At 43.5% G+C, this 68,300-nt stretch overlaps 2 protein-coding genes across 5 annotated transcripts; one reads left to right on the forward strand and one right to left on the reverse strand.

The window, feature by feature from the left end:
* Positions 1-5,557: 5,557 nt before the first annotated feature.
* TSPAN2 (tetraspanin 2) lies at positions 5,558-48,922 on the forward strand. Of its 4 annotated transcripts, none has more exons than XM_019661474.1 (8): positions 5,558-5,700; positions 21,308-21,410; positions 32,540-32,637; positions 33,918-33,992; positions 35,852-35,950; positions 37,197-37,274; positions 43,847-43,964; positions 46,707-48,922. In XM_019661474.1, exons 1-8 carry the CDS (start codon positions 5,632-5,634, stop codon positions 46,724-46,726), a joined length of 660 nt encoding a protein of 219 aa, XP_019517019.1. In that variant the 5' UTR covers positions 5,558-5,631; the 3' UTR covers positions 46,727-48,922. The 4 variants fall into 4 exon arrangements, with proteins under 4 accessions (XP_019517019.1, XP_019517018.1, XP_019517021.1 ...); XM_019661473.1 differs by having other exon boundaries at positions 43,847-43,930; XM_019661475.1 differs by lacking the exon at positions 5,558-5,700 and adding an exon at positions 5,762-5,918 and having other exon boundaries at positions 43,847-43,930.
* An 8,429-nt stretch (positions 48,923-57,351) lies between these two features.
* Positions 57,352-61,234, reverse strand: TSHB (thyroid stimulating hormone subunit beta). The gene is made up of 3 exons (XM_019661458.1): positions 61,221-61,234; positions 58,197-58,359; positions 57,352-57,743 (listed from the first exon to the last, which is right to left on the reverse strand). Exons 2-3 carry the CDS (start codon positions 58,356-58,358, stop codon positions 57,489-57,491), a joined length of 417 nt encoding a protein of 138 aa, XP_019517003.1. The 5' UTR covers position 58,359; positions 61,221-61,234; the 3' UTR covers positions 57,352-57,488.
* Between the last annotated feature and the right edge of the window lie 7,066 nt (positions 61,235-68,300).

Consider the following 68,300-nt stretch of genomic DNA (forward strand, 5'->3'; position numbering starts at 1 on the left):
CTCAAAAATCTGGAAATGGAACTACCTTATGACCCAGCAATACCACTCTTAGGCATTTATCAAAAAAAAAACAAGACATTAATCTGAAAAAATCTATGCACCCCTATGTTCATTGCAGTGCTAGTTACAATAGCTAAGACTTGGAAACAAACGAAATGCCCATTGGTAGACGACTGGATTAAGAAACTATGGTACATTTACACAATGGAGTATTACTCAGCTGTAAAGAAGAAGGAAATAGTACCATTTTCAACAATATGGATGGAACTAGAGAACACTATGCTAAGTGAAATAGGTCAGTCAGAGACAGACAAATACCATATGATCTCACTTATACGTGGATTCTAAAAAACTGAATAAATGAGAAATGTAGACAGAAATAGACTCAGAGACACAGAGGAAAAACTGAGGGTTGCTAGTTGGGAGGGGATGGGGATGAAGGAGAAGGGGAAGGGATGAGACAATGCAAATTGGTAATTACAATATGGCCTCAGGGATAGATAAGACAGTCTGGGGAATATAATCAATAATGTTGTAAATATTTCTTAGGGGGCCAGATGGACTCATGTCTTGTTAGGGAGACCACGTAATAGTCGGTGTAGAGGCCTGACCACCGCGCTGTATTTCTGAAGCTGAATAATATTGTATGTCAACTATAATTATACATACATATAGTCACGGGACGTGGAGTAGAGAGTGGGAATGGAGTCAATGGAACTGTAATAGATAAGCGTGATATCGGGGGTGGGAGGGCAATACATGGGGGAAGGGGGGTTGTTTACTTTGTGAGGGTGAAAAGGATAACTATTGCATTGTTCTGTACAACTGAAACTAACAATAAAAAATTTAAAAATTTTTTAAAAAGTAAAAAAAAAAAAAGAAAGGGAATCACTATTAAATATGGGTAGTAAATGCTCTTGTAAGTTAGATGCGTTCCAAGTCTGCTTTCAACAAAATTAAAGAAAGACCAAATCACCTTGTCAGTTTATTGATCATGAGAAATAGTTTTTGATAAATCAGTATGTGAGTTGGGGCATATAGTTCAGGAAGGGTTTAAATAATTGACTGGCATTGCTATAACTTCTTCCATCCTCCTCTACTTAATTGCCTGAACAAAGTTTCTCAGCATTAAAATCAAAGCATTGAAAACTATTAAGGGAATTCAAGCTGAGCCCTGTGTTGTTTTAGCAATGAGTAATATTCATTCATGGATACATGAACTGGTAGGAAAAAAAATCCCAACCTCACCAATCTCATGAAGATGGACTTCCAGTAATATTTTACTTTTATGTTTAATGATTGTTTAAATTATATTTGTTATTTTGGGCTGGTGTTGGTTAGGAGTTGGCTTACGACACCAGCTCTGAGCAGCAGGGCTCTGGTTCGGATCCCACATGAGGGCCAGTGATGCTGCGCCCTCTATGGCTAAGATGGCGAACAACAGCTCAACCTGGAGCTGGGCTGCCATGAGTCGCAGGCGATGGCGTAGGCTGCGGTGGGGCTGGCCCACAGCAGGCATGAGCTGCCGTAAGCGGCCATCCAGAGACTGGCTAGCGACTGCCTCACCCGGGAAGAGCGCAATGATAATACCAACATAGGGCAGTGAAGCGACGTCCTCCACAACTAGACTGAAGAACAAAAGGACAACAACTTATCTGTTCCCCTTCCCTGATTCCCCAACGCTGTTGCCCTCCCCCAATACCCCCATAAAATCTCTAAAAAAAAATTATATTTGTTGTTTTAATCAGTTGTGTACTAAGAATAATTTTGATGATAACAATGTAGAAGAAATTAATTAACACTTAGAGCCTTATCGTCTCAGGAGGAAAATTTTAATTTCTTTTAATAAACATACAGTGATATTTGTTCAGACAAGTATAAAAAGACATTTCAAGAAATATCTTTCAAGCATAAAAATCACCTTTTCAGGATGATAGTAATATTTTATACCTTAATAGGGTTTGGAGTTAGAAAGGCAAAAGCATTTGTCAAAAAATCATCAAACAGTATACTTAAAATGTGTGCATTTCATTGAGGTAAATTTTATCTCAAAGGGAAAAGAATATCTGCAATCAAATATCTGAACTCTAGTTAATGTTATGCATGCTGAAAAGCTTAGCGGTGAAACATATTAATGTCTAAAATTTATATGGAAATGCATAAAACATAGGATAGATTGACAAATAAACAAATGTAGAGATAAGTAATTAACTAAAATAAAATGTTTATAGCAGAATCTAGGTGGTGAGTATATGGTGCTCACTGCTCAATTATTTCAGTGTTTCTGTATGCTTGAAAATATTCACAATAAAATACTGAAGGAAATGTGCAAGGGAGGATATATTTCTTCATAAGGAGAGTGTATTTTTTCATAATTCTTTTAGGGGCTGTGTGGGCAAAAGTTTGAAGACCATTGATTTCTATTATCACCATTTGCTGATAAATCTTTCACTTCAACTTACAGCCCAAACCTCTCTCCAGAACCCCAATCATATTTCCATCTGTCTCCTAGACTAGTCCATCTGGGTTTCCCATCAGATCTAAAACTCAAGAGATCTAAATATAAATTTATTGCCTTCCTGTGTCAGTTAGAAATATCATCAGCTGCAAGTAAGAGGATATAAATGTCAAACAAAATGAGGGCTATTTTTCTTACATAACAAGAAATCTGGAGGTAGATGTTTGCTGGTATTGGTTTAGCAGTTCAAAATCTCCTGGCTCGCAGGTTTGCAATTCTGTTGGCCTTTCTTCACAGTCACAAAATGTTCTACCGCTCCAGGCATCATGTCTGAGTTCAAGACAACGAAAAAGGGAAGAGAGCAATGCCAGTGACAACTGAACCTTTCATCAAGACAATTTCAGATTTTTCAGAAACCTCACAGCAAACTTTCCACATAAATCACATTAATCAATTTTGTGTCATATGGCCACCCCTAGCTGCAAAGGAAGCCAGGAAGCAAGTACTTAGCTTTCCTACCCTCTAAATTGGATGTAGGATTGGGTGACCTGTGAGCACATCTGCAGTATTTGTAACATTTGCCCCAAAATCTACTCTACCTTCTATACTCCCTATCTCTGTTAATGCTTCCATGATCTGCCTAATTACCCAAGTAAGAAACCCAGGAGTCATCCTTTCCTCTCTTCCCCCTTCTATTCCTCATATTCGCTCTGTATTGATCTTTTATCAGTCTGAATATCTCTCAAATCTGAGCCTCCTTCCTATGCCCACTGCTACTGTCTTGGTTCCAATTCTCATTTCTTACCTGAACTGCTTTAACAGTCCCTTAATTAGTCTCAAGTCTTAACTTGGAACCATCCTCCATGCAGCCCCAACTTGACCACCCTAAAAATAAAAGTCTAACCATCGTACCCTTTGCTTAGGTCCTGCCTGTGGCTTTGCATAACATCTAGTTTAAAGGCTAACTTCCTTATTCTGTCATTTAATATAGTCTCCTGCTTTCATAATAATGTGCTCTTGAAACTTCGTGAGCAGCTGGGATGCACTAGTCCTGTCAAGGGTCAGCTCCCCTGAGATACAACTTTCTGGAGAGAGTACCTCTGGGGAAGTCTATATTCAAAATCTAAATCTGCTATGCTAGACCCACAACCATCTGTCTCTAACATATGCGTGCTAAAATTGAACATGAAAGAACAAATAGATTTATATGTTATAATAGGGGTTCTGTTCCCAGAAAGTATAGAATCTCTAAGTGTATTTTGTCTTAGAGACATAGAGCTCAACAATATATTTGACATATAAAATCATTGTTGTTCCTTCAGCTCAGAGATTCACTGGATGCCTACCATGGACTAGACACTACTCTTTAATTTAGTTCTTTTCCTTTATAAAAGAACAGAGGTGACAGGTATAAAACAATAGTGTTTGATTGAAGCTAAAGATTTGCCTCTTTCTGCATACCTAATGACTTCCATCTGTGTCTCTATTTCACTCTTTGTAACTTAACGCTTATTATCAGAATCAGCACTTTCTGCATTTTTCTGTCTTCTGGTCTTCATAGATAAAATTCAGTAGATATTCAAACAAATGTCCAAAGATACAGACGTAGGCAAAGATGGCAACACGGTATAAAGTGATAAGAAGACCACACAATAATAGCCAATTGTCATACAATACTTACTCTGTGCCAGGTACTGCCCTAGGCACTTTACAAACATTAACTCATGAATCATCACAACTCTGTGAGGTACGTACAATTATCTTCATGTTGCAAAGGAGGAAACTGAGGCCCCAGGATAGCTTTGCACGTCTCTCAGCTGACTGGAAGCGGCACCCTACCACCTTTCGGACTCACCTCCCTTGGCTCCACTTGGGCTAGCCATAGCTCTCACATGCGCTGGTAGTTGGCTAGGAAGCCTTGCTCTCGCCAGCCCTGTCCCATGTGCACCCCGCTGTCCCACCACCTGAACTTCTTCCTCTCTGTTCAGATTCATTCTGACCAGAGCAGGCCCACTCTCCTCAGCAAAGCCTTCCCTGCCCGATGCTGTCAGGCCAGGCTGTACTGGCCAGAGCCTTGCCCAATCTCCACACCTTGCTATATAGTTTTTTGCTTACAGATCTGTCTCGACCACCAGAGACATGCGACCAGGCCCCGCTGTCTCCGCATGGGAGCTCCTGGGGCTTGCTACTATGTCTGGCCGATAAAGTTTTGCTGAATGAACGCCTAGGTTCCCTGAATGTTACACGTTCTGGTCGCCCCCACACTGTCTGGCACCACATATGGCAGACACTTAGTCAAGGAGAGTGGGAGCCTGATTTCCCCGCCAACAGCCTAACTTAATAAAACAAAGCAAAACAAAACCCGCCCCCTTTCTCGCATCGCCACAACAGTTAGTCCCCAGGGATTTGGATCCCTTTCTGAGCCCTCCCATCAGTCGAATCCAGCAGGAACCGGGCCAGGACGAGCAGGGTGGGGAAACAGCCATCCGGGCAGGACAGCCGCATCCAGCGCCTTCTCCCAGTTCTTGCCTATTAAGGTCAGAGTCCTCGGAGGAGCGCGGGAGGGGCCGAGGGCGATCCCTGACGGCGGCCTCCGCCGCCTGTGCGCTTGTCTAGCGCCAGGGAACCACAGCCCCAGCCGGGAAGCCCGCGACGACTGATCCTTCCAGCTTCAAGGTGGCCTCGGGTCCTACTTATCTCTTCCACCCGAGGCCACCTTCCTAGGTCTCAATAGCCACCGGGCCCGCGTCCTTATCCACTACCATCCCAGTAGGCCTCAAATGAGTCTCTACACAGGGCGCTGATTAATTGGGTCTCGGGTCCCCAGTGAACGCTCCTTCTCGCAGATAGCCACCCGGAGCGGGGCGCCTGCGGGTGCATCTCTCTGCATCCGGAGGAAAGGAGGAGGCCCCTCATTCCGGAGGTGAGAGGGGGACGTGCTCCTTCTGGCCGCGGGGTTTCCTCGCCGACGCCGCCCTCATCCTGCTCCAGCCTCGCTGCTGGGGGTCCTCTGGGCCCTTTTTCGCCCCCTGCCCGGCTCCCGCCCCGCCCCCGCAAGCCCCGCCCCGCCGGCCCACTCCGGTCCCTCGCGCTCCGCCCCCAACCGGCTCCCGCCGCTCCCGGCGCTAGGTCGCTGGCCTGGGGACTCCGGATCCCGCCGCCGGGGCCGCAGCATGGGGCGCTTCCGCGGGGGCCTGCGGTGCATCAAGTACCTGCTGCTGGGCTTCAACCTGCTCTTCTGGGTGAGACCCGGAGCCGAGAGGGCCGGGCAGGGGAGGGGGCTGGGCGGTGTCGCGGGACCCGGGTCCCCGGGGAGCTGATCGCTGCGGCTTCCGAGCCGGGCTGGCTCCGGGGGAAGGCAGGGTGTTCCAAACGGCGGAGGTGAGAAAAAGGCAGACAAAGAGGGAGAGGAGGGATCGAGAGGCAGAGAATGGAAAGAGAGACTGAGCAACGAGAAAAGGTGAGAAGGGGGAAGACGACGTGGGCTCTTCCCTTTGAAAAACCCCTCCGCCGGCGTTTTCATCTCGCAGCTGGTGACTCAAGGTGTGGGGACACCAGCCTCTCCTCACCTCCTGAGTGGTCCGCCCGTGCACACACCCCCTCCCCACTGGAGCCGGGGCCTGGCCAGGGCGTTGGGAGGGGAACCCCTGCGAAGGGGCTGCCTGGGTGGTGCCCCATCTGAGTGTGTGGACTCACCACCTGGTTGTGATGGTTTTGTGTAGCAAATTGGGGGTAGGAGAGAAAACAGTATGGGGGCGGGGAGAGTTGTCCTTTTTCTGAGTATTAGGGAGGAGTCCCCCTGGATGAGAGGAGGTGGGGGTGCTCTTCTGTGAAGGGGACCTGCGGGAGGGAGGGGTATCAAAGGAACAGCAGCATCTCCCCCAACCCCCAGCCTCTGCTACATACTAGTGTTTCCAGGGATGATCTCATTCAACTTTGCATTGAATGCACAACATTCTCAGGATTAGTGGATCACCGAGAGATAGGACCATGATTCTTGTCTCCTATATTATTGGGACAAGATTGGGGCTGGATCATCTCTAGATCCCTAGATATCCTGTCTCAGTCCCTACAGGGCTGTGGGACAAGTTCTGAAAATTGTCTTGTCTGCACATTCCTTCCTGGGCGTTCTCAAGAGAATGTCAGCCAGTGGGAAAATGCAGAGCTTCCCTTGGATGAAGACATTCTTAGAGCTGGGAGGGAGCTACAGGGGCCTGGGTACTTTGAAAATCACCAGGATGGAGGAGGAAGATGGTTGTCCTAACTGCTCTGGGGAGGTTGTCTTCTCATGACTGCAGCTAATTAACTATTGAATGATGGACTGAGCTTGTGTCTGCCAACCCATTAGCCCAGATGCCTGGATGACTCTAGCAACTCAAGCTCTCAGAGGCCCAGTTGCAGTCCTCAGCATCCTTCAGCAGGGGAAAGTGTGAAGGAGGTAGCCCAAAGACAGCCCCTGAATTTTAAACACACACGTGGCTTTTGTACATTTAGGCATTTGCATCCGGCATACTATAGGGAGGGGTGTTTCTAAAGACCTTTTAGGCTGTGCTTTTGAATAGTCTGGCTTAATTTCAAGAGCCCTTCATTATAAATGTCATGCTTCAGTGACACCCTTCACTCTCATTGCTTACAAATTCCAAAGAAGTTGTATATCAGCCTGAGAAGGAATTCTTAGGCTGGGTTCAGTGCCTTTTTAACTGCCTGACAGTGTGCCAGCCTTTCCAGGGATAATAGGAAGCATTTATTGAATGTTTTCAACGTGTCAGGGACAGTGGTAAGCACATGGCATTCATTATTACACTAGTCCTCACACCAATCCTGATGTGCATACCGTTATTATCCCCATTTTTACAGATGAGGACACAAACAGTGGTTCAAAGAGGTTGACTGACCCAAGGTCACACAGCTAGTAGCAGAGGTGGGAATCAAACTCAGCCTACTTGCTCCCAAGCGCAGTGGTGCTTTACACTCCTAACCTGTGGTCCTCCAGGTGTGGTTCCTGGGCCGGCAGCATCAGCATCTCCTACAAACTTGTTAGAAACACACATTCTCAGCCCCATTCCAGGCCTGCTGAATCAGAAACTCTGGGGGAGGGGCCCAGCAAGCTATTTGAACAAGCCCTCCAGATAATTCTGATGTGTACTCATGTTGAAGAACCGTACTATTAAACAAGCATTATGAAGATAATGTACCATGTACAAATATAAATAAGTATATAGAATTTATAAATATAAAATGCTGTTCCCTAAGCTGCTAATCTAGTTGAGGAAATAAGGCCAATGCACACAAAACAACAACAAACAAAAAGGGCAGCATAAAATCAAGTGACAAATTTCACACTTCTGACCATAAACACAGTAAGGAAGGGAAATAGGAACACAGTGATGTCTCCATGCCGATGATAAGTTAGTCATTGGGGTTAGATATGACCTTTCATACATAAGATCTAATGAAGGAGATTAGCGAAAGGTTCACAGCTGTAGTGAGGAGTTGGGATAGGTCTCCTGAAGAAGGGGATGTTTAAGCAGACCGAAAGGACTGATGGAATAGAGCGGGGCAAAAGTGAGGGTGTGACACCACCCACCAGCAGAGGAACCAAGCAAGGGCACGTGTGACCACCATCTGACAGAGGGATGGGGCTTGAATGCCGAGTTCCCAGGCAGGGTGTGTTTGAGCAAGTTATCCTGACTTCTGGGCCTCTGTTTTCTCATCTGCCCAATTAGGATTGAAAGGAAATACAGAAAGTATCTGATGTTGTTACTAAAAACCTGGCACAGAGGAAGCATTGAGTAAAAGTTAGCTCTCTTTCCCCAGTCCCCTCATCTTGGGGAGTGGTGTATATGTTTGCCACATGACTTGCAGCCTGCCTTCCATTCAGGCTCACTTCACATTATCTTCTCAATTTGTACTTGTGGAATTTCCCCACTAGAGCTTAGGCCACTCTGAGAGCAGGGATTTTTTTTTTCTGTTTTGCTCACAGCTCTATCTCCAGTGTCTAGAAAACTACCCAACATGTAGGAGCTACTCAAGAAATACCTGCAGAATGAACAAATGAGCGTGCAGGTTAGACAGCTTGGTACAAATGGCTTTCCCGATTTGCACAGATAATCAATTCTCAGCTTTATCTGGAGGACTGAGCTTCTATCTTCCTGCTCATTACCTATTGATTTGCTCTGTATTTGCACAGATTGAGCCCAGGAGGGGAATATGGGGCCTTCCTCTCTCCCAGTTCCATGGCTGGGAGTGTGTGTGTGGGGGGGGGGGGGGGCAGGTACCAAAGGTCTCAGAACAGCAGCCGTTACAGGCAGCATTCCCATCCATGTCTGTGCTTGCACAACCAAAGGGAAAGCGGGCAAACCGAAGCAGTACCTAATGATTTCAGGGAAAGCAACTGGGATAGATTTTCTAGATATCTACCTTCACTGTACTGAGGGAACCTGATTCCAGAAAAGCCCCACCCTGGTTTCTGAAGTTGTTTTTTCCTGGTTGTAGGGGTTTGTGGGAAGTTTGGGGAAGGGGCAGAGGGCGGGGTACAGTTTTCCTGGAAGGATAGGCTTTAGCCTTGACTTCAAGTATAATGTTTACACACACCCTTAGATGCTTGTGTGCCTGCCCTTCTAAAGTATAAGGTCCCCCTCTATGACAACACTTACTTTCCTGTCAGGAGCCACCAGAAGGCAGGCATGGAGGCTGGGGTGGGGTAAGTTCTGTGATCTGCAATTTGAAAAATCGATTTGCAATCTCCTTCTGGCAGCTTGGTTTAAGTTTCCTTAGGCTGTGCTTTTGATTTTATAAAAAGTCAACTAGGTCCTGCCAGAGCCAGCACAGCGCTCCCTGGCCCAGGGCCACTAACCGTATTCACCACTGAATTTCAAAAACCAAAAGTAACGCCTAGCCATGAACCCCACTAAATGAGTTTCTGTTATCATGGTTGATGTCTGACATGACACCCTGCCCAACATCTGCTGGGTCTGAATTCGGACACTGCAATCAGATAGCATGGCATATTCCCATGCCTCTCACTGAAATCACCTTTTTTTTCTCCGTTGCATAGCAGTATAAATAAACCACCACAATCCACCAAGCCACATACCTTGGTTTAGAGAAAACCATGGGCGCTGTTTATTCCTTGGTTCATTGTTGTATGCTCAGCGTTTTCCTATCATTGTGCCGTATGAGCTGCTCAGGGTTACCCACCAACAGGAAACAGGACTGTTCATTGTTGCAAGTCAGATGCCATATATGGCTCGTTTGAAATTGCTCGCCTTTCCTTCTCACTATTATTAATGCAGCTTCGGGATTTCACCTGGTGATGCCTGACAGGTGCTTTTAGGAAAGACGGTGTCATCGTGGGCTTGGGAGGGAAAGATTTTTGACTCTACTGAAGCTTACAGAGGCTGCCTCCTCCTCTTTCCCCAATTTATTTCAAACAATAACTTCAGAGCTACCCCGTCAGAAAGACTGGTTTAAAAAAAATAGCCGAAGAAAGTATTCTTTGGGGTCCTCCCAAAAGCTAGACCACCCCAGAAGGCAGGTAGGAATTTCCTCAGCCTTGTTGTAGGATAGTCTCCATTTCTGATTTCTATCAAAATGGGAAGGGAGCAGCAGTGGTCAGCCTCCTCTAATGTGGGCGAGAGGGGCCTAGTGTTGCTGGGAGAGACAAGGAGTCCGATAGGTGTGAGTCTGCAGAGGTTAGACCTCTAGTTCCAGCAATCTGGTAGACCTGGGACAGGTCTAGGCAGTGTGGCAATTCTTATCCAGGAATTCAGAACCTGGAAGGTGGATGCTGGCATCACACTGCCTGGGGTTCTTCCTGGCTGCACTATTTATAACTAGGGGAGCTTAGTAAATCATTTAACCTCTTTGAGCCTCAGTTTTCTCATCCATAAAATGGACATAATCAAGTGCCAGCACCAATCTATGATCTTTGTGCAGAGGAGTAAACATCTGTAAAGTAGTAAGTATGGCACATGTGCATAGTAAATGCTCAGTAACAGAAGATATTAGTGGTTGTCATATTTAAACACTAGAAGTACAGGTGAGAAAGTAGAATCCAAGAGGTTCGTAAAGGTAAGAAGTGGGAAACAGGTGTCCCAGGTCCAGCCAACCAAGCGAAGTGGCAAGAGTCTTGTAGCTTATCGAGGACATGGAGTCCAAAGGAGAGAGTCCTTCCTCAGCAGTCAGTCAGCAAACATGTACAGACCACCTACTGTGTGCCCTGCAGCCTGCCAAGTGCTGGGCATTCTAAAATGATTGAGACACAGTCCTTGATCTTGAGGCACTCGTGCCTTTCTCTCACTAATGTCTTTGCTCCTTGAGGACAGGGAGCGTGCTGTGCTGGTAGCCTCCTCCTTCCATACCTTAGCACCTAGAAGAGATTCAGGGGTCCCTGGTGTGGCTCCAGCTAACAGGGCTGTGTACACTGACCCAGCACAAGACCTGTGTGTTTGGCCCCTGCCCTGGGGAAGACAGTGAGTGGCAATGAGAAAACCTTTGGTGCTCTCAGTGCCTCTCAACCTTTAAGGTGTGTACAAATCACCTAGACACCTGGCTCGCATACTCGTATATATATTGTGATTCCGTGGGTCTGCATTTCCAACAAGCCCCCCTGTCACACGGATGCTGCTGGCCTAGGGAACACACTTTGAGAACCACTGGTTTAGATGTGGTCTGAAGAGGTAGAAGACCTACCAGTGGCTGGAGTTTCCAAATGGGGCAGGGCATGCCCTTCCTCCTGGCCTGTTCACCTGGCTTCTCTATGGCAGTTCTCTTAATTCCAGTCACCACTTTACCATTATTGTTTTAAGACTTTCTTTCCTTTTTTACATTAAGACTTGGTGGTTTCTAGAATTACCAGGTGGCCACTGCATTTCACTGTGTTATTCTAGAACATCATCCATGCAGTATTTTTGGGTCTCCAACCCTGTGTGACAAGAGAACATAACCTATATCCCCCACCTTAAAACTGACAGTTAATATCACAATGGAGCTGTCCTCCTAAAGCAAGAGGTGCTGTACGGACCCCTGAGGCAACACCTGTCGCAGTTGCTAAGGAATTAAGGAGAAGGAGCTGAGAAAGAGGCTGGTGAGATGAGACTATCGGACGGGCTGGGAGCACAGCTTCTAGACGAGGAAGAGTCGCCTCGAAGAAGGCAGGCTGCCTTCATGCTCTGTGGATTTAATTGGGAACAAAAGTAATAGTGCTAATTAACATGCGTATGATGTTTTTGTTTACAAAATGCTTTCATATGCATTATCCCACTTGATCATGAATCACAACAATCCCGTGGAATAACATAATTATCCCATTTTACAGAAGTGCAGCTGAAAGCCAGGCACAGTGCATGGTATGTCTAAGATCAAAAAGTTAGGAACAGAGCCAGGACTCACACCCAGCTCCTCTGATATTAAACCCTGCGTTCCTTTCACTGTATTAACTTCTTAGGGCATGGGAATATAATGTACGGGAAATGCTACTGGCTTGGAAAATGTGAAGTCTGTGACCAGGGAGCTTATCTCCAATGTTGGATTTAGTGCTTGATGCATTCCAGAAATGCAGGTGCAAAGAGGTGCTTCAAGCACTCCAGCGTAGAGAAGAAGCGCGAGAGATGGGGAGAAAACACTACTGACCAGTTTAAGGCAGAGGAAAAGCAAGATGGGAATTGAGAAAAGACACGTATCAAGAGATAGCTTTTAAACTTAATTTCAGTAGCAAAAACTTGAAGAATAGTTAGCATTATATAAATCGAGGCTATGTGCTGGCTGCTTTCCTGAGCACATTTTGTATGTTAACTTGTTTAGTCCTCACAATGACCCTTGGTTGTTGTCACCCTCAGTTTACATATGACAGAAAAGGTACAGAGAGTTTGTGAAATTTGCCAGGGACTCAGAGCTAGCCAGTGGCAGCGCTGGGCTTCTGTGTGTGGCCTCGGCATCTGTGATCTTAACTATACCAAGTCTGCAGATGAACAGGGAGAGGAGGCTGAAGCTTTGATGAGCATGTGAATTCTGGACCTGCACTCTCCAATATGGTGGCTATGTTGATAATCACCTGTGGCTATTCCAAATTTAAATTAGTTACTATGAAAATAAATTTAATCTTCTGTTCCTAAATCGCAGTAGCCACATTTCTGGTGCTCAGCGACCCTCATGGCCCCAGTGCTGGCCGGCACAGATAGAGAGCACTTACACTGATACCACTGGACAAAGTCCTCTCGGATAGCTCCCGCCTAAATATAGTTATCCTTTCTCTCTTACGTCGTTCCTTGTGTTTCTCTTATGGGATCTCATAAAAACTAAAACTACAGAGAGAGGGGGGAACACAGTTTCTGGAAAGGGGCATTGACATATCTAACATAGAAGGTTTAGACAACTCAAGGGCATTCCAGCTGCTGTGGAAAGAGGGCAGGGCTAAAGTTGGAATTAGGAGAGGAAGGCCTCAGAGGACTCAGTTATTGGTGCCGTGGGAGTGGTGTTTCCTATCTTGCATAGGATTAAGTTTCAGTTTGAGTCTACCGCCGTAACACCAAGGACCAGGCTCACTGTTCTAAGCACAGTCGCATGAAGTCATTTCGTCGCTTACAGAGGCCCTACTGTGACCTCATCCCTGCAGCTGAGGAATCGGAGGGTTAGAGAGGTTACCTGACTTGCCCAAGATGTCAGAGTAGTCAGTGGCAGCGCCCGATTCAAACCCAGGGTGCCTAGAGCCCCCCGTTTTTATCCGCTACAACGCCTCGGCACCACAGCACGGTACATGACAACGTTTTTGTTATTATTCCGTCTTAGGGCACCGATATTCAGTCTGAACACTCAGAAGGGTTAACATTTTCTGGAAGAGCAGTTGGCACGTGTTCCCCAGTGTGTGCCAAACCCTGTCCTCCCCTATCAGAATGGTGGCTGGGAAAGGGTCCACTGATAAACAAGGGAATCGGGCAGGCCTGGCAAAGCGTCCCCCGCTGCCCCCCGCCCCACCCCCATCATCCAGGCAGCCCACCTGCTCCCCTTGCGCATGCTCAGATCTGCCCTGTCCCCTGGGAATCGCCGGGGCACTCCCCTTGTTCATGACCACAAACAGCTTCTGGCAAAGTTACTATTAAGAAAAATCTAGAACACCAGGCTAGGCTTTCATGATTTCTGCTGGATTCTGTCCAACCTAACTTTTTAATAAAGTGTTTTAGTTTGTTGCAATCTAACCTGAGTTCTACCTGAAAACATTTTTTTTTCTCTCTCAGTTTCTCTATAACAACTAAAACTGGGTGACGATCATTGTTATTGATGGAAGTTTAAGAATCCTGTTTACCTGCTCAAGCGTAATTCTCACAAACTACCTTGAAAAGCATGAGGCTGTAAAATATTGTTTAATGTCCTGTCTTTGTTGATAGAAGCTCGATATGGATGAGATGTCGCAGTAGTCAGTGTAGCCCTCAGGTAAGTGTTTGTTCTGAGGGCAAGCCTGGGATAAGAGCCAGAGGCAAGGAGGAAGTGCAGAGAGCATAGAAAGGATCATGATTGTCCTGCAGCTCATCACCTAGGTGAAGTAAGGCAGACATTGGGTGAAGTCACTTTGGTAACTTGGTGGATTGGGGGTTGAGTTCTCTATGTATTTGATCTTCCCTTAAAGCCATCTGCTCACTGGAGGCATTAGCCAGCAGTCTGTGACAATTGTTTTGCTATATAAAGAAAACTATTCAGCCATCATCTTTCTCCTATTTCTTGCTGATCTCTCCTCCCCTCCTCCTTTCCTTATATTTCTTTAGAGAAAAGGCGTCCTGTGTAACCACGGAATAAAAACAACGTGCTTTCCACTATTTGTAGTTATCTGATTGATCATGCACAGCAAGCTTTTCATCGGGTTAGTTTCCTTCCACTGAGCCTGGTACCCTCCCCGGCCCCCAGCATCTCCATGCTGCGCCCTGCTATGTCACTTGATCCACGCAAGTTAACTTGACAAACAACCTAAACAGAAGGAGGTGTGTTTGGCACACATATAGAGCCAAGTATTCTTTCTAAGGTGAATAGAACATTCCCGATTCTGTCATGGTTTGGAATGCAGAACCCTTCTATCAGTGCAGAAAATTAAGCTGATATTAAGATATATCCCCACCTGAAGGAAATCTTTCAGGAATTTCTTAGCATGAGCTTGTTCTTAAGAAATCAGTATGAGGAGAAATAATAGGGGAGTCAGAAACACTGGTATCTAACAGCCATCACATCATACGCTGCCAGGGTCCTTCCCCCAATCCCTCCTCACCTGGTCTTGATGTTGAGACCGCAAGGTTCCTCGGAGGTCGTCACATGGATGTCAAGTGGCATTTGACTCTTAGATTTCTTGACACAATCCTTGATTTTGAGAAAGCGCTAGCTGAATCCTCACCTTGCTTTCACTGCATACTAGGATGAAAATGTTGGGAGCTGGCTTTCTTCTTTGAGAAAATGAGCATCATCTTGCAGAGCAAAGTGCTTCTGCCTTTTGCCTGTTAAAAGGATGAGCCTCTATTACCCTCAGGGTCCCATAATGCGGTTTGCAGTCACATTGAGAATTGTGAGTGCTCGTTACATGACTCCATCTGGGATGAGAACTGCCACCAAGAGCAAGTATTTGCTTAAAAGCTTTTAATGAAAACTGTAGGGTTAAAGTGTCATTTCCAACTCTGTGCGACTTCATCCCAAAGAAGAGAATTGCAAATGAGTTGGGTTATGTGTACACATGGTACTCACCCTGGAGAAACAAAAATACAAAATGGACTTTGCTCCTTTCATTCGAGTGCAGTGGTGTGTGTGTGTGTGTGTGTGTGTGTGTGTGTGTGTAATTGCATTCTGTCCATATGCTGCTGCCTAGGAAAGGCATGTATAGATCTCTCCTTTGTGTTAAACATGATGCATAGCACACGTGCCCGCAGGCTTAGGAAAACAGAACTGATACTACATGCTCTAGTTTTGTTTTGTTTTTCTTTGGGAAAGTGTTTTGCTGAGTATATTCAACCGTGTGTTCACATGGTGTCTTCTGAGGTGTCTGCACAGTGTTTTTTTCCAGGTGCAAATGAATTGGAAAATAGTGCTTTGCAAAGTAGTCCCTTGGAAGGCTGGGAGGGAGGTTGTTCAGAATCGCTTCTATCCACTTGTGTGTGTCAGGTCAGTGGCCATAACTAAATACCACAGACTGGGTGGCTGAAATGGCAGGAATTTATTTCTCACAGTTCTGAAGGCCCGAAGTCCAAGATCAAGGTGCCGGCCAATTCAGTTCCCAGTGTGCACTCTCTTCCTGGCTTGCAGATGGCCACCTTCTCTCTGTGTCCTTACATGGCAGGAAGAGGGGAGAGGTTGGGGGGAGGGAGGGAGAAGAGAGAGAGAGAGAGAGAGAGAGAGAGAGAGAGAGAGAGAGAGAGAGAGAGAGAGAGAGAGAGGAATCTCTGGTGTTTTTCCTTAGGAGGGCTCTAATCCCATCATAGGGCCCCACCCTCATGACCTCATCTAAACCCAATCATCTCCCAAAGGCCCCACCTCCAAATACCATCACATTGGATGGGGGGGAGGGAAAGGGGGAGGGTTTCAACATTTGGATGGGTTGGATGGGGGTGGGGGTTATAATTTAGTCCATAGCACAACCTAATTGGTACCTTTGTGAAGACCCTCCACTCATTCATTTAACAGATGTCTGTTGGGAACTCACTCTGCAAGGAAGAGGGGTATGTGCTCTGGACACAGCAACGCAGACCCTGTCCCTGCCCTCACACAGCTCAGGCCCTGATTTTTAAAAAATTACAGAAATATTTAAATAGAAATGGTTATAGGAGACATGAAGGAAAGGACATACCTAAGTCAGGGGAGTCTTCCCAGAGGAAGTGACATCAGAGCTGAGAGCTATGATTGGGTGTGAGCTAGGTAGACAGGGAGGGGAAGAGAGCTTTCTAAGCCAGAGCAGAGGCCCCCAAGTGGAAGAAGGACCTGAAACTGTGTGGTTAGAGCATCTGACGACAATTAATTGTGTCTCCCATGTAGGTAAAAGAACTTCCCCATGTGATGCTTTTTACCCAACAGGCAGGAGGGAGTCTACCAGGCTTAGTCATCAGATAGCAGAGTAACTTGTGTTTGCTCTTTGTGACCAGGGTCGGCTGGCCTCCTCTGGGGGGGCGGGAAGGGTGGGGGAAGCTGGGCAGACTGGAGGACCCGGGTCTGGGCAGTGATCTTCACAGGTTTGCATCTCAGCAATGCCCTGCCTCCAACTTAGTGCCATCCTAAGAACTATGTTTGTGATTTATGAAGCTTTTTGTTTTTAAGTGAAAAAAATACGTCCTCGAGATAGGACATTTCATTAGTAATCCCAGGAAAATGGAAATAAATACAGTAAAATTGAAATCCATTAACAAGTTCTGCTGCTTGCTAAGTGATTTGTTTCTGGCAGCCATTTCTTAAAGGAAACTTTGTGTCTATCCACTTTGCTTTCAATGCTTTCTAATTAGGTCTGTAATCCTCCTTTTAAAACACAAACTGTCTTCTCTAAAGATGCATGCTTACAATTTGCAACTTTGTGACCTGCAAACTCTCTGTAATATAGTTAGTTACTGAAATAACTTGCCCATGAAAATGCATGATATAACTGTATCTCCTATTTAATGACATAGTTATTTGTCATTGTTCCTTTCACTGCTATCTTTCATCTTTTTTTTTCTGTTTTACTTCTTTCCTCTTTTCAAATAGTGGGCACACTTTTGCCCTCAAAATCCTGTTTCATCACATTCTCTGAGTGCCTAACGCACAACTGGTACTCAGAAAAAAAATGGCGACACAAAGAATGATGAGATCTGGTATGTTCTCATGGGCTGGTTCTGTGACTGAATTCTTACCTGCAGGGTCAGTGTCCTTCCTGGGCCATCCAGTGGGGGTCAGTTTCTCCAGGAGCTCCTGACATGCTCCGGAGAAGGAATTGGATCACCCTTATCTATGAATCCTGGGCTCCTGGCTCACACTAGATGTTCAATACATATTTATGAAATCATTAACATCAAAGCCCAACTCATGCTGTTGTATGAAAAAGTCCATTCCTAGAAAAACATCATTTCTAGTGATAATTATTCCAGAGGCATGGGGATCGGTACTAGTTTTAGGAGCAGGGCAGCCCTCAGCAGTGTTCTTTTCATCAATAGAGTGGCTGCTTCAAGATCCTCACAACATCCACTCTTAGCATCCCTGCTTTGACCTTCAGCCACTCAGGGCTTTACTTTTCTTTTTTTTTCCTTTCTTTTTTTTTTTTTTTGTGAAACACATTTTTTAGAATTAGTTTCAGCTGTACAACACAGTGCACTAGTTATACTTTTTACCCCTCGAGGTGACAACCCCCCTCCCCCAATCCGCCGCCCCACTTCCCCCACCCCAGTATCATACATATCTATTACAATTCCCTTGACATACAATATTATACAACATCTCAGGGCTTTACTTTTGTCTCCTCACTGTGTCTGGCATCAGGCAGCACTCATGCTCCTGATTGTTCCCATTAAAATGAATAGCGCCCCTCTCCCCTCTCCTCTAAACCCTGCTGTGGGCTTTCCAAGATGGTAGCAAGCTAAGTAGAAGCCGTGAGCCATGGTCTGCCCCAACTAGCCCTTCAAGCCCCAGACTCTGAGCTCCCCGAGACTCGGCTCTCCTCCCCGCAAAACAGCGTTTCAAGTAAGGAAGCAAAGCCTTTCCCCACACTGTTCCCTCTGCCTGGCGTTCACTCCTCATTCCCATCTTTCCCTGCTCAGTGACAGTTATAATTCCTTCTCCAAGATGTAAATCAAAATGGAATGTCTCATGCTGAACACTGGCTGTCACACTTTGCTCTGATCCCTGGGCAGTGTGACGCTCTTCCATTGAGCACACTTCCTGCATTATATTGCATTTATTAGTTTATGGGATTATCTTCCAAGTTAGACTGAGTCCTGTCTTTTTCATCATTGTTTCCCTAATGCCTAGCAGGGTACCTGATTGGGACCACAAGTGACTCTCTGAAGTACAGGGAGGAAGTGAAAGGAGATGAGGGTGGTGACAAGAGAAGAAAAGGGACAAAAAAACAAACAAACAAAGGCAGCCTCTCCTTCCTTATTTGTTTTGTTCTGACCTTGGCTGAGGTGCAGTGTTGTGTCTGAATACAAAAGAGTGGCTGAGATTAAAAAGAAAAGGGGGTGAGGGGGCTTTGATCTAGCAGGGTTAACGTGTAGGGTTCTCAGAGGCTGAAGTCTTCCCTCAGGTCCTTCAGTGCACCATCTCTTCCTAGGTGCAGGACGCACAGAGCAATGGGACTTAATGACCCTGGACTAGCTTACTTTCTTCCGGACTAGGCTGGCATTGGTGTGTGTTTTTTTCAAGCAATTATCAGCGTATGGTATAACCAAAGTCCGGTGAACACGGAGTAATCCAAGAGCCTGACAGGAATGGAGAGTTAAAAAGACCAAAGGGCGACATGGTCTCTGTTGATACCACTTTCCAGAGACGCGATGGTTCTCATCACAGGCAGCCTCGGGCCTGGCCAGGTCCTGAGCCACAGTGTCCCCTAGCAGCTGTAGGCGGGGAGAATTCCCTCCACACAGTGATGACATTCAGCTAAGCCACAGTTTCCTTGACTCAGGAGGAAACCCGTGTGGTTTCGGGTTGTGTGTGTAGGGGGGTGGGGCAGGGTGTGATGAGCAAGTGAAGATTTTTTTCTCATTGCCCCGTGGCCTTAAATTGCAGCCTCTCTTTTAATTTTCCATTATGCATCAAACACATCTGTGCCAGCAGTGGACAAATGTATTCCATCTGGGAGGACGGTCCCAGATGGCTATAAATTAGAGTTTGTGTACAGAGATGCCAAAACTGGGGCCGCGTGTTAGGGTGTCCCTGGGACCCGCCACCTCCTCCACAGTCTGCTCAGTGGCTGCAGGTCTTGGCCTGATGCCTCTGTCAATAGAGTTTGTGTTGGATTTGGAAAGTATCTTTCCATCAAGTCACCACAGAGGCGGGTGGGCAGGGTCGCCTGTGAGGCTCAGCTGGGCACGTCCGTCCCAGGCAACCTTGGGTACCCCTAGGATGGTGCTTTCCCAAAGGCATCACTTTCTTTGCTGGCCCTGAAACAGCAATGGCCTTGAAGCTGGTTTCCCCCAAAACTAAAGTATGGCTAAAGAACATGCTCCTCATTTTTTTTCTGGATTCAACAAACTACCCTATCATGCTTTTAAAACAACAACATTTTTAAACGTATAAGAGTAATAATATATATGCTCAATGCAGAAAACTTAGAAAATAGAGTGAAAAGAAAAGAGGCGCCTGTCATCCCACCTTCAAAGATAAATATGGTTTGTGTTTTAGCACGACTTCTCTCAATATTTTTTCCATGTCATGCTCCCCTTTTTAAAATGCAGCAACCTTTTAAAGCTGGTTGAGTCCAGTTCTGTTAGTGGTCCCTCACATAATCCAATTAGTGTTTTCCTCTAAGTACTGGAAACTTTTAGTTATTCCACGTTACAGAGTCCAGCTGCTAAAACTCTGCCCTCCAGCTCCCCCTAGCTGAAGTCATGCTGCTCTTGTAAAGGAGCTGGCCATGGAGGGACTTGACCTTGAGGGGATGGGTGGGGGAGAAGGGTAAAGTCTTCATAGGAATCCACCAGAGAGCCCCAAAGGGTAGCTTTGTCTTCCCAAAGAGCCCTGCAGATAGAAGGATCCTGCATACAAAGGGCTCTGCCTGACCCTGACTTTGATATTGTTTTTCCTTGTGAAACCTCTACCTCCCTCTACGTCATTCTGTCTTCCTATTGGGGCAGGGGCAGCCTCTAAACTGTTCATCATCTGGTAATAGGCCAGGGCAGCCCAGCACTAACTGGAGGGGTGGTCAGAACCAGGGGGCTCTTTTTACATTTCCGCTTCCTTTGCCCTGGTGCCCTGAGTCAGAAGGTGCCCAGTGACCTTCTGTGGATTGATTGATACCATGAAATTCAAGATGGGTGTTTGTGAAGAGAAAGGATGCTGGGGCTGGAGCCTGCTAGTGGGCGGTTGTGACGGTCCTGCGATGGCAGGAAAGCCGTCCAGCTTTGGTGCCGAGCCTCATAAAGGCCCTCAGAGTGGCAGAGAGGAAGGAGGCAATGACTCTACCAGCTGCCAGCCTGCCTAGCCACTGCTTGCGCCAGCCACTCAGCCTCTCCATGAGCCGCACGGCACACACACCATGCTTTTTCAGAAAATTATTTTTTCCTCTCTCACTTTCCATGGAAACTCAAAATAGCAACCAAAAAAAAAGAGGCCAAGTTCCCTCCCTGCTTGCAAAACCATCCCCAGGTGGCAGGCAGTGTAGTGACCATGGAGGCCTGGGGTGGAAAGGGCTCTAGACACTTCTAAAACTGCTTCCTCATCAGGCACTGAGCACACATGAGGTGTGGGCAGGTCTGAGGCTGGTGTGCTTTCTTCGAATTTAGAAAAGCAGGTCTCCCCCCAGGTCTTGGAGTTCATCTTGCTCTTGCTGACCTGGTGGCTGAAATGCCATTTCCTCCCACTGTGGTATTGATCAGGTAGGTGGTTCAAAGTGCCTACGAGGGACAATAAGACAGGGCACAGACGCCTTCCAGGGGAACTGCTACTGGAAAGTTCTTTTGGGGACACCTCCCATAATCCAAGGCAGCCTGGTGGAATGGGAAGAACCCTGAGCTTGGAATCAGGAAACTCCAGTTTTAACATCACATCAGGGACATGGAGGGGCTCTGAGCACATCATTTCAACTCCCCTGTGAAATGTGGATATGCCCTTCCAGACCTCAGCATCCCGGGCCCCCAGCCCACTCCTGGGTATATGCACACATCCCCCTTCCATCATTGTAAAGCTGTGTTTTTTGCCTGTCAGTTGGCAGGGTCGGCTGTCATTGCTTTTGGGCTATGGTTTCGATTCGGAGGCACCATGAAGGATTTCTCATCAGAGGACAAGTCCCCAGAGTATTTCTACGTGGGTGAGTGATGTCAGCTTCCCTGCACCTGGACTCCTGTGGGAGGGGAAGGGACAGAGAAAAAAGTCAGAGGAGAAGCCTGAGACCCCTGTAGATTCCACCTGGCCCTGGATGGGGAGAAGGTGTGGTCCAGGCAGGAGAGGGCTCTGCCACCCCTACCCTGCCTGCCCCTCCCATGGTTTGTCCCTTTGCATTCCAAAGTCAAGGATGACTAGTGTGCAAAGGCTGGCCTGTGGTACTTCTCTCAGCCACTTCATGAAAAGAAACCCAGAATATAAGTGCAATTCATTTCCAAACAATTAGACACTCCCTCTCCTCCCTGAGTGAAGTGAGTGCACCACAAAGCTGATTCTTCACTCATCCATCTGGGGTGACAGGGGACCCGCAGAGTCAGGGCTTTATCTTGTGGTTTTGTATTTTAAATGGTGTATGAGAAAAATATAATTCAAACTGAAGAGACGTCTCAAGGTTTAGAGGCACTAATCTCAATCCCTCTGTGACTAGGGACCACAGAGGGCAGGAGACGGAGGGCAGGGAGGGAGGGTAAGGGAAGAGAACAGGGAGGGCCAGCTGCCCTAGGGAAGAGGCCTCCGTGGATGGAGGAGGGGCAATAACCCACCGAGGAAAGGAGTGAGGAGTGTGGAGTGGGGTGCAGCCTCCAATTCTGTGACATGGTGATAAGTAGGGGCTATGCATTCTCCCCAGGGTTTAGTTCCTCTGATCTACTTCTCGTCTTCTGCTGCTGCCTTTTCTCATCCTGCAGCTAAGTGCCCCTAGACTCTGGATTGCAAAAAGCCCAAAATCACTGTCAGTATAGGTGATGGCCCGATGTGACTGGCTGTTACAAGATCCATCCCAGCCATAGAGTACTCATCGGCTGCTCGTGGCCACCTCTGTGCTTGGGGAGAAGCAGGATCCTGCACAGATCATTTGCTCCAAACCCCAAGAAGAGCAGAGCTATTCCCCAGGAGGGACCAGACTCCAGGGCCCCATCAGAGCCAAAGATGTCCTCATGAAAGGCTCCCAGCTGTTCTCTTCCAAACACCCCACCCTCACCGCCTCCTCCTGTGAGGAGAGCAGCCATATCAGTGAGGATTCTTTTAGAGAAAAGTAACAGAAAACCTACTAAATGATGGATAGCAATAAGGAATCCCACATTTCATTAAATCTTAGATGCAATCTTTTGTAAACACCCAATTATTTTAAGTTCCACTAAGAAGAAATGCTGCCAATGTAATTAACATACCATCAAATATGCATCCTAATTTCAGAAATGTTAAAATGTAATACACACACACACACACACACACACACACACACGGTGCCAAAAAAATGTATACACATGTTAAGAAAGGAAAAAAACTGTATTAAAATTGTAATAAAATATACCGATAACAAAAGATGAATACAAGTCATGTGTATACATTTTGGGGGCACTCCAGGACCCAGGCACTTCCCATCTTTCTACTCGCCATCCTTGGGACAACCTCAGCCATGTCCCTTCAGGATTACAAGATAGCTGTAGTAGCTCCAAGCATTGTATCCCCACACAGCCACATTCAAAGGAGAAAAAAAGAAGTTTCATCTCATAGTGTCCTTTTCAGGAATGAATAACACCTTTGTCGTGAGCTTCCCAACAGACTTTCCCCTGTAGCTTATCTGCCAGAACTGCACTGTGTTCGTGCCCGAACCAGTCATGGCTGAGAACCGAGTTCCTCTGACTGCCTGGCTAACTGGGAGTTGCCCTGGGCCTGGGGTGGCCCGGGCTGCCCAGAGGGCCTCTGAGACTTAGACAAAATTGGAGTTCTGTTTCCAGGAAGAAGCAGAGGACCCTGCCACCCTATTTAACACTGCAGTGCTCTTCTCCCCTTCTCCCCGCCCCCCCCTCACACACACACACACACACACACACACACAATTTCCAGGTGGTGCCCGCCCTTCCATCCCAGAGCTAACACTCACATGTAGCCTGTTCTTCCTTGAGGAACTCCTGGCTCTGAAAACCTCCTCAGAAGCATGCCCCATCCCAGAGCAGGCTCCATGTGCCCAGAACAAAGCTCAGCCTGTCCTTGTCCTACACAACCTCCGAGGTCCGCACGCCCTCCCCAGGGACTCCCAGGAACAGTCAGCGGAGGGTACCAGAAGGAAGGCGTTTTTCCCTCATTGTGCTGGTATTCCAGCACCTGCTTATCTCATCAATATTCCCTGCAATTTCTAACTCCGTTTTAGCATAGTCACAACTCAGCAAACGTTTAATCCTATTTGCATGGGATTCATGCCTCTCCAGACATACACAGACACATATAATAATCAGCAGCAGACAACAATCACAAGCATACATTACGTGCTAAGGAGTGGCACAGACGTGACCACTGAATTAAGCGCGAGAGAAAACAGTGCAGGCTGGGGGAACAGGCTTCAAGATGCTGGGGTGCAATATGCAAGACGGGGCCTTGGAGGACGGGTAGGTTCCAGATAGACTGACTTAGGGAGAGCCTGATTCCTGACTCTGAGAAAGTGACAGGCAGCTTCCACCCTTTCTCTCATCTGCGGCAGTTCTGGCTGATGGGAGTCATCTTAATCTAGCTCCTCCCAACCATTTACAGCTGATGTTCAGGGTGACTATTACCATATTTCCCCATGTGTAAGACGCATGCTTTTTTGAAAAATTTGGGATCTAAAAGCTGGGTGCTTCTTATATAGTGGTTGTAGATTATTTTTACTTGCATTTCCCGCTTTTTTTCACGCTTGTTTTTGCGCTCATATTTTCTTTCCCTACTCTGAATTCTGTAGTTACTTGATGTCCTAACATGAGGGCACCCAATAAAACAGTGGAAGTCTTTTGCTCCGAAAATGCAGCCATGTTGATGTTTGAGGTGTTACCATTTACTCAGTCTGTCTCCTTTTTATGTGCTAGTTATTGGGTTTGCACCGAACGGTATTTATCTCACCTTCCTTGGGTGTGACTCTCAGGACTTCCCCCGTCAAGTCAAAGGCTGCGTTGGTGCCCTCAGGCTCGTGGGGAGGAGTCCACCTGATTTAGAACCAAAACATGGAGAAACATCGAACAGTTCGGTTTCAGTCAGACAGTCTCCTTCAAGTTGTTTGGCAATAACCGCCTGAAACCCAGCCACCTCCCTACCTCCCCACCAAGTCTGAGGTTGAACTACTTAAATGTCTGTAATGTAATTTTCTGAAGTTGAATTGAAAATTTTGAGCCACAGTAAAGAAAAAGCATTTTAAAAGGCCACGAAGACCTGGGTTATGTGAAAAAAATGTGTCAGAGAGGCTGTCTCTCTCCCAATGATAATAAACATCTGGCTATCTAAACATCTCTCCGTGGCTATTTTAATTTTTGGATTTTAACATTTGGTTTCAGGCAAACATGCTTGTGCATTTAAGCAGGGGTGCCTCTATTCTTTCCCCTTTTTTACGTTGGCTCGCCCATTGGGAAAAAATAGAACCCATCCATGAAGATACATTAGCCCACATCTAGAGTCCTGGGCTGTGAGGTCACACGAAAAAGTATGAGAACGCTGGACTTGCCCCGTGTGACTTGCAATCAATTTGAAAAGACTCACAGATGTAATAATTTAAATTATAATAGAAACGAGTGTGTAACCAGATGCTAATGAAGTGGTGTTTGCAGTGGGTGCACCAGGATAATTCTGAACTGGTGAGGCAAGAAGGACTTGAGTTGGGTTTGAAAGACTGGACGGTAATCAATGGAAAGGAGGAAGAATGGAAGGTGCAGAGGCTGTGGGCAAGATTGCACAAGGCAGCTCCACAGGCTGGGCAGTGGGTGCTCGCTGAACTGTAAACGGCTGGGACATGGTGGGAAGTAAGATTACAAATATTGGGGAGGATGGGAGCACACGAATAGAGGGCTTTGAATGTTAGGGCTAGTTAATTTGGTAAGGAGGAGAAGGATAAATTAGGGCTTGAGGGAGGATAGGACCTGCACTGCCTTTTAAAGAGATGAATCTGGCAGCAGTGGAATGAGAGGGGAGTCACAGGACAGAAAAAATAAACATGCAAGATTATTGCGATCGTTAGACATAAGGGCGTAACCCGTGGTGGTTGTGGTAGGAACTGTGAAGAAAGGGACAGAAAGAAGAGAAACATTATTATTAAGCATTATTAAACAATATTCTTAAACTTGGGGACAGAAGAAATCAAAATGACAAAAGATATCAGTAATAGACAGAGACAAGCCTAGAAATAATAAGCCAGGATTTTCAGGTGGAAACCTGGATTACGGAAGTTAGGGGTCCTGCTCAGACAGAGAGAGAGGTGGGTATGTGGAACTGAGGATGGAAGCCAGTCTGGGGAGCAGCCTCTTATCTGCTTTGCTCCAGACACTAAGTGTGGATAGCAATACCACAGGTGTAGATTTGGGCCCAACATAAGAAAACCTTTTTAATGATTTAATAAATCGAAGAAGCTGAGCAGACTTTCACGGGTGAAGGTGAAATCTCCCCTGTATCGGTACTTAATATATCACTGATGTGGCAAAGTCAGAATAGGGTCTCTATCTATTTAGAAGAGTCCTGTGTTGAATAGGGGGTGAACTAGCTCTATACAAACATTCCTGATCTTATTTTCTAACCTAATTTAAAGCAATGGGAACTGTCCAAGATAAAAGAAATGTCATCGCTTTATGGACATATCTGTCAGGATTCTTTTAATTGCATATCCCAGGAACTTGACTCAAACCGTCTTGAGCAAAACAGAAATTTCTTCATTCACTTAAGTGAAAAGTCCAGGATTAGGACTGGTCTCAGGGATGCACATGATGTAATGGAATCCTGCCTGTAGCCATCTCTTAGCCCTGCTTTCCTTTGGCTCCCTTCTGGGCAGGCTTTCTCTAGATGTAATAAAATGGCTGCCCGCAGCTCCAGGCACCATCACCCAAGCAACTCTGGTGACACAAGTCCAACCAAAGCCCTGAGCCTCACTCTTATTGGCAATCTTGGGTCCAGCGCCCATTTCCAAACCTATCATTGTGGCCAGCTGATCGGGAAGGGCTTGTGGGCTGCAGCCTGGGCTTCACGCCTTCCTTGGAGCTGAGGCAAGTTGGCTCTCTCAGACCACATGGACCAAGAATGGAAACAGTTCATTTCTCTGATAAAGAAGAAGAGGAAGTGAATTCTGGGTAGGGAAAACAACGGTCCACACAGCAGGGCCTGAATCCTTCTTGCTTGCTCTCAGTGACCTGGGGCAGGATGTGGGTTTGCACACCCCTTAGTTCTCCCTCATTCCCACCTCCCCTCTCTCAGTCAGCTCTTAAAAGTGGCTGGTGGTTGGTGAAGACACTTGTGGTCAGTGCTGAAAGTTCAGGGAGGGGGGTGATCACAGACTCTTAGCCCAGGCAGGATAAGGAAACGAAGACCCCGAGTGGGAAGCAACAGAGAGCTGGCTGTCCGCCATGGTTCTCCTCTTCTAGGCGGGGTTCAGCCCACAGCCAAGGTCTGCAGATGCCTAGGCCTGTGCTTGTTGGGTTTCCCCCATGCTGCCTCTCTGGGTAACAGCAACAAGAAAAATAGTCCTTGAAAAGTCAGGGACCTTTTCTCCACTTCAAGGATTTCTTATAAGTAAATAGAGCAAAAAATACATGTTCATAGAAATGATTTCTTTCCTTAATACATAATTTTCCAAACAGGAAAGATACCTGCTCTCTAGCAATAAAACAAGAAGAAAAAATATGCCAGGATGCATATTTATGGACTTGCATAATGAACTATGAGGTCATAGGACTTTAAAAAAAGAAGCAGGACCAGTTTTGGGGAAACTTCACATCACAGGGTACCATTCACTGATCTGTGTATTTTCTTTTCAGAATAAGTTCCAGGGCAACCAGCCCATTAAACTCTTATCACCCTCTTTTTAAAGAGTGTTGGTGGACAGGCTTGGCACATCCAAGTGGCTTTTAAAGAAACAGGACCTCACAGCCTCAAGTCCCATCCATGAGAGGGACCTGCTTCTGGGCAAATTGCCTCACAGTGTAGGAGAAATCCTTCCATCTTTGGGGGGACGCTTTCCTTCCTGCGCTCCTTGGTTCTTCCTCACTGGTGCTGGAGAGGAGGTCCCTTCTTGTGATAAAGACCTGGACGTGGCTTCACAGCCAGGGGACAGGGTGAGAGGATCCAGCTGAGAGGGGAGTTGGAAATCAGGACAGAGAGTGAGGTAGTCAGACTGACTGCCGCCGGCCGCCTCTTCCCGAGGACCTCTGAATCCCTGCCGAGGCTTGGAGGCTGACCCAGGGTATCTGTGTCCACTGGCTGCTAACAAGGAGAAAGGAGGAGCTGGCAGCAAGAAAGCCTTGGACGACCTGGTATTTCCTAAACCCTCTCCACTTTCATCTTTCAGTGAACTGTTGAGAGGAGCCCCCCAATGTCTTCCAAATTCCACCAACCTGCCTCTCTGGCTTCCTGTTACAGTCTGTGTCTTGGCTGCCTCTTGGAGGGACAGACACCATGAGGGTCTTCTTTCCAGGGGTGCAGACCAGGGAGCGATATCCTCAGCCCTTGGATGGCTGGAGAGATGGTGTGTGCTCAAGCACATTAAGTCATGTCTGAGCAGGGGACATGAGCAGGTTTTCTCCGTGAAGGGGTTGCCCACACAAACAGCAGCTGCTTGGCTCTCCAGGACCACAGGCTGACAGCTGTAGCTGTCTTTCCCTGCTGATTTCAGAGTCGCAGAGCCTGGCTTTGATGGTGGCTAGCTGTTATGTGTAAGGAAAGCGTTCCAGTGCTGAACGTTGAGGGCTGGCTTGCCTTTTGAAACGCTCTGACTCACTCTGGTAATGTCTTTTTACTTCTTGGTTTCCAGTTGTACCTGAGAGTCATGGTAGCTGCAGAAAAGAGGGGGGCTATAGTTTACATCATGGAGGCAATTTCTCCAATGCATTTTTATAAGTTATAGAGTAGATCATTACGGCCATATTGCAGATAACAAAAACCTAAAGCCACCATTAGCAGGCCTGGATTTCTGGCTCCCAGCCCTGTACTTTCAGAGGAAACCTCAGAAACCATAAAAAATAGACCCCTTTGAGGAAGAAGAAAAAGAACCCTCCTGGCATTTACAAATTGCAAAATTAACAGGTTTCAAGCTACAAGAGTCACCATTCTTCCAAGTTCCTGCTACAAGTACAGCATAGGCATTAGGGTGTGCACTTTGGAGCAGACCCCTGGGTTCAGTGCCAGTTTTGCCCCTCACTAGCTATGAAACCTCAGGGGAATTCCTGAACTGCTCTGTGCCTGATTCCTCAGCTGTGAAATACGAATACTTCTACGTTGTACCTCGTAGGACGAGGTGAGTATAGGAGAGGATTTAATATATGCAGAGCTTTATATTAAAAAGTACGGTACTTGCTGTGCAGTGAGCCCTGAATAAATATTAGCTGCTGTTATTATTGTCCTGGGGGCAGGCTGAGGAGGGAGTCAGACAATGGCAGGCATTGGAGAACACAAGAAGGAAAGATGAAGAAGTGGTTCAGATGTCAGGGAGTCCACAGGAGAGAATGGCGGGTCGCACTGCTTATGAGCTCAGGGGGCAGGTTGCTGTCGAGTGCACAGCAGGAGCTGTATAGAACAGGCTGAGGCACCAGAAAGTGGCAGTGGCTCTGCTGAGTGTTAAATGACTCTGTGACTCATACATGTTAAGCCCTAACAATGGCACTCACTAACCGATAGCTGCTGTTATTTTGGAGAACCCAAGACCTTCCCTTCCCCATAAACGAAGTCCCATCCACTATTCTAGATACAGGCATCATGATGTGCATCCAGGGCAAGCTGGGCGGAAGGGAGAGTTGCACGGAGGCATAGAAAAAGCATGTTTTTAGATGAGAAATGGTCATTAGCTGGGTATGTAAAACCATCTGCTGCCAAAAAGCCATTGAAATTGATGATCATGCAATTATCTGGTCCCTAAAGGGTGCAGTGGGGGTAAGGGGGGGTCCATTTTAAAATAAGACGAGGCTTTTAGGAGATTGCTGTCTCCTTTCTGTGTTACCTGAAATGATGCTTTCACTTAAAAAGAAGAATCTAAAACCTAAGAAACGATGGGATGGTCAGGGAATTGCTGGTGGCGTGTCACCTGGAGATCACTAGCATCACAAGGCCCAGCCATGACAAAATGCAATATCAAGGTGTTTTCTTTTTTTCAGAATGAGGGAACTAGGACTTGGAAAGCATGGGGAATTGGAAATAGGTCAGACACTTGTCACACAGGCTGCTGTGGGAGGGAGAGGGCTCTACAGAAGCCATTTTGGAATTGAAATGTGACAATTAATGTGTTCATTCTGCAGCTATATTTGAGGGCCAGATCAGAAAAGGATAAGGCATGCTTGGAAGCCACCGTGGCCTTCTGGTATGCTGAGTACTACAACCAGATTTGGAAGTGTATTCAGGAGGCCTGCGGGATTTTGTCACTTGTAGAATTTCCTCTGGGTTTCCCTTCAGCTCCCAGAAGCAGGGCTCATTTGGCGTTGGGCTGAGTCGCAAGGCCCACGCGTACACACAGAGGTTTGCCAAGGAGAGGCCTCATGGGTTGGAGCCACTCCGCTCGAGCAGTTTCAGGGTATTTTGCTGTGAGCTTTGGGATTCTGATAGCCTAGGAATGGAAGAATGTACAAATAAGCAAATTTTTGTGGGAAGCTCCTTATTTCAAAAAGGGAGGGATTGTTGCCAGAGGGACTGAGTCGCCATAGGGAGCAGCTGTGTCCTCCACAGGCCCCGTCCTTCTGTCCATTGCACCCCGGCCTCGTCAGGAGCACCCTTCTTCCCTTTCTCAGATGTGCAGTCATGTTCTTATCTACTTGACCTTGGGAGACCATAGCCCTGTGGTGGCTTCTTGGACGTTTGCTGAGATGTTTTCCCAGCATGCTTCTCTAAGCCAAGATGGGTGATGGCAGACAGCCATAGCTTCAGATTTGATTTGCTCTCTCTTAATCCTCTCATCCAACCACACTGAGAATTCTGCCTTGTACTGGGCATATTCTAGGTAGGATGAATGAGGTTTGTTTGTGGACTTAACATCTGTAGAGAAAGACATATATATATGAGAACCTGCAAATACACAAAATGGAAAAGAGCAAGAGGAGGGTCAGATCCTGGTGAATTCCCACGTGGCTGGAATATAGGATGGCTAAGCGTCCAGGGGGTCCTGGTCCCGAGGCTGTGATTCTAAGCAGACTCTGTAGATTGTCATGCAGCAGTGGGGAGGCAATGGACTGTTGCAAGCAGGAAATCGATATACTAAGGTGGGCCACCCATAAGATGGTCTGTGAGAGAGCTGAGTAAGCCCTACGGTCTGTCTCAGTGGGGTGGGAATGGGGCTCCAGGCCTGTGTGTCCTGCCTGGAGCTACCTTGCCTTCCTGACCCCCAGGAGGAAAACAGAAATCTAACACTTGTCTTACTGAATGGAGTTGTTTTGAGGAACCAGTGAGATGATTGATAGAAATGGAAGAGCTTTGAAAAATGAAGAGAATTTTTAAAACAATAAGATATGTAGGCAGTGGAGCTAACGATAGTATTATTGTAAATATGGAATCCTTTCATTACCACACCCATTCCCCATGAAACGGCTTTTTTAGAGAAATGGCAAAGGAAGGAAGTGGCAGAGTTGCCAGAGCAGGAAATAAATAAATACCTGCCCCGGGACTGCAGAACCCAGGGCTTCCCCGGCCCAGAAACGGGGCCTGAGAACAGTCTGAGTGGGAGCAGAGCAGCCGGGCCTGCTGCCCCCACAAACCACCATTAGTCAGCACCCAGAGGGCCCCCAGGAGGCACCCACAGGCCAGGCAGGGTTTCCCCACAGAGGCGGGGACCCAGATCCCCACCCTCTGGGTGAATGGGAGTGGTTTCCAGGTGACTCATGTGTATAAAATGCAAAAAAATCCAATAGAGGCCACCAGCATTATTCTAAGCAAGTCAAGTGCCAGGCCTTGTATTGTGTTCTAACTTATCTCAGGATCTGCAAAGGAAGCAGGGAAAGACTTGGCTGTATTGCTCTCAGAACAAGAGCATGGCTGCCCTTTTCTTTCTCTGTCGCTTGACTTCCGTGGTAAGTGAAAGTACCACCCAAATTAAGGCCACTGTTACTGCTGGAGAGGCAGGATAGGGCCATGGTGATGAGCTGGTTGGAAAGGCAGATGGGTGTTTTTATCCCAGCTCTATGATCTCGGGCAAATTGCTTACCCTTTCGGGGTCCAGTTCCTCTGTCCAAACAATGGAGATAATAATGGTGCCTGCTTCATGAAGATTCAATTAACAAATCTGTGTAGGTGTTCAGAACAGTTCCTGGAGAAAGTAGGCCCTTAATTAATGTCGCTAATGTTACATTAATAACCACTATTTGGTATATATTAACTTCTCACCTCCCCTCAGTGGCTGTTCTTATAACCACCTCCTGCTTGTCCAGTGTATATGGTGTTGCCCTCCAAAGTGTATAATTCACACAAAGCTTATTGCCTTATCACTGTGTCCTCCCGCATCTCCTTAACCAAAAGTCCCCTCTGTGTCCCCCCCCTCTCCCTGCCTCCCCATCTGTGCCTGGGCAGATCATCAGCCCCCTTTCCCTCCCAGTCACTTTGTGCCATGAGAGAGAGCCCAAGAGACTCCTAGGCAGGTGTGGGTTTGTGTCCCAGCTCTGACACTGGCTCCGAACCGTCCCTGGACTCAGTTTCATCAATTTCACATGAATGGTAGAAATACCCACTTTCCAGTGATGGTGGGGATCTGAAACGTAAATGCCTGGCAGATAGCGGGGGTAATTGAGAGCAGGGTCAGCAGGAGTGGGCCAGACAGGGTTTCTAATCCCTGCTGGGCATGTGACCATGAGAGGGTCCCCTCACCTCTGTAAGCTCCGGCTTTCTTTATGCCCTGGGGATAAGAGTAGCCCCTACCTCTCAGGATCCTTGTGCAGATTAAATTGGGTGAGTGAAGGCTCAACAAGCCTTCAGCAAGTGTCACCCATTGTATTATTAACTACTGAATGCCCAGCCCTGCGGGACCCTCAGAGCAGTGGTGTGTGTGTGTTAGGGGAGTGGTGGTGGGGAACCTGTGCCAGAAGCTCTGTGCTGGGGGCAGAGCCAGCTGAGTGGTCAGCGTCCCCTGGCCTCTTCCCACAGGGCTCTACGTGCTGGTCGGAGCAGGGGCCCTGATGATGGCGGTGGGCTTCTTCGGGTGCTGTGGAGCCATGCGGGAGTCGCAGTGTGTGCTTGGATCGGTAAGTGGGGTGCCAGTGGGGAAGAGGAGGGGGGAATTGGTCTGAAGGGAGCCGGATGTCTGGCCTCCAGCGCCAGCTCCTCCTCCGACTCTCTGAGACCTTGGCACTCACTCCTTCTCCTTTTCTCACTTATATAAGAATAATATTATCTTTCTCCCTGCCTCTTATGAAAGCGTGGGGGGGAAATGAGGTCATTAGTGTAAAGATGTTTTGGGAGGAAAAGTGCCTAATAATTGTAAGGAGCGATTATGATTGTTCTTTAAAAAAGAATACTTCACAGCGAGCGAGGCAGCAAAGACGTTCCTAATATCCAGGGAAGTGCTGTTATCTACAAGAAAAGCATTGCTGTTTGAGATCAATAACTTAACCAATGCCCCTCTTGTGCTTATTTCAACAAGCAGCCTCTGTTTTTTAAAAAATGAAATAATTTCAGTTAATGGCTGTGCATCCCACGCCAGTGTGGCCCAAGGGAAGCCAGGAGGAGGAAGGAGAGGGGCAGAAAGTGAGGAAGTTTCTGTACTTCCCCACAAGGAGTCAGAAACAGCAGGTGTCCTGGGAGCCTCTCCTTAGTCATGGCAGTCTGTGATTGTTGCTATGTACAATCGCTAACTCACTTCCTCAGCCCCCCACTCGCCCTCTTTTCGCTGTTGCTGAGCTTCTCTCTGTCCTGTTTGTCCCTAAACTTAGTTAGATCAGAGCAGACCCAACAAGCTGGAACAGAAATCTACCCAGAAAGACAACTTCACTTCCACTCCCCTTCCTCAGAGAAGCTTTCTGAGCTGTGTAATCAGGCCATACCTCCCCCAAAGCTAGGCCCCGCCAGCTGCTCTCCACCTGCTGATCTTATCTTGTGTCTTTATAGAACCTCCTTCCTTCACCAAGTGTACACTGAACACATAGGTGCCAGGCACTGTTCTGGGGGTGGGATCCTTATATCTCTATCTGAAATAATCTTATTCAACATTTTTATTGCTGTATTCACTTATCATATCTTCTCTTTTCTACTATGAGGTCCACGGTAGCACAGACATGGGGATCTTACCTTATTCACCACTGTATACCCAGCACCAAGGACAGTACCTGGCACAAAGTAAATGCTCAGTAAACAATTGCTGAATGAATTAATGTGTGAATGAATGAATAAATGAACTACAAGGAGACTAAGGACAAATGCTTCCTGCTAGATCAATTTAAAGTAATAACCTGGCCTAATGTTTTTCAAAGAGGCTAAATAAATTGAAAGGTATCGAATTAATGAAGTTGGTGTTTTCTCTCTACAGTTTTTTACCTGCCTACTGGTGATATTTGCTGCTGAAGTAACCACTGGAGTGTTTGCTTTTATAGGCAAGGGTGTAGTAAGTAAAAATTACTTCCAATTTCTTTTTATGATGGTTCAAGTGTTCTCTTTATGGCAAAGGATATAAGGCTATTGATACTCATCAAGCTATTACAAAACCAAATAACCCCCACAATTATCATTTACACAGCACTTTTTAACCTAGAAGTATTGGACAGAACTAAGCATATGTGTGCATGAGTGTGCACACACATACATGCACACATTTTTCGGGGGAGATAGTTCATAACTTTCAGATTGATGAAGGGGCCGGTTATTTCAGTTTAAAGGATCTCTAGTTGAAGATTATCCCATTTGAAATGGGGTAGAGGTTAGACTGCAGACATGAGAAAGATAGATGGGGTAGAACGTGCATTCTCATCATTTTGACTGTCATTTGTCTTTAGGGGTTGGCCTGGACCGAGGCCACATCATCCTGAAAGACTAAAGCCTGATCTCTGTGTGCTGGTGAAGATAGTTGATTTAGATTTCTGCTCAAACTGTAGGTGAACCCACAGAGGAAGTGGCCTTTTTAGAAGGTTAAAACCCACTGTGGGAGGGTCGGTTGAGTGGCTCAGTTGGTTAAGAGCTTGCTCAAGAGTGCAAGCTCTGAGCAACAGGGTCGCCGGTTTGATTCCCGACCCGAGCTGAGCTGCTGTTGAGCTGCCAACAGGTGGCAGGATGGCTCAGCTAAAAAAACAAAAACAAAAACAAAAAACAAACAAACAAAACACACACTGTGGGAAAAAGCAGAGGGAAAAGGAACAGGAGGAAGAATGGGATCTTAAGTTTACTGTATTTCACATAAATTCATGTGCAGTCAGTATTGTGTTTATGAATTTATTTTAGATTTTTTAAAAATGGTAAACATGTAGAGTAAGTAAATATCACCTCCTTTGGATTTTCTAAAGTAGCTGGTTATATTTGTAGGTTAGACAAATTAGATCTTAAGGTTTTTTGACATCTCTATGGATTTGGGATCCCATGCCTTTACACTAGAAAAAGCATTCTCCATGCTTTATGTGATATTTGAATGTTGAAACAGTTTTCCTTGGTCAAGAACACCTTTCAAACCATGTCATGAAAAAACGTGAGTACATTTAACAAGTGGGGTACCGAGAACCCTGGCTATATACATCAGAACACCCGAGTGGGGCTTCGAATCTGGGATCCAGTTCACGCTGATGTGCATTCAGGTTTGAGAATGTCCACTCTAAGAAATCTTTCTAGTCCATCGAAATTACTCTTGGTTAGCCTAGCCTTCCATCTTCAAAAGTATCTTAGAGGGCCGGCCGAGTGGCGTGTTGGTTAGGAGTTGCCTTGGGATGCCAGCTCTGAGCAGTAGTGCCTCAGTTCAGATCCCACATGAGGACCAGTGACGCTGCGCCCTCTACAGCTAAGATGGTGAACAACAGCTCGACTTGGAGCTGGGCTGCCGTGAGTCGCTGGCGATGGTGTAGGTTGCAGCTGGCATGAGCTGCTGTGAGCCACCGTGAGTGGCCGTCCAATGGCCGGCGAGCAACTGCCTCGCCCGGAAAGAGCGCAATGATAATACCAACATGGGCCAGTGAAGTGACGTCCTCCACAACTAGACTGAAGAACAAAAGGACAGCAACTTGTCTGTTCCCCTTCCCCGATTCTGCAACACTGTTCCCTTCACCCAGTTCCCCAATAAAATCTTAAAAAAAAAAAAAAATCTTAGAAACTCCAGAATCTAGAATCTGTTCCATATGTGCAGAATTATCTTAAAATACAGACAAACATATGGAAAGGCCATATTTTTTGAAGGGTAAAGAAGAGAGTTTTTTCTTTGACGAAAGGCAAACATTTGAAACCTCCCACTCACTGTCCACTCGGTTTTTCTGCTATTTTTTTCAGGCTATACGACATGTTCAGACCATGTATGAAGAGGCTTATAATGATTACCTTAAAGACAAGGAAAAGGGAAATGGGACTCTCATTACCTTCCACTCAACAGTAAGTAACGTTCCTTCTTCCTTAAAATTGCATCTTCTAAAGATGATGCATAAGCCACATTCTTTCTGAACACCTGGATTAAAAATAAGAATAAATTCAGTGAGACTATATTTCAGCCCTCATGGCAGCCATAGTTTGCAGTATGAATAGAACCTGAGAGAGAAAGAGGCCTAACACACAGAGTTCATGAAAGGAAGTCAGGACATGGACCCCAAAGCACCAAATAGTACAAATAAGAACTATAAGAAAACAGCCCAAATAAATATCAGGTTCTCTCCAAGAGTGATGTTATAATGTAATGAGACAACCATGACCTTCAAATCAGAAAAGCTCATTTCTAGCTGCAGCTCTGCCTCTGAACAGCTCTGTGACCTTGCGCAAGTTTCTTGCCTCCCCAATAGTCACTCAGCTCCTTCGTTTGTAAAAGGAAGGGGTACGGAGTGCGACAGCCATGCTCCCTTTCTCCGGGAATGTCCTGTGAGAATGTGCGGACAGAGCAGTGCTCAGAGCTACAGGCAGTTAATCAAGGAAGGCTAACGGAGGAGATGGGCCAAGTCAGAGTTGTCCTGATTTCTTAACCACTGTGATACGGAGAAGTAGCTATGGGCCTCTGCCAAGTGTTTTCAGGTAGCCCAGTTCTAGTCTGTCACGGGGATATCGGGAAGATGCCAACCATTTATCCTGTTCAGCTTCAGCTGCCCCAAGGACACCAGGCAGCACACAGGCTCCTTTGTCTCTGAAGTGCCAGTGCTCAGGTAGGATACCTATCTGCTGCCCAGTCATCAAGCTCTGGTCTTTCAGCCCCTGCAGTTTACTGTAGCCACTTCTCCCCTCCATCCCAGACTGGCCCCCAGTTAATGAGCCTTTCCTGAAGCTCATAAAAACTTGAGCTATTCAGCAGGTTAAATTAATTCCCAGGCTGAAAAAAAAACTCTAAAGGCCCAAAATCCTGTCTAAAAAACAGCAGTTTACACAGACACTGTCAATTAACTTCTTGCCTTGTTTGGGTTGCCTTGAGTCATTTCCCATCGTAAAACTCAGACAACTTTAGAGAAGTCATTTTCTTGTTTTGCTAACACAATTATGTGACTCTTCACTCTTTCCAGAAGTGGCAGTTTTGGTTGTAGTGAGTGGGCCTCGTAGCTGCTTTTGTGCCATGGCACCCCCAACCCTTAGCAGTGGTGCCCAGACTTGCTGCTGCTGCTTCTCCCTCCCGTGTCCTAAAAGCTCTTTTCTGACTCTCTAGTTTCAGTGCTGTGGAAAAGAAAGCTCTGAACTGGTCCAGCCTACATGCCCAAAGGAGCTTCTAGGACAAGGACACAAGGTAAGCTTCTCAAGCAGGGGTCCTATTCTTCCTGGAGTGTAAGATGGTTTTTGCCCTCTGGGTGAAGGGTGTGATTGATTCTAGAAGGCTCTCTCCTCGTGCCTTCTATGCCATGGCTTTATTCTCTGGTGAAGCAGTGCCGAGTCCCAGACTCCCAGGACCCTAGGGAACGATGCAAGTGCTGTGGCATTAATTAAGGTCACCAGGGCCAGAGGTGCACACCCCGAGAATGCTGCCCCACACCCCTGCATGGGAGTCACAGCACTAATAAATGTTCCATTATTAAGTGTTATGTGTCAGGCACTATGCCAGGTTCTGAGAACTCTTAAGATGAAAAGCACATGGTCCCTGCCTCAGTGGCCCTGCAGACTAGTCAAGGGAGATAACGCTGCACCTGAACTCCGGACAGAGTACAGTGAAATTAGGAAAGCCTCACAGAGGATGTGATTCCTGAGCTGAATTTTGACAAAGGACGGTCATTCGAGGCCCAGAAAGCAGCAGGAACAGGCATTGGCAGTATGACACTCCAGGACTGCAGGGAACAGGGAGTCCAGAGAGAATGGTAAGGGACATTTTTGGAGAGGCAAGCAAAGGCATTAATTTCACACCTGGAAGGTTGGGGGAGCAGAGGGTTAACATAAGTTGTGCATCATGGAAAGAATATTTAGGCTGTGGAGTGTGCCTGGGAGAAGAGAAGGTTAGAGACTAATAGAGGGAGGCCACTTAAATGAGGGGCTCAAGCAAGTCACAATAGTGGGGAAAGAGAGGAAGCGACAGATTCAGAGATGTTCAGGGGGCATCTTAGTGGGCATGAGTGAGGAGGTAAGGGAGGAAGCTGAGACTGCCCACTTCTGCTTGGGCAGACGAGTGGGTAGAGGCTCCACTCACTGAGCCAGGTGCATATAGGGAAAGGGGCAGATCCTGGGGGCAGATGATAGCTTCAGCTTTGGTCAAGTTTGCACTTTCAGTGCTCGTGGGACTTATTGGTGATCTACGCTGAAGACGCAGGTATAGGAAGCCCAATACATTGGTGATAGCTGAAACCATAGGCATGGATGGGAACACCCAGGGAGAGTGTGGAAGAAGGAAAGAGGTGGCAGAAAACACTGTCAATTAAGGGGTACGCTGAGGACAAGAAGCCAGAAAAAGACTGTGAAGGAGGAGTCGGAGTCAGCAAGAGTCCAACGACAGTGGCACCTGGGAAAACAGGGAGATAAATAGATGGTTCATCCATAATGAAATCAAACGCTGGGAAGAGGACAAGGAAGTGAAGGCAGGGGATAATTTGTTGGATTTGGTGCTTAGAAGATCGTCAGTGATATTTGCCACGCGGTTTCAGTGCCCTGGTTGGGGAAAGCACAGTACAGCGTGGGAAATAAGGAGGAAAACATGAGAATGTGGGGACAACAGTATCGATGCTTGAGACATTCAGCTGTGAAGGGATGGGTGAGGTTTTCGTCCCAGGGTGTGTTGTGAATCACCCACTGAACACTTACCAAGTCCTTCTGAGTTGGATAAATGAATAAGGCACAACCACTGCCCTCTGAGGGCTGGCCATCTGGCTGGGGAGACAGGCAGGGGAGGCCACTGCCCCACGTGGTAGCACATGAATAAAGGCTCCACTAGAGGGCGCACAGCAGACTCAGCCAGGGGCTGGGACTTGACGGTTCACAGGAGGGCTCCCCCGCAGTGATTCTTAAGAAGCATTTTGAAGGATGAATAGGAGTCCAATAAGCAAGCAAGAGAATGAGTATTCCAGGTAGAGGGGACAGGACACAGGCATGGAGGCAAGAGAAGGCAGTCGTATCCAGGAAAGTGCCGGCAGCGGGGAGCGGCTCAAAGCCCTGGTTCCTGCCCACACGAGTCCTTTGAAGACGAGAGACCTGCCCTTGGAGGGCCTTGAATACTCTTGTGAAATCAGACGTCTAAACTTCACGCTGATGCTTAGGAAACCATTGAAGGTGGAGTCTAGGATGGCATTTGCGTTCTCCTGAGTTTGCTGCAGTAGCAACATGGAGGACTGATGGGAAATGAATAGCTTGGAGCCACCGAGACCGGTTGGGAAGGCCGCTCTCCGCATTGTCAGCCAAGAGACGTTACCTGGTAACAAGCTGGGCTGAGCAGCGGGAATGGAGAGGGGAAGGCCATTTAGAAAGTACACCTACAGGACCTGGGGACCAGTTAGACATGAGAGAAGAAGAAATCCGCTACTGGGTTTCTGGTTCCCCCATCTGGAGAGAGGATGGTGTCATGTATGGAGCTGAGGAATAGAGGAGTCAATTTCGGAGAAAAGAAAGTGAGGTCGGTGTTTAACATGGTGATTTTTGAGGAGCCAGTGGATCTTGCGAGTGGAAATGCCCAAGGGGCTGTTGGAAAATCTGGTTTGTGGCTCAGGAGAGAGGTTTGGGAATCTGAAAGCTGTAGGTTGGATTTGTTCCATAAGGTTTAGGAGAAAAGAAGAACAAGGATGATATTCTGGGGAACAGTAACATTTAAAGATGGGCAGAAGAAAAATTGCCATATAAGGAAACTAGGAGGAGTAGGCAGACCCACAGGAGAGAAGGGAATGGTCACCACACCCAGGTGCTGCCATTGAGATTGGGTCAACATTTACCGACTACCTACCTTGTGCCAAGCACTGCAGAAACACAGATGAATGACGCAAAGCCTCTACTCTCAAGGAACTTGCAGTCCAATAGGAGAGGTGAACACAGAAATGGATAAAGTGCAGTGATAAAGAGGTGTGCACAGACTGTGCAAGGTGCTATGGAAACACAAAGGGGCACTGAGGTGAGGCCGAAGGCTGGAGGGACCCAGGGAAGGCTGCCTGGACTAGTGATGTTTTGGCTGAATCTTCAAGGTGAGAAGTAATTAAGCAAACAGTGGGCAGGAGCAAGCCTGAGCAGCAGAGGGAAGGGGGAGATCTGCCTGAAGACGGACCATCATAAGCAACAACATGGAAGCAGAATACATGATGGTTTGTGGGGTGAACGAAGAGCCCAAGAACATCTACTGAAAAGCTGACAGGTGTGAGCATTTAAAAAGTAACTGGCGGGCCGGCCGAGTGGCGCGATGGTTAAGAACTCGCTTGGGATGCCAGAGGGCCCCGGTTCGGATCCCACATATGAGGGCCAGTGACACTGCCCTCCACAGCTAAGATGCTGAACAACAGCTCAACCTGGAGCTGGGCTGCCATGAGTCGCCGGCGACGGCGTGGGCTGCAGTCCCTGTGGCAGTGGATTGCCATGGGCTACCGTGTGTGGCCAGCAGCCAGCGTGAGCGGCCAGCAGCCGCAGTGAGCGGCCGTCCAGAAGCCGGCGACTGATCTGCCTCGCCAGAGAAGAGCGCAATGATGGTGCCAACTTGGGGCCAGTGAAGCAACGTCCTCCACAACTAGACTGAAGAACAAAACGACAGCAACTTGTCTGTTCCCCTTTCCCCAATTCCCCAGCACTGTTCCCATCCCCCCAATTTCCCAATAAAAATCTTAAAAAAAAAAAAAAAAAAGTAACTGGCGACTTGTTGTCAGGGACAGAGTGAGGACGGAGCCCAAGATGCATGAAATGAGATGTAAGGAGGAGGGCGCCCTTTCAAATAGTTTGGCTGTGGGCTAAGGACAGGAAAAGAGAGCTCAGAAAAGACGAAATCCAAGTTACCATTAAACACATAAAATTATAGGCAATTAATAGTAATTGTTAAAAAGAATAGCAGATAAAATAAAGAGATGCCATTTTTTAACCTATGAAATTGGCCAGTTTTTTTTCTTTATAATAATATATAGTATTGGTAAAAATGATGTGAAATGAGCATTTTCAGAGAAACTGGTACAAAATTTTTTGAAGTCAGTATGCATATATGAGACTAGCAAGTTAATCATGTCCATGCCCTTTGATCCAAGAATTCCACTTTGCAATTTTATTTTACAGAAAAGAAATCAGAGCTGTGGACAGATTTTTGTGTAGTGTATTCACTGCAGTGTTATTCATAAGAACAAAATCCTGGATAGGCCATTAACATGTAACAATAGGAGATGGTCTTAATAAATTATGTACTACCATATGACAGTCACTAAGAGTCACCATTTCAAAGAATTTTGAATGAAAAAGATATTTTTGAAGTTTAATGTTAAGTTCAAAAAGCTTATATAAAGCATGAACTAAGAATGTGAGTGTCTTTGTGTTTAAAAACACACCCCAAAAATGTTAGTGCTTATCTTTAGTGGTCGGAGAACAAATGTTTCTTATTTTCTTTTTTTTTATCATCCATTTTCCAAATTTCAACAATAAGCCCATATTCCTTTTATAACTAAGTAAACCAATACATATTTGGTTAGTTTGTTTTTCACATTAAAAAGTTGGCTGTGAAAGAAAGGATGAGATGTGGGCGGAGCCAGAGGAGGGTGGTATTAGAGATTTTTTTATTGTGAAATAAACATTTTTTAATTAGTTTAAGCTGTACAACACAGTGCAATAGTTATACTTTTTACCCCTCAAAGTGACAACCTCCCTCCCCCAATCCGCCACCCCACTCCCCCCCATATCATATATATCTATTACAATTCCCTAGACTCCACTCCCACACTATACTCCACATCCCATGACCATATATATATATATATATANTATATATATATATATATATATATATATATATATATATATATATAAATTTATAGTTGACACACAATATTATACAACATCAGCTTCAGGTGTAGAGGGGATTTTTTTTGTTTTAGACTGAAGAGCATGAGCATCTTCTGTATGCCGAGTGGGAATGTCAGAGAGAAGGAGGAAGGAAGGAAAAAAGAGAAGTGACGGCACAGGCTTCCTGGGGAGCTGAGAGGAAATGAGCCCCAGCACCAGTAAAGTGGTTAGCTCTCAACAGAGAAGGGCACTTCTTTGGCTTTGATGAGAGAGAAAGAAACAAAGAGCCGTGCTGTCTGGCTCACTTTGCACACTCATGACCTTCGACAGTGCCTGGCACTGAGTGAATGGAGCGTATAAGTTTATAGGTGAAGGAGAGGAAGGTTGGAAGAATTTCTATAGGTTGAATCCCATTTCCTTCAGTAAGTAGGAGAGGATCTATCTGGTGGTTCTCAAACTTTTACTAGAATGTACGGTAATTATTTTTTTGACGGTCTTTGTCCTTCTCTAAACTGTGAGCTCCCCGAGGGCAAAAGAAACCATGTCTTATTATCTTCATATCCACGACGCCATTCCAGTGACTGATGCAAGGTCGATGCTCAAGACATGTTTGAATTGCTCAAGACATGTTTGAATGCATGAATAATGAATGAATGAAGTGTGATGGGAGACATGAGGGTAATGGTACGGGTTTCACAGAGCTGATGTGGTTATCAGAGGGAGCTGACCAGTGATAAGCTGGGCAGCCCCAGGACAGGACTGGATTGAGAGCCAACCTCTGCACTTAAGACGACCTCAAATAGAAGCTAGAGAAACGAAGTACAATTGCAAGTGATCTACCTGCTCCCTGTTCAAATTTCCCCCCATCCGTGAAGGTCTTTGACCCCGCCTTGCACATGTCTTCATGGGGCACAGATGAAAGGACAGGAACCTACCCAGCCCAGCCACCACGGAAGAGAACAGCCCTTTAGCACCCAATATTTGGCTTTCCTTTGTTTAATTTGAACCTGTACAGACTTTTTAGCTTCTTACTAGGTAATGCCTACCTTGCCTAGTAAATTGGGTAGAAAGCCTTTTAAACTACAAATGACAATACGAAAGCGAAGGGATATTTCACTCACTTTTATTTGCTGAAAGTAAGCAGAGGCCCCGCATTTTTAAATGCCTCAGATCCCAGAACAGCTTCCCCAGCCAGGGTTCTGAAGTGGCCATTGGCCTAAATAGAAAAATTCCACCAAATGGAGAGGATTGTATTTTTTTTCCTCAAACTACATTTTTGCTTTGAGGTTGTGAAAATGATGCTATCTGAGAGGAATGGGTTAAATACCGGCAGATGCTGACATGGACTAACTCCCACAGGATGCTCTGCAGAGAAAAGAAAGGATTGGTCAGGGTGGAGTCACACAGACAGTCGTACCCCTGTATCCACGCTTTCACTCTCCATGATTTCAGTTTCTCATGGTCAAACATGGTCCAAAACTATGAAATGGGAAAGTGTAGAAATAAACCAATTCATAAGTTTTAAATTGCATGATGAGCGCAATTTAGTGTGATGAAATCTCACGCTGCCCCACTCTGTCCAGCCAGGGACGTAAAGCATCCCTTTGTCCACTTAGTAGCCCTCTAGGTTATCAGATCAACTGTCGCAGTGTCCCAGTGCTTGTATTCAAGTGACCCTTATTTTACTCAGTAATGGCCCCAAAGTGCCAGAGTTAGTGATGCTGGCAATTCAGATAGGCCAAAGAGAACCCGTGAAGTGCTTCCTTTAAGTGAAAAGGTGTGTATGTATAGGAAAAAACTTAGTATATATAGGGTTTGGTACTATCCGTGGTTTCAGGCATCCACTGGGGGTCTTGGAACGTGTACTGCGGATAAGCGGGGACGACTGTACCATCAGTTGTTATTCCTGACTTTTTTTTTCTGAAACAGAATTGCATTGATGAAATTGAGACTGTCATCAGTGCCAAGCTCCAGCTCATGGGCATTGTCGGTATTGGAATTGCGGGTCTTACGGTGAGAGAGTTCCAGAACATTCCTTTTGTGCCCTGTAAGAAGCCTTGAACCTTTGCATCTTATTTCTCTTCAAGTATGATGGCAGTATCTTGGGAGAGATTTCTCCTAAGAGACAAAGGCATTTGTTGAAATGACATCTTCTAAGAACAAAGCTAATTAGATACATTAATAATACTTCTTTCTCTGGGGCAGCCAGTTAGCTCAGTTAGTTAGAGTGCAGTGCTCATATCACCAAGGTTTCCGGTTCGATCCCCACATGGGCCACTGAGATGCACCCTCCACAACTAGATTGAAACAACTACTTGACTTGGAGCTGATGAGTCCTGGAAAAACATACTGTTCACCAATAAAATTTTAAAAAATTAAAAAAAAATAGTACTTAGTTCTCTAAAATAGGATACAAATGTCAACTTTAGCCTAATGATGACCTTAAATTTATCATTACAATAACTTCCCATTTTAAAGCCACCAAGTTTAAATTAGACAAGGGATTTTCAATTATGTGTCTCTTCCCACTGTTAGAAATTTAAAATAACACATCAGGTTAATCTCTCTCACCTGATTGGCAGAGGCAGGCAGCACAGTGATTAACAGTGTGAGCTTTGGCATCACACTGTCTGGATTCAGCTCCTAGCTTCACCACTCACAAGTGCTGGGATCATGATAAAGCTTCTTAATTTTTCTATGCCTCCATTTCTTCACCTGTAAAATGAGGATTTTAATATACCAACCTCATAAGATTGTTGTGAAGATTAAATGGGATAATACATAGAAAGCATTGTTAGAAATGAATTCATATAAATATCTGGAACATAGTGCTTAATAAAAGCTAGCTCTGTGTATAATCTGTGTCTTCCCAAACCCAGAATCCAAGCAAAGGGAATAGCATATGGGAAAGTGTGAAGCACCGTACACCCAGGGCCCTGGAGCTGGCTCTGTACTTCTACAGTACAAAAGAAGGGTGTGCAAGAATTGACAGGGGCAGGCGGAGAAGGTAGGGGTAGCAAGCAGATGACATGGAGAAGGGAGGGTGTGAGGGTCCACATTACTGAAGTCTTGGTGTCTTCTTTGAGAGGTTGGGCTTCACTCTTCAGGTAGAGAGAGGGGAGCCCCCAAGGGCTAGGAGGACCTGTGGTACAGCCAGGAGCTAACGTTGAGGGGAAACAAGATTGGAGTCAGGTAGGGCCAGTAAAGAGGTGATTTCCATTGCCCAGGGGTTGAGTGATAATAGCTAATCTAAGATAGTACTTACCCTCCAGCTCTCTATGTTGATTAATTCATGGCCTAAACTAAGGCAGAGGCAGTGGGAATTGCAAGGAAATCAACAAATTGGCAGTTCTCAGGGGACACAAAAGCATCTTTCCTCTTTTCTGTATTTAGAGCACAGAGGGGTGGGGCAGTGGATGAAAATACTATGCTGAGACACCTCTTATCCTGGGGACACCTCTTAGGCCCTCCCCACCTGCCCTGGGGCTAGCCCGATAGCCACTCTGAGGCAGAAGTTTTGTATAATAAGACAAACCAGATACAACTTCCTCACAATTCTAGAATCTCCATTAATAAGCATCCCAGAAGTGGTCACCACTGACTCATGACAGTGGCAGGATGAGGCTGGAAAAGTTTCTTTCTGAGGGGATCCCTTTAGAGTTCAACCCGGATGAAGTAGGGGTTGTATCCCACCTTACAACCTTGGGGAATGCACTCTGTTGGCCATCTTGAATCAGCACCCCAGAGATTCTCCTTTAATTCCTTGCTTCATAAGGGGTAAGAGTTGCACAGTGTAATCAGTTAACCAAATGTCCATTATGTGTCTCCCCTGCCCTACACGCTGGTAAAGAGTTCTGTCACTTAGAAGCTTGGAGCCCTGCTCCTGGCTATTCCCTTACTGACGTCTACCTCTTCCCTTCTGAAATTACTGATAAATCCATGTCCTCTTTAATTTAGCATTTATAAATCCTAGCCTGATGCAGGATGGGATTGAGGCGAGAACCAGAGAGTCATGGTACTGATTTCTTTAAATAAACACTGACAGTAGTTTATAAACATTGTGCCCACAGATAGCATTCCACAAGTTCTGCAAAATTGTGGGGGACGTGACTGAAGACAAGAGGATCTTTTTGGTACCATTCTATTCCAACCATAGAAGTGGCTACTGATTTTGCCAAGTATTTGGTTTCTCAAAGAAGTACCCAAGAGATAAAAGAAATCAGTAATATCATAGCTCAAACATGTCAGTTTATGCTTTGGTAAAACTATTGAGTTGAAGAGTGAAGCACCATTTATTCTTAAAAATGGACCAGGAATAAAGAGATGCTCCACTTTTTAATATGTGGTCACTGTTGCAAAAATTCAAAGCTTTTCCAACAATAGAAAACTACTTAGAACACAAGCATATTTAAACCACTAGTGGTTATAGGCAACTTTCAAAGTAAATATATAAGAGATCTTGGATTAACCTGAGATATAAAATGCCAAAACCAGTAGTGTATTATTAGTCTTTTACAATTATTAAGAACTGTGCTATAAGCTAGCAATAGAGCCCTTTTCTTAAAAAAAAGAGCCTTGTTATTACTTTTTAAACAATAATAAAGTAGAAATGCATTTTAAATTAATATGGAATTCTTTAACCAGTAGCCATAATTAAGTAGCACATATAAAAATGCCAGTAATTACTGGTTATAATTATTTGTTGAGTTAGACACGCAGGCAGTTTGCTGACCTTTTTATTAATTTTTATCATTTGAAAATCATTAATAAGTGCTTCCTTCTTTTTCAGATCTTTGGCATGATATTTAGCATGGTCCTGTGCTGTGCGATACGAAACTCACGAGATGTGATATGAAGCTACTTCTACATGAAAATTGCAATCTAGTGCTTTCATATAAATGTCACAGGAGCTGTCTCCTGGCTCATTTTTAATATTCAAAGGACATTGGGATCTAAAATAATTTGCTGTCAATTGTACATTTGCACATGTATGTATGTTTGGCTCATCACTCGTTGACCCCTCGAGTGAATGCCTGTGTGTGTTGACTGAGAGCATATTTGTATGTGATCTGTGTGCTTCTGGTATACGCATTATATAGAATGAAGCTGGTTTGCTGGGTGGGAATTCCTGATTCTTGTGATGGAGAGGAACAACATATTTAACTCTCAGAAAAAGATAAAAAATTTCGATAAACTTTAGAAACTTGGCTCCTCAAAAAAAAAAAAAGTGATAATGGATCAGTTTCTCAGACCCTAGCAACAGGAATTCAGGGATTTCTACGAAGATAATGGAAGCAATGAGCTACAGGAATTGAGAGAGCATGGTATAATGTTAAAATTGACTGTGTCTGAGTAGAGTGGAAAGGTTTCCTGGGATTTTTTTATATACATACTTTCCCCAGAATACAGTAAACCACAGTTTTAGAACTAAACACATCTGTAAAACTAAATATAGCATGGAAAATCTAATTTGAATAAGTCATACTTTCCTAGTATTTAAAAACAAAAAAACCTCCCTCTGGAAAGAGTGGTCACACAGACAATCATGTGCTCTATAAAAGTGTTTTTAGGACTAGGGAAAAAAAATTTTTAATGACTTTTTAAGGAGATATTTTTGTTCTTATATAAAGACATTTTAATATTCCTCTATTACTTTCCTTCTCTGACTCTGCTTTGAACTACTGCTACCCCTACATCCACAAAAGGGCTTTTATCTCAAACGTCCCTGTGTTTCTCCAAATGTAAGGAAGGCTAGAGAGACTGAAGTAAGAGATCTGGCAGTTGCGAACTGTGGGCAAGAGAGTTTTTACTGGCACTGTATCTTTGAAATACCTCATAACTTGAGTTTACATATTTTCCTAATTTTTTGTATTTTTCTTATTCACCTAGAGAATTTTTCTTCATAAAGAACTACAGTTCTCACCACTTAAAATAAATAAAACAAAATTCTTCATAATTCAAATATTCTATCATGAGCATCCTTGGCCAAACCACAATAAAGAAAGGAAAGCATCTTCCCCTGGCTGTGTGCACACAACAGAGACAACACGAGGAAACAAAAATACTTCCACACATACCACAGAAATCTGGTGGGGTTTTTTCTGTGCACATCCCCCATAAAAATACAACTTTCATGTTCTTTTGTGGTCTTGAGGCTTCATGTTAGGTATATAAACCCAAAATTAGTTTTTAAATGGACATATTTGTCCACTTTTAACAACTTGGTATATTTAGTAAATCATGAAGGGGTGGGTTTTTTTATTATATTTTAAAGACCACACAAAAGTGAAAGTAGGGGGACTTGGGAAACCCTTAAGTTTGTACACATGTGAGCACACAAGTCTTTGGGTGTGCACTAAAGGAAAGTGTGTGCTTCCAAGAAACTTTTACAAAACACTTTACTGAGGCTTAACCATTTGAAGTAGTCTCACTCCCACAGACAACCCAGTCCTCCTCCTGCCATGCTTGCTACGGCTACTAACTTTGGAGGAAGCTTTTCTAGAGAAAAAAAAGTCAAGACTGGAAGCAAGCTAAAAATTTGTGTGTGGCTATTTTACTGTGTCTATAGCTAATGAAAATATTATTTTAAGAAAATCACTTTATGAAATAGATATGTGTACCCCAGGAGTTGAGAAATATAAACTTTTACACAAAGAACCAAACAGTCCATCTCTCTCGGTGGCTTTAGTTCATCTGTCTGAAGACAAGAAAAGGGCCCCAATGCATACTCAGGTTTTTTCCAGCTCAGACTCATCTCTGAGTCAACAAAAGTGAGTTTCATTTCATATCTGAATTAACCTTAAAAAAGATGACAATAGTTAAAAGTTGAAGATTAGACATCTGTTCCATATATGATTAATGTGCTCCTTTAGGAGTAATTTTTCCAAAATATGTGCCATGAGTAAATTTAGAAAATTGCACCTCTGAGTGAGGGTAGATTTATATATATCTTGAATATCTATATCTTGAATTCCTATATATCTTGAATATATATCTCTTGAATACATATACATATATAACTTTAATATATATGTATGTGCATATATATACACACACATCATATATATATATATATATATATATATATATATATAATGTAAATTTTTGGTTATGTCTGTTTACCTGAACTAATCTGAGGTCAGACCCAAACATTTTCTTAAGTATCCGGTGCCAAGACACTGAATTAAAACTTCTTGATGAAATATTTTAAGTTATTTCAAATTAAATTTTCTATGTACTGGAATTGCTTCTTTGATTTATCTTAAAATCGTATTATATCTTCATACACACCTTCACACAACTCACCTAAAGGTCAACTACCATTCAACCCAAACAATATGATGAGAAGAGGAAACAGTTGTAACCCTTCTCGGGTGTTACTATTGGGAGCTGGACTTAAAAGCAACACCCTAAGGACTTCCATTGCATATAGTTTATATTGCAATTAATATTGTTTCACCCCAATTATACCTCTTCCTCAGAATAGCTCCTTTGTTATCCACGGTGTAATCTGTAAAACTGCAACTGTTACAGGGTCCAGTGTGGTCCCCAATGCAGTCATCCATGATAGTTGCTCTCCTTCCCCTGTAAGCAGTGCTAATAAGTCTGGCTGGTGAGAACAAGGCACTTGGGATGATGGCAGTGAAGGAGATAGCACATTTTCCTCTCTGAAGTAAGTTTATCAGTCAAAAATTAAAAGGAAGAGGCACCCTCCATGTCATGGGTAAAACATGGTTTCTGTGACCCCAAGAGCAGCAATTGAGAATTCAGGAGGTGCACCCCAACTTTCCTGGTTCACTGCTCCCTTGACATCCCTTTGACCAGCAACCCCTCCATTTTAGCAACCCCATTTTCCCCACCCCTAGAAGGAAGCACTCATGAGCCCTTGGGGATAGACAATTAACTACATCATCTTAGTTTGGACTCATCAATTTCGTGTTAAGGTATATTTTACGAAAGACAAAAGGTTTCTATTTTCTTTCAACATGACTCATTTTTTTCCTATAAGATGTACCTGTAAGGTTATCATACGTAGGTATCCTTTGAGAAGTAAAAAGACTACACCAATGCAAAATGTTATTAATCATTTTGGTTGGTATCTGCCTTATAACAGCGGAAGCTAAATACATTCTAGGAATTCACTATTCAGATGGCTATCACCTGGGGACATGGAAGGCATGAAGAATAAAAGTAACACATCCTGAATGTTGCAAAGCAAAACTTACGCTGATTTTACAAAGTTTTGAATGTGCCAATGTGCCAGAAACCCTTTCAAAGCTTTGGCATTTATTTTGGGGCTCTTTTTGCTGTATAATTTATGATGGTTTTACTTCTATTAAATGAAAGAAATTGAAAGTAATAACCAACAAAGTACTTAGTATACCTGGCAACTAATGAATATTACCTACTGTTATAATTATGTTGACAGGAAGAGTTTTAGTTAATTATAAATCAAACATACGTAATCAAGTATAACTGAAGAGACTTCCAAAAATACCTATTTGAACACATTCATTTGCTGAGTCAATGAAAACTTTTGATATATTTCCCAATTGTATTTGAATTCAAAGACTTGATGTTGATAGCCCTAGTTACAGTCTCTATATTTTTCTTTCTTTATTTATTTACTTATTTATTTTTATTGTTAGTTTCAGGTGTACAGAACAATACAATAGTTATCCTTTTCACCCTTCACACAGAAACCCCCCTCCCCCATCTACTGCCCTCCCACCCCTGATATCATACTTATCTATTACAAGTCCATTGACTCCATTCCCACACTCTACTCCACGTCCCGTGACTATATATATATATATATATATATAAAATTTTATATATATAGTTGACATACTTATTATTCAATATTATTCAACAATATTATTCAACATCAGCTTCAGAAATACAGTGCGGTGGTCAGGCCTCTACGCTATGAAGTGGTCTCCCTAACAAGATATGAGTCCATGTGGCCCCCTAAAAAATATTTACAACATTATTGATTATATTCCCCAGACTGTCTTTTCTACCACTGAGGCCATATTGTGGTTACCAATTTGTATTGTCTCGTCCCTTCCCCTTCTTCATCCCCACCCCATCCCAACTAGCAACCCTCAGTTTTTCCTGTCTCTGAGTAGAGTCTCTATATTTTTCTCTGGGCCTGCTCTGCCTTATAAGATGCGACTCAGTCTAATATTAGAATTTTTTTTCTTTACTTCGTTTTGGGGCTACTACTTTGTATATGTAAAAAACCTCTTTATTGCCGGCTGAGTGGCTGTTGTTTAAGAGCGTGAGCTCTGAGCAACAGGATCGCTGGTTAGTTTCTTTCCCTCATGGGCCAGTGAGCTGCGCCCAAGCTGAGCTGCCAATAGGTGGCAGGATGGCTCCGCTGGTGAGAGCACATGCTCCTAACACAAGGTTGCCGGTTCAACTCCTGCATGGGATGGTGGGCTACGCCCACCCGCAACTAAGGTTGAACATGGCACCTTGAGCTGAGTGGCCATAAGCTGCCGATGGGCGGCAGGATGGCGACTGAACTTGGAGCTGAGCCAGCTGCACCCTCCACAACTAAGATTAAAGGACAACAACTTGGCTGTTCCCCTTCCCCAATTCCCCAATAAAATCTTTTAAAAAAAGGGGAAAAAAACTCTTTATAAGAATACTGATATGCTAAGGTGAACAAGACAAGCCTCTGCCCTCAGGAAGCTTAGAGTGCGGGCCGGCCAAGTGGCACATTGGTTAAGAGCTGGCTTGGGACGCCAGAGGGCCCCGGTTTGGATCCCACATATGAGGGCCAGTGACACTGCCCTCCACAGCTAAGATGCTGAACAACAGCTCAACCTGGAGCTGGGCTGCCCTGAGTCGCTGGCGACGGCGTAGGCTGCAGCCCCTGCTGCAGTGGGTTGCCATGGGCTACCGTGTGTAGCCAGCAGCCAGTGTGAGCGGCCAGCAGCCGCCGTGAGTGGCCGTCCAGAGGCCGGCGACGGATCTGCCTCGCCCGGGAAGAGCGCAATGATGGTGCCAACTTGGGCCAGTGAAGCAATGTCCTCTGCAACTAGACAGAAGAACAAAAGGACAGCAACTTGTCTGGTCCCCTTCCCCCAATTCCCCAGCACTGTTCCCATCCCCCCAATTCCCCAATAAAAATCTTAAAAAAAAAAAAGAAGCTTAGAGTGGAAAAAAAAGCTGGCAAGTGTAATCACCCTAAGGTAAGTGCAGTGATAATCATTAACCCCGAGTGGGTCCACTCAACCTTGGGGAAGATAGTCAGGAGAGAGGGCTTTCCTGAATTCTGAGGTCTCTAAACTGAGTCCTGAAGAACCCATAGAAATTAGACAAGGAAAAGGCAATAATAGGGTTTGAGAAGAAAAGAGGACTAAGGGGACAGCATGCAAGAAGACCCTGAAACAGAAAGCATGGAGACCTTCAAAGAGGGCATGTCAAGAACTGAGGAGACAAGGGGCTCCATCAAACTGTACAGAGGTCATCGGGAAAATTTTTTAAATGTGTTACAAAATCAAATTTGAACCTGTTAAAGATCACTTAGCTTCAGTATTGGAAATCCCACCAAGATGAAGTCAACAGATATTACAGAAATTGAGGGAAAGAGGAACCTAGAATCATTCCCAGGTCTCTGGGCAGCTGGGGAGATGGTGGCACATCTGACGAAAAGCAGATTTTAGTGATCACGTAAGTCGGAGATGACTGTAGGACATAAGAGGAAATATAAACAGACACTGGATGTGTGGCCCTGAAGCTCAGGAAAGAAGTCTGGACTAGAACTATAGTTTCGGAATCTGCAACGTAAAAGTGGTAGTGCACAGATCTGAAAAACCTGAGCCACCTCATGATTAAGACCTCAGTGAGAAATCAAAATTGAAAACATTAAAATCCTCTACTAAGTTAAAAGCCCCAAACAATTCTTTACTCCCCATTCATTTCTTAATCTCAGACTGGGGGGGTCTGTCTTAACTACCTACATTCTTTCAGTAGCTGCCATCTAAACTGTCTTTTACTGAAATGGGTGTAATTCCTTAGGATATCCAAGGATGAATAAATGCAAACTCATTTCTCATATGTTCTGCATTTAACAGTGTCCAAAGTGTTAACAGGACACCTAAGATTATCGCACCAGTAGCCCTTCTTTCATAAAGTTTACAATCGTCACCCCTACAGGACCAAGCAAAATTAATTCACAAAAGGAAGTATAGTCCAGGACATTACTATTGCCTGCTAATAACCATGGCATAGATTTTGAGTCATCTTAGAGAAAAAGGGTAGAAAGAAAAGGCACAAGAGGAGAAAAATGACGACTTTGGCCTCATTAGGACTGATTATAAATGCCATGGGTGTATTACATTGTGAATCCAGACATATGACCTCCACTGGGCCCTCCGGGGAGGCAGAGAGGTCAGTGAAGATGAGAATTGAAAAGAGTCCTGTATATTGGACCATTAGCAAGTCATTATTGACCTTACTGACCTTACTTGCAAAGGAAGATAGGAGTAGAGGTCCAATCGTAGTGGGTTGAGAAGAGAATGAGAAGTGAGAAAGTACATGGTTAGTAGAAAGGGCTATGGTCTGAATGTTTGTGTTCCACTAAAATTCCTATGTTGAAATTCTAACACCCAGTGTGATGTTATGTATTAGGAGACAGGGCCTTTGGGAGGTGCCTAGGTCATGAGGGTAGAGCCTTCATGAATGGGATTTGTGCTCATACTATAAGAGACCCCACAGAGACCTCCTGCCCCTTCTGCCAGCAAGGACACAGTGAGGAGCTGGCTATGAACCTATGAACCAGGAAAAGGGCTCTCACCAGAACACGACCGTACTTGTGCCATGATCTTGAACTTCCCAGCCTCCAGAGCTGTGAGAAATAGATTTGTTTATAAGCTACCTAGTCTGTGGCCATTCTGTTATAGCAGCCAAAATGGGCCAGATAGGGCTCTTGCACAAAGAAACTGGAATAAGAATTCAAAAAGACAAGAGAGTGTTGTTCGCTTGCTTTTGCTTTTTTTTTTTTTTTTAGGATGAGAACAGATTGAAGGCTACTTCGTACTGAGGAGGAGGAGTCAGTTAAGAGGAAGCAGCAAGGTTCCAGAGGAAATGGAGGATGGGACCAGGAGCATCTTTTGAAACTAATGGTAAAGATGCTGAAATCAGTCAGTACTTTTAAATGGCAAGTGTCAGAAGCCCAGCTCTAGTGAGCTTATGCAGAAAAGGAAAGTTATGATTTAAGAGTTGAAGCCGGCATCAGATTAGGCTCACATGAACCAGTAGTCTCTCTCCTTACTCTCTCTTGCTCTCCTCTGGGTTGGCTTTATTCACAGGAAGGTTATCTCTGGGAGATGCCAAAGATGGCCAGCAGTCTAGGCTCACATTCTATCAGGAACCCTAACAGGCCAAGTACTCTTTTTTGTTCAAAAGTTACGGTAAAAGCCCTGGCAATGACTCCTGCTGGACCATCCCTTAATGAAGCCAGCTTAGTAGAGCCTAAGTATCATGCCCACCTTCATGAGCTCCACACAAACCATTTGAATTGCAAGTAGGGGTAGGGAAAACCCCCAAAGAAAATCAAGGCGCAGCTACCAGAAGACAGGACATGCATGCTAGGCAGGCAAAAACAGCAGAAGGAAGGAGGGTAACAGAAATAGAAGTCACACAGAGTTGTCTTAAAAGATAAGTAGGGGGCAGCTGGTTAGTTCAGTTGGTTTGAGCGCAGTGCTCATAACACCAAGGTTGCCGGTTTGATCCCCACATGGGCCACTGAGCTGCACTCTCCACAATTAGATTGAAACAACTACTTGACTTGGAGCTGATGGGTCCTGGAAAAACACACTGTTTCCCAATTTTAAAATAAATAAATAAATAAAATATTTTTAAAAATAAGTAGAAATTAATCAGGAGAGATACGAGGGAAGGGAAGAACCAACACTGAACAATAGTTAGAGTGGAAGCTACCATGACAAAAGGAATTTTGACTCAGACTTGCAGCTCAAAGGGGGTGGGGGTGGGGGAGCAATTTCTTATATAAAAAAGAACTTTTATTACTCGAATTTCCTATCATCAGACAGCATTATGCTGTTACCAATATATTCATTCTGGTATATTCACTTACTCCTAAAGAGTTTGGCCATTAGAAAAGCAGAGTTAGTTGCTGCACTGACCTCACAACCTTTAGCTATGAAAGAACCCTTTATATTTCAGAGTCATTAAGGAACAACAGGGTTTTTATTTTGTTTTGTTTTGTTTTTTAAAGCTCTGAGTTTCAAGCTTCTTCTACCAAGAACTGACTCCTTTAAGCTTCAGGTTAAATTTGAAGACCACTTCAGAAGATATTCCAAAGTTTCCATCTTTCCCGTGTTACACAAGCAATGATACTTCACTTTCCCATTTCTAGGTTCTCTATTCATTCTCCATCTCTTAAACACAAAGAAGACTACTATCCTTCAAAGCAGCATCTCCATGTAGCCAAGTTTCTGGATCCAGGTGAGGCAAACTGTAGGTCAAGCCAACCCCTAAGCTCTCTCCTAAGGACTCTTCATCTTGGACTACTCCACTTTCAGGAATAGTTTAATACAATTGATCTGTGCTTCTATCCCAAACGGATTGCCATCAGTGGAAGAAAACAAGTTGTCTCTGATGTGCCCACTCTAGGGTTCTGTGGCCCAAGGTGGCATGGACCCACCACATGCATTACCACATCTGGCCTCCTCCCTTCAGGTTGAGGAAGAGCACATGAGTAATGTCTTCTGAGCTGGGCTATTGACAAGGAGCCTCCTTAAACCTCTCAGCCTTTCCATAGTTCAAGTCCTCGGAAAACACAGAGGGTGCCAAAAAAATGTACACACATTTTAAGAAAGGAAAAAACTGTATTAAAATTGTAATACTCAATATATACCGATAACAAAAGATGAACACAAGTCATGTGTACACATTTTTTTGGCACCCCTAGTATTTTTCAGATTCCATGAAAGTCATGTGATTGGTGCCAACTGGGTATGAACGTTAGAATTTTTACCCATTAATCAAATACCTGTATTTGACATACAGTTTTCAGAGGGAATGTTATAATTCTGCAGTTTTAAGTTTCCATGTTTTCAAGTGATCTGAGAAGCCAAAGGCCCAGATTAACATCTGGAGGCCATGCTAATATCAACTTCAGATGTTAAGGTTAGAAATAATGTAAGTTCCTGACTTTGTATGTAAATGTACAACTGTTCCCCCACCATTGGCAGAGCATGGAGCTTGATACTAAGCCATCCACACCACCTCACCGTCCCCCCCGGCACTGTCAGCTTGCAAGCGTTTCCAAAATGCCCAGCTGAATGCAACCTGGGACACTGGGATACAACAAAGCCAAGTAGCCCTGCTGATAATTGATTTCACCCTGATAGGATCAGTATGGATGGAGAGAAATGAACAATACAGGATAAATCATCTTTCTGAGGTCAGGTATACAGGGTACTAGGTCTGTCCCGTTTCATGCATCTGAAACCAAACTCTCTCCTGTAAAAGTACCTAAGGAAAGAAAAGAAAATTAAACAGCCACTTACCAAGCACATTTTCCAGGAAACAGGGTTTCAATATTGGTGAAATTTTAGATAAGAATTTAGGGTGATTCTTCTCTGTTAACTCCCTTAGCACTCTCCCCCATCCCTAAAGTCTTTCATAACCATACTAGTATTTCATGACATCAAAAGTGAAAACAATGCAAGTTGCTTTTGGTATAAATGCTGGAAACTGTCTCCTATTACTTGAACAAAGGATTTAGACTTCCACGTGTAAAACAATCGTGGCCTCTTTTCTAGGCTTTGTGGGTATAACTTTCATGAGTCAGTTAGACCACCACAGTAATTAAAGAGAATAGTTCTTAGAATGGAACACACTGTTTCATGAGTTTGGATAGAGCTTTATCCTGCGTGCTTGAATGACGAGGATAAAGTACTATATTGCAGATTTCAAGTTTCCTTACTCCCTCGCCTCCACTCCGGTCCTTTGAAAGATGATATTAGCACAGTCTCCAAATATTAATCTGGGGCATTGGCTTCTCAGATCACTTGATAACGTGGACATTTAAAGCTGCAGGATCCTAACATCCCCTCTGAAACCTACATATCGAATACAGGTAATATTTGATTCATGAATAAAAAGTCTAATGTTCAAACCTAACGGGTACCTTAATGCCACATGTTCCTTCAGCTTTGATCACATTACCCTTTCCTATCATGCTATAGCATTCCCACATTCATTTTTTTATGTCAAGACAAACTTCGTGGCCCTCTGTTAAGAGAGCTTGCTTGAGGCTGGCTTTTGTTAGTATTTCATGTCCCTGTTCATTTTACCTGCACTCTGCCCTTTCATGTGGAAACCATCCTTCATATGAGCTCCAAAGGTTTTTTCAGCCACCTTCTCTTCTAAAGCCCCTAAGTAAGCTCTCTCGTGCATGCATGGGTATGGGTACGGATGACACAGTACTCGAAATGTACACAGTGTGTTGTGAAATATATTGATATGTTATTAGTTTTATTCCAGGCAAATACATTTAACCGAATTGCACATTACATTGCTATTGAAGTTAGATAGAAAATCCCACCACGTAGGACTTCTGAGGTTTGGTGCAGTAGTTTATCTCGATGGGCTCATCTACACAGTCAGTATAGTCGGTGTTACACATGCCACACCTACAGCTCACAGCTACAGGATAGGAAAAATAAGGAGCCACATGGTGTGGGCATCCTGGTATTTCTACCGTCTTGTACGTGAAGTCTCCATATGTACAAACATCCTGGGACAGAACATATTTGGGGAGAAACAGCTTGCCATTGACATCCTGAAGAAAGAACAGGAAAAGGAGCACAGTGTGATAGGATTTTAGTACACATATAGATCATGGAAACAAAACTTAATTCGATTATATTCCTTTGTCACAAATAGGACTGGGGGAAGATCCCTTAGCCCCATTTCCCAACACCAACTCAACACATCCTCACTGAATTCCATGGAGACAAAAGTGGCACACACCCCCTTTTATCCTTGATCATGGGAACAAGATAAGGTTTAAATCAAGTTTGGAAGTAAATTATCTGTTAGAAAATTATCTTTACCCGTTGTGCCGAGTAGATTCATATAATATTGTAACCAGTGCACTCTACCTCTAAGGAGCCAATAACCATTATATTTGGGGAATTAGGTTGTGATTTATCTCATTTATTTTCTGGATAGAAATGGACAGTGTCCAGGTTTATCTAATTTACAGCTGAAAGAAGTGAGATGAACTACATACCCGTGTCATACAATACCCAGCGCAGATGGTGGTATTGATGGTTAGGCAGTAAGCACATTCTTGCCTGTCAACATGCATCATGTAGTCAGTTGGAATACAAAACGACGTTGCTTGTCCACATGCAAGGCCAAAAAGAACGGACATCAGAAAGATAGCACTCATGCTACATGGAAGATAAAATTAAAAATCTATTAGATGTATCATTTAGGGCATTCAGAAAAGGACATTTGGAAAGAGATTAAAATACATATTTTGATACACATATGTATGTATGCACACACACACAGTCTGACAATTAAATTCGCGAACTTGTTGCAATGCTGTTGCTAACATTTTCTGATATCAGAGTGGTTATTCATTATGAATTTGTACCAACTGGACAGCTTACCAAGTTTACTATTTGGTAGTGCTGAAAAAGCTGCGTGACAAAGTTAGACAACCTGAACTTTCGCCAACAATTCATGGCTCTCGCATCATGACAATGCACCAGCTCACACAGCACTGTCTGTGGGGAAGTTTATAACCAGTAAACAAATAACTGTATTGGAACACCCTCCCCACTCACCTGATCTGGCCCTCAATAACTTCTTTATTCACCCAAAATAAAGGAAATATTGAAAAGAAGACATTTTTATGACATTCAGGACATCAAGGGTAATACAACGACAGCTCTGATGGCCATTCCAGAAAGAGTTCCAAAATTGCTTTGAAGGGTGGACTAGGTCCTGGCGTCAGTGCATAGCTTCCAAGGGGCGTACTTCAAAAGTGACCATAGTGATATTCAGCAATGAGGTATGTTGCACTTTTTCTAGGATGAGTTCACGAACTTAATTTGTCCAACCTCGCATAGTGAGCACTTGAGCCAGGCACTGAGATATACAAGATGCATAAGCTATCGTCTTTGACCTCAAGGGCTAGTGGAAGAAATAATTATGAGCACTAATAATAAAAATACACATTGTTCTAAGTGCTCTGAAAGAATCCAAATTATGACTCTAAAACCAACAATTATCAAAAATTTCTTCTGTATAGACAAGAAAGCGAACTAACCCATTAAGAAAGGTTTTCTGGTGAACTCTTGTAAATAAAATGTTGCATATGCAATCATGGCTTGGAGATGTCTCAAGGTATTTCTATTAGCAGGGTAAGATAGAAGAACTTTTTGCTCAGGGCGTCTAGTTTTCTCCAGTATTCCACAAATGAGAGCTCCCCCTATGGTAAAGTTGGTTCCATTATTTTAGAGCCAGACTTAGAGGATCCTCTGCAGAATCTTAAACATACTAACTGAGTAAATTGTATAAAATACTCACTTGTCATGAGCATATGGTTCTTGCCTGTCTAGCCAGCCAGCTACTGGATTTTTCCCATAGGAAATAATTAACTTCACATATTTTAATGTTTAGCTCTATGATTCTGTACAAAATAGGTGTGTGGTGACCTAGTGGTGAGAATATTGGTCCTAGAGAAAAGGAAAAGAATTCTATTTCAAGACCTCCTGTGGATCTATGAGAAACTGACTAAAATATTTAATCTGCCTGGGCCTTATTTTCCCATCCACAAAACAGAAAGAGACAAGTATGCCTGACCCTTTTTTAAATTGTAGGATGAAAAGCTGTTTGGGAACTTCTAACTATCATTGTCATATTCAGGATGGACGCTGTATCTTTTCAAAGTCCCTCTTATAAGTGTAAAACTCTAAAATAACAACAAAAAAATTAAAAGTGCTAAATTATCAGCGAAGTAGCTGTATAACTTTGTGGATGTAAGGAAAGTAGGTATTATCTTTTCTCCTTTATTGCAAATAGGAAAATTTCACCCACAGAATCTTTCTGGGCTTCAGTTTCCTCATCTAGAAAAGAATGATCAGATGATTAGAACCAGGAGATGATCAGGAAGGACTTTTCAGCCCAAACAGTCTGTGAGTCTATGTGATAAATTAATGTCAGACTCCATGTCTAAGAGTTAATGATCTAGAATTCTGCTTCCAGGTTCAATTGCAATTGTGTGTAACTGAGCAATTGAATATCTTTGGACCTTCATTTTTCCATATGCCCCTTACTAAATTCATACAAAAGAATAAAACAACCCATGTGAAGCTCTCAGCATGCTAGAGAAGACTATGTAACTATTCCACAATTTCTCTTTTATCACCTGGATTCTCATCTCTGTAACTTAATTGCCTCTGAATTATTTACTGAGCAGCTAAACAAAGAAGGCACGATTAGAGGCCCTAAATAAGGAGACATGTCTTTTTCAGTGGCATGACCATATATGTATACACTTTCAATGTTTTTCCTTATTCTAAGATATCTTCTTTTTCCCCCCTTAGTTCACCTTTTCTCTTTTTTTTTTCTCTCAGTGCCTTTATTCTTAGTAAACACGTTTCTCTCTGCTCTACTAATTTCCTTCACCAAACTTTTCTATCCAAATCCCTTACTATACTATAAAAAGAATCAACTGCCCACCCCATAAACAATCCAGGAACTTTCCTAAAGCAATACATTTTTCTAGAAAGCAAAATGTACTATAAGGCAGGTGTGTGCCTTGGATACTATGCAAGGTGATTTAGCTATTAAATAACTAAAATAATACACAGTAAATTACCCTCGTGGGTAATCAAAATTGACATACTCTAAGTTTTCCCAGAAGTATATTATCATCAAAGATAACCATTACTAATTGACAGGATTTAAAAACAGATTATCCAATTGACAAAAATATTTAAATCAAAATGCAAACAGGAAGAGAACTCCATGAACATCAATCAGCTTTCATTAGGGAAATAAATAGTTGTTCCTCTTCCTTTAAGTCAATGGAATTTTTTCTTATCCTTATGCATGTAATCTCCTCAACTTCATGCAACAGTGAGCTATTTGGGAGCAATAATTAAAATTCTTAGAGCCTATCCATGCAAATTATCACTCAGCATTTGTCATTTCTTAATAAATGCTAAAAGAGTGAAAGTAAAAAAAGTTAGAATAAGAGCATTTCCTTTCACAAAGCCTTCTCCGTGTAGACACCTACCTTACTTTGCATTGGTGAGCTGATGCTGCAATGACTCAGGCTAAAAGCTCTTGGTTCATTTTATACCCTTTAAGATAATTCCTCTCTAATCTTCTTGTTTATATAATTGCGTTTGAATTACAGCTTCCTTATCTGAAAACATCTATTGAAAATTCATACTGAACCCCAAATAAAATGTGTTTAGATAAACATTTTCACAACACCTTCCTCTGGAAACTCTGACATTATTGCCGCATAAATTTTCCTCTCTCCTGTTTCAAAATAAAGTTACCCTTTTAAATATATCCTTCAGTAATATTATTAGTATTAACAAAGGATATACAACACAGGAGAAAATAAAAAAAATTAACATCATCTAAGTAAGACGTGGGAATGAAAATTTACTTGGGGCTCCAGTGCACCAAATTTTAACTACATGCCCATTTAGAGATACATAAGATTACTGCTCATCTACAAAGCACAGGCAACTTCTTCATGGAAATCCAGGATGATTGGAATATATGCTGCTGCCTAAAACAAACCAAAAAATTAAGTAGTTAAAATTATTTTAGGGCGGCCAGTTAACTCAGGTTGTTAGAGCACGTGCTCTTAACACCAAGGTTGCCGTTTCGACCCCCCACATGGGCCAGTGAGCTGCGCCCTCCACAACTAGATTGAAGACAAAGACTTGACTTGGAGCTGATGGGTCCTGGAAATAACACACTGTTCCCCAATAAAGTTTAAAAAAAAATTTTTCATATATACATATTTTGTTTCTACTTTGAATTAAAAAAATAATAAATAAAATTTATGTGTGAAACAACAGTCATTTAAGTAAATGACCCAGTCTGACAGGATGTCAAACTGATCTGGGATCAAATCCTGGCTCTGCCATTTACTAGCTATGTGACATTGATATGCTTGAGCTCTCTTTACTTCAGTCTTCATTTATTTAATGGTAACATCATTGTTTGTGTAGAGCACTTAATGGTGTCTGGCATATAAGTGTTCAATAAATGATAGCTAATTTATAATAATTCAACATTTTTAATTTAACAAATACCATATTTTGCCATGTATAATGCTCACCCATGTTTTTGGCCCAAACTTTCAGGGAAATGGGATTAGTACTACGCATGTATAATGTGCATCCTTATTTTTCTCTCACAAATTTGGGCACAAAAAGTGCACATTATACACAGCAAAATATGGTATTTAGTCACAGTGCCTAGTACATAGTGGGCACTGTGTTCTATTTGTGAAAGGCATAAATGGCTAAAGAAGTGCATGAATAAATAATTATTGAATTTTTTTAAACTAACATATACTTTTCTCCATCTCCATAGTTATAACTCAGTTTTACCCCTTTCAATCCATTTGCCTCACTGTAACAAAATATGCCGAAAGTTCAATGAGAATTTCCCATTGCCCTCAGAATAAAAGTCCAAACTATCATTTACAAAGTTTTTCACAATCTATTTTATATCTCTAGTTTCATCTTTCCCATCTCCCATCTCTGTCCCCATCTTCTCCATCCTTTCCCCCCTTTTCTGTGTTCTTTAGCCAAACGGAACCAAGTTTCTCAAATTAGTTACATACTCTTATCTCCAAGTCTTTTCATATGCCAGTCCCTCTGTGTGGAACATCTGCCTGACCCCCCACTCCATGCCTCCTCTCACCTAACTCCAACTCATTCTTCATGGCTTCACTGAGAAAGCACGCCTTCTGCAAAGCCTTCTCTGAGTCCCTAAGGCCCTCCTCATGCTTCGCTGTTTTAAGAGAATGAGAGAAAATATATAGAACGTCTGACACATAATAGATGCTCAGTAAATCATATATATTATTACAGATTATTGACAACCCCATTAGTCTTTACTTGTCCTCGTATTTATTGTTAATGAGAGTTAATGAAAAAAAAATGAGGCCTGGTATAGGCAAGTCTCCCTGGAGGCGGGATGAAGAAGTCAAGGCAGAATTTGGGATATATACCAGAAATAGCCATGCCAAGGGCCCCCAAATCTTGGGAATATGAGCTACTACGTAGTAAGAAAAGAACTCTGAAAACAGGTAAACTGAAAATGAGGATGCCCAACTCAACCTGTTTCATGTGATTCCAGGCAAGATGGTAAGAAAACAGTACAGTAACTGGGAATGTTAGATGTTTGTTTCTAATGGAAGTAGTGCCTCTGTTGTATAAAATATTAATTCATGAACTCAGTTTCTAGCAGATTTGTGTGTATACACACACACACACACATACACACACACACACACATAATAGGTAACTGATATACACTTGGCCTACTACTAGAAGAAATAAAGAAAATATCATATATTTAGGTAATAGGGGCTCTCATGTATATGATCTCATACTGTTAAAAGAATCCAGGCAGAATGAACTTTCACTTCCAGACTGGATTTACTCTTCCATCTCAAATATCTATGAACAGAACAAAATACATGAAACAATGGTTCTACCCATATTGAACATTAGGTAACAAAGGAAAGTGATCCCAAATAGACAGGAAACAAACACAGGAAGTACAGCTTACTGCTTGAAGTAAGCTTCTGGCCTATGGTGCAGGAAAGGGTATCAAGGCAGAGACCAGAAGTGACCCCAGATTGAAGAGATGGACTTGGGAGGCCATGGAACCCAAGGCACCTGGAGTTCACAGGGAAGAGTATTAGAGAGGAGAGAACTGCAGAGAGAGAGAATTGTGGAGATGTGCAGAGGATCTCTTTGAGTATTCAGCTAAAACTGATAAACTCATGCATGTGAGGAAACCAGAGGAGGCTGGGGAAAGAAATATCTCAAAGGATTAAAGAGAACCGTTCTGGGGTTCAAACAAAGATAGGCACAGGGCTTGTTCCAACCAGCAATTGTGGGAAATTTTTTAATATGTGGAAAATCAGGTAGTATATTTAGAAGTGTTTTGCCTTAATAGTGGAGAAAAATTAGTCCTAGACTAAATGTTGTTGTGGCCCTGCTTAACAAAGCTTAAAAGCAAGATCCAAAAGGATCAACTATTTGCAAGGAACATAACTGAGTCCAAGAACACAGGTGAAGAATACTTATAGGAATGTGACAATATCTGACACCCAAAAAGATATAATCCACAATATGCAGCATTCAATAAATAATTACTAGGCATGCAAAGAAGCAGGAAAATATTATTCGTAATGAAGAGAAAATTAATCTATTAAAACTGACCCAGAAATGGTACAGATAATAGAATTAGTAGACAAAGGACAACAAAACATGACACCGCCCAAGGTACACAATAAGTTTCCAGTTAACTGATCCCAAAGAAATGGAAATGCAAGTAACTTAAAATATAAAAATTCTAATTAATTATTTTAAAGAAGCTCAGTGAGATTCAAGGGGACATAGATAACTCAATGAACTCAGGAAAATAATGCATGAACAAAATGAGAAATTCAACAAAAAGATAGAAATCATAAAAAAGAAAAATATAAATTCTGGAGCTGAAGAATATGTAAATCATATTGAACTCTGCATGTAAGTAAAAGTCAGAACTATTGAAAATAACCATAGCTATAATATTTTGTTAATGTAACACATATAAAAAGATGTACATTGGGGCACCAATAACATAAAATGGGGGAGGCAAGTAGATGTGTAAAACTTATTTATGCAAATGAAGTTAAATTGTCATTAGCTTAAAATAAACTGTCACAAGTATGAGATATTTTATATAAGCCTCTTGGAGTAATCACAAAGAAAAACCTATAATAGATACACAAGTGTTAAAAAGAAGAGAATTAAAGCATACCACCACACCAAAAAAAGTCAATTATCAAAGACAGGCTGCAGAAAAGGAAGGGGATAAAGAACTATAAAATAATCAGGAAACAGATAAAATGGTGATAGTATGTCCCTAAATATCAATAATTACTCAAAATATAAAATTGTTTAAATTCTCCAGTTAAAAGACATAGAGTGGCTGAATGGGTTTAAAAAAAAAAAAAACAAGACCCAATGATATGCTGCTAAAAAGAGACTCACTTAAGCTTTAAGGTCACTCACAGCCTCAAAGTGAAGGGACAGAAAAAGATATTCCATGCAAATGAAAACCAAAAAAGAACAAGGGTAGCATACTTATATCAGACAAAATAGATGGTAAGTCAAAACTCTAACAAGAGACAAGGAAGGTCACTATATAATGATAAAGGGGTCAATTTATGAAGAGGATATAATAATTATAAATATATACACATCCAATATTGGAGTGCCTAAATATATTAAACAATAATTAATAGATAAGAAGGCAGAAATAAACAGCAATGCAATAATAACATGGGTCTTAACTATCCCACTTTCAACAATGGATAAATCATCCAGACAGAAAATCAATACAGAAATAATGGACTTCAATTACACTTTACACCACACAAACCTAACAGACAATATACACAACTTTCCATCCAACAGCAGCAACATACAAATTCTTCTCAAGTACACAGATGATTCTCCAATGTGAATCATATGGCAGGTCACAAAACAAGTCTTAACTAATTTAAGAAGACTGGAATCATATCAGGCATCTTTTCTGACCACAATGGTATGAAACTAGATTTCAATAATAGTAGAAAAACTGGTGAAAATTCACAAATATGTGAAAATTAAACAACACACTCCGGGTCTACCAATGGGTTAAAGAAGAAATAAACCATTATCTTGGAACACATGAAAATGTAAACACAACATACCAAACCTTATGGAATGTAACAAAAGCAGTTATAAGAGGAAAGTTTACAGTCATAAATGCCTACATTGAGAAAAAAATATAAGGTCACACCACAGCCAAGTTGCATGAGAGCCCCACCCACCCATGCTGCAGCCATAGCCCTGCCATAACAAGCTGGCATATGCAACCCACAAAGGAAACACCCCTTGAGCACCAGTCTCTGATGGCCAGGGAGGATTGCACTTCTGGGCCCCATGGGACATCTCCTACACAAAACCCACTCTTTCAGCACTGGGAGATATAACTGATTTGCCTAATACATAGAAACAAACACAGAAAGTCTGGCAAAATGAGGAGATAGAGGAATATATTCTAAACAAAAGAACATAAAAAGCCTCAGAAAAAAAGACCTTAATGAAATAGAGATAAGCAAACTACCTGATAAAGAGTTCAAAATAATGGTCATTAAGTTGCTCATTGAAGTCGAAAAAATAGGTGAACGCAGCAAGATCTTCAACAAAAAGACAAAAAATACAAGAAAGTTCCAAGCAGACATTACAGAGCTGAAGAGTGCAATAGCTGAACTAAAAAAATACACTAAAGACATGACAAAGCAGAAGAATAAATCAGTGAGCTAAAAGACAAAGCAATGGAAATCACTCAGAAATAGCAGCAAAAAAGAACAAAAAAATTAAGGGAACTTTGGTACAATTCAAGTAGAATAACATTCACATTGTAGGAGTCCTAGAAAGAGGAGAGAGAGAGAAACAGCCAGACAATGTATTTGAAGAAATAATGACTGAAAATTTTCCTTATTTGGGGAATAAAACAAACATCCAGTTCCTGGAAACTCAGAGAGTTCCAAATAAAATGAACCTAAAGAGATCCACACTAAGAAACATTATAATTAAAATGATAAAAGTTAGATAAACAAAGGATGTTAACGCAGCAAGAGAAAAAATCCTTGTTGCATACAAGGGAAACCTTATAAGGCTATCGGCAAATTTTTCAGCAGAAACTTTGCAGGCCAGAAGGGGCTGGCATGACATGACTGAAAGGAAACTTCAAACCAACAATTCTCTACGTGGCAAGATTATCATTAAAAACTAAGGAGAAATTAGGAGTTTTCCAAGCAAGGAAACCTAAAGGAATTTATCACTCCTAACTCGGCCTTATAAGAAATTTTGAGACTTCTTTAAGCTGAAAAGAAACAGCACTAATTATAACAAGAAAACATACAAAAGTAAAATCTCACTGGTAAAGGTTAATATATAGTAAAGGTAGCAAATCAAACACTTAAAAAGATATAAACTATCACATCAAAAATGTAATATGTGGCAGGTGGGAGGGTGGGAGTACAATGTAAAGTTTTGGAATGTGCTCAAATTTAAGTTGATATCAACGTTGAAAACAAACCATTATATACATGGGATGTGATATAGGAACATCAAGGTAACCACAAAGCAAAAATTATAATAAATACACAAAAGAAAATGAAAAAGAAATCAAAACATAACACTAACAAAAGGCATCAAACGACACAGAAAAATAAAAGAGAAGAAAGCAATAGAGAAAATCTACAAAACAGCCAGAAAACAATTAACAAAATGGCATGAAGTACATACCTATCAAGAATTACATTAAATGTAAATGGCCTGAATGCTCCAATCAAAAGACAGAGTGGCTGAATGGATAAAAAACAAGACCCACCTATATGCTGGCTACAAGAGACTCACTTCAGAAGCAAGGACACACTCAGACTGAAAGCAAAGGGACAGAGAAAGATATAGCATGCAAATGAAAACAAAAAGAAAGCTGGTGTAGCAAAACTCAGACAAAATAGACTTTAAAACAAAGGTTATAATAAAAGACAAAGAGCATTACATAATGATAAATGAGTGTGTGTGTGTGTGTGTGTGTAGCAAAAAAATATATATACACATTTTAAGACAGGAAAAAACTATATTAAAATTGTAATACTCAATATATACCAATAACAAAAGATGAATACAAGTCAAGTTTGACTTCTGCAATTATAAGAGGTGTTTTAAGTGTTCACCATCAGCGTCCAGGCACTTCTGATTATGGGAACTACTGCTTGAACAATGTTGACCAAAGTGCTCACTTGTATCACTGTGCATGCCATTTCAATTTCTTCCCAAAGTACTGCCAGTGTAGCCGGTTTTCTCTGGTGCACCACATCTTTTAAGATCCCCCATAGGTGGAAGTCAAGGGGTGTTAAGTCAGGAGAACATTCTAGAATTTCAAATACCACTTCAAAATGGTCTTGGGCTTCTTGAATGACAACCCTGTGTGCTATCACCATTTTCTTTGACTGTCCTGCCTGTTGCATGGTGATGCTAGCATTCATTTGATTAACGCCATCTTTTGA

The sequence above is a fragment of the Hipposideros armiger genome, unplaced genomic scaffold, assembly GCF_001890085.2.
Source record: "Hipposideros armiger isolate ML-2016 unplaced genomic scaffold, ASM189008v1 scaffold_349, whole genome shotgun sequence".
In the NCBI taxonomy this organism is placed as follows: domain Eukaryota; kingdom Metazoa; phylum Chordata; class Mammalia; order Chiroptera; family Hipposideridae; genus Hipposideros; species Hipposideros armiger.

Excerpts from the sequence above, each read along its gene's own strand:
- TSPAN2 (XM_019661473.1), top strand. The coding sequence starts at position 5,632 with ATGGGGCGCTTCCGCGGGGGCCTGCGGTGCATCAAGTACCTGCTGCTG. Across the intron at positions 33,993-35,851 it reads CTTTTATAGGCAAGGGTGTA|GCTATACGACATGTTCAGAC; the intron begins GTAAGTAAAAAT and ends TATTTTTTTCAG. Across the intron at positions 35,951-37,196 it reads TCATTACCTTCCACTCAACA|TTTCAGTGCTGTGGAAAAGA; the intron begins GTAAGTAACGTT and ends CTGACTCTCTAG.
- TSHB (XM_019661458.1), bottom strand. The coding sequence starts at position 58,358 with ATGAGTGCTATCTTTCTGATGTCCGTTCTTTTTGGCCTTGCATGTGGA. Across the intron at positions 57,744-58,196 it reads CTGGGTATTGTATGACACGG|GATGTCAATGGCAAGCTGTT; the intron begins GTATGTAGTTCA and ends TTCTTTCTTCAG.